Source organism: Hipposideros armiger, unplaced genomic scaffold (genome assembly GCF_001890085.2).
Source record: "Hipposideros armiger isolate ML-2016 unplaced genomic scaffold, ASM189008v1 scaffold_46, whole genome shotgun sequence".
Lineage (NCBI taxonomy): Eukaryota > Metazoa > Chordata > Mammalia > Chiroptera > Hipposideridae > Hipposideros > Hipposideros armiger.
The window spans coordinates 2513219-2582097 of record NW_017731396.1 but is presented as its reverse complement, the minus strand read 5'-3'; the positions used below and the strand labels follow the sequence as shown (position 1 = coordinate 2582097).

At 50.9% G+C, this 68879-nt stretch overlaps 3 protein-coding genes and 1 long non-coding RNA gene across 15 annotated transcripts in view; all 4 read left to right on the top strand.

Moving 5' to 3' along the window:
* Window positions 1-4936, top strand: part of PLOD1 (procollagen-lysine,2-oxoglutarate 5-dioxygenase 1) — a 27148-nt gene extending 22212 nt beyond the window's left edge. For all 3 annotated transcript variants that reach the window (XM_019639831.1, XM_019639829.1, XM_019639830.1), the window contains 3 exons: window positions 919-1065; window positions 2075-2200; window positions 3618-4936. In XM_019639831.1, the coding sequence (XP_019495376.1) occupies window positions 919-1065; window positions 2075-2200; window positions 3618-3773 (429 nt within the window). In that variant the 3' untranslated portion in view covers window positions 3774-4936. The remainder of the gene's footprint in view (window positions 1-918; window positions 1066-2074; window positions 2201-3617) is intronic.
* A 4755-nt stretch (window positions 4937-9691) lies between these two features.
* MFN2 (mitofusin 2) lies at window positions 9692-39375 on the top strand. Of its 9 annotated transcripts, none has more exons than XM_019639805.1 (21): window positions 9692-9941; window positions 10559-10640; window positions 11145-11278; window positions 11693-11760; window positions 16773-16951; window positions 20836-20971; window positions 24760-24922; window positions 25578-25702; window positions 26380-26488; window positions 26574-26681; window positions 27719-27872; window positions 28105-28172; window positions 28314-28435; window positions 30236-30362; window positions 30766-30870; window positions 31124-31226; window positions 32156-32376; window positions 33052-33207; window positions 34584-34780; window positions 35591-35725; window positions 37348-39375. In XM_019639805.1, exons 5-21 carry the CDS (start codon window positions 16777-16779, stop codon window positions 37415-37417), a joined length of 2274 nt encoding a protein of 757 aa, XP_019495350.1. In that variant the 5' UTR covers window positions 9692-9941; window positions 10559-10640; window positions 11145-11278; window positions 11693-11760; window positions 16773-16776; the 3' UTR covers window positions 37418-39375. The 9 variants fall into 9 exon arrangements, with proteins under 9 accessions (XP_019495350.1, XP_019495346.1, XP_019495348.1 ...); XM_019639808.1 differs by lacking the exon at window positions 9692-9941 and adding an exon at window positions 9948-10020; XM_019639801.1 differs by lacking the exon at window positions 10559-10640.
* A 5930-nt stretch (window positions 39376-45305) lies between these two features.
* On the top strand, window positions 45306-51598 carry MIIP (migration and invasion inhibitory protein). 2 transcript variants are annotated; one of them, XM_019639681.1, is made up of 10 exons: window positions 45306-45449; window positions 46968-47169; window positions 47423-47740; window positions 48151-48235; window positions 48734-48842; window positions 48923-48975; window positions 49606-49735; window positions 49914-50010; window positions 50874-51008; window positions 51297-51598. In XM_019639681.1, the coding sequence occupies exons 2-10, from the start codon at window positions 47056-47058 to the stop codon at window positions 51369-51371; spliced, it is 1116 nt and encodes a 371-aa protein (XP_019495226.1). In that variant the 5' UTR covers window positions 45306-45449; window positions 46968-47055; the 3' UTR covers window positions 51372-51598. The 2 variants fall into 2 exon arrangements, with proteins under 2 accessions (XP_019495226.1, XP_019495227.1); XM_019639682.1 differs by lacking the exon at window positions 45306-45449 and adding an exon at window positions 45463-45571.
* An 11789-nt stretch (window positions 51599-63387) lies between these two features.
* Window positions 63388-64407, top strand: LOC109381247 (uncharacterized). The gene is made up of 2 exons (XR_002123667.1): window positions 63388-64053; window positions 64231-64407. It is a non-coding gene; the product is annotated as an uncharacterized LOC109381247 (long non-coding RNA).
* Window positions 64408-68879: the final 4472 nt, after the last annotated feature.

The following is a 68879-nucleotide window of genomic DNA, read 5'->3' as shown; positions in this document are numbered from 1 at the left end:
CTTCCCCAGATTGGGCGTGGAATAGGGGAGGTATAAGCAAGTGTAGATGAGGCAGTGACGTCAGGGCCAAGTTCACGAGACAGCAGAAGCAAGCGGCATGGTGGGCGGGAGGAGCTGTGAGTTCTGTGAAGGTGGAGTGCCATACCTGCACTTACCTTGGAAAGTTCAGGAACCATTTTTAAAGGCCCATGAGCCCCCGGACCTGGGTGCCTCAGAGACCAGCTAACCTTTGACCAGGCAGCCGACTCACTTGTGGTCTGGTTACCTGCCTAATCCACGTGCTTTGGTGCTGAAACCATCTCCAGAGCCCAGTAACCTCCTGCTTTCTGGGGTCTGGCTAATCCCTGTGCTCCCATGGTGGGGCCAGGCCCTGGGATCTCGGTGCCTGAGCTGACCCGTGGCCCTCTGCGTTGGTTTTCTAAGCTGTGTCACAAATTATTTACCACAAAGCTCAGTGGCTTGAAACAATACCTGTTTATCATCTCTGGGTTTCTGTGGGCTGGGAGTCTGGTCCTCTGCTCAAGGTCTCACAGGACTTCAATCAAGGTATCACCTGGGGTTGAGGCCTCATCTCGGGCTCGGGGGTCCTATTCTGAGCTCAGGTGGCAGAATTCGTGTCGCTGCAGCCGTAGAACTCACGGTGACTTGCTTCCTCTGGGCCAGCAGGGGACAGTCTCTCTCTTCAAGATTCTCCTTTAAAAGGCTCACTCAGGATAATCTCCCTTTTGATGAACCCAAAATCAGCTGATGAGTTACCCTAATTTCATCTGCAAAACTGCTTCACTTTTGCCCTATAACCTAATCTTATCCCATCAGGTTCACAGGTCAAGGGGATTGGACAGAGCCTGTCCACCAGGTGGTGGGAACCTGGGGGCCGTCTTAGAATTCTGCTCACCCAGTTCTCTTGGTCACCCTCAGGACAGCCGCATCCAGGGGGGCTATGAAAACGTGCCGACCATTGACATCCACATGAACCAGATCAACTTTGAGCGGGAGTGGCACAAGTTCTTGGTGGAGTACATTGCCCCCATAACGGAGAAGCTCTACCCCGGCTACTACACCAGGGTGGGCATGCCTGGGGCACAGCCAGGATGAGGGCTGGGGGTGGAGTGGCTGGGGAAGGGAGAGGGGGGAAGAGGGAGAGAAATGTTCCCAGCTTGGGAAGAGGCCTGAATATTTGGTCTCCAGGTAGAAGTGGAGTTTCCTCCCATCAGGCCTTGGGGCCTGGGAGGCGGGGACACTCTGCCTCCAGCCTCTGACTGCACAGTGATTCTTCGAATCCTTCCTCTGTGCCCTTAACCCCCACCACATCAGTGATTGCTATGCCAGCTCACCAGACAAGCCCCATTTAGCCAGCCAGCAAGCGCATTCCTCCCCTCAGTTTCTGTCTGGCTCTGTCACTCATATCTGTTGACTGCCTTTTTGGCTTTCACACTCCTTCCCTCACTTACTTCCTAGTTCACGTGGTTTTCTCCAGACACCTGCTTTGAGTGTGCCTGGGCCCTGCCCTTAAGGAATCACCAGCCTAGATAGTTGTCAAAAAGGGTCATGAGGGTTAGATTCATTCCCTCCATCCTTCCTTCCCTTCTCTTCCTTCTCTCCTTCCCTCCCTCTCTTCTCTCCTTCCTCCACTTCCTCTCCTTCCTTCCCTTTCCTTTTCTTTCTTCCCTCCCTCTGTCCTTCCCTTCCTCCTTACATTTTTTTTTAAAACTGGGGAACAGTGTGTTTTTCCAGGACCCATCAGCTCCGAGTCAAGTAGTTGTTTCAATCTAGTTGTGGAGGGCGCAGCTCAGTGACCCATGCGGGGATCGAACTGGCAACCTTGGTGTTATGAGCACTGTGCTCTAACCAACTGAGCCATCTGGCCACCCCAATCTCCCTACATTTTTACTGAGAACGCTTTCTGTGCCAGACACTGTTCCAGGCCTGGAGAACACAGCATTAAACAAGCCCGCCCTCAGGGAGCCGACATCCTGGCAGATTGGATGAGTGGCCCCTTCTGTCCACCCCTGCCTGTCCTGGCCTTCGTGGCCTCTCTCTAATGCCAGTTCTCTGTGTCACTTCCTTGGCACAGGCCCAGTTCGACCTGGCCTTTGTTGTCCGCTACAAACCTGACGAGCAGCCCTCGCTGATGCCACACCACGACGCCTCGACCTTCACCATCAACATCGCCCTGAACCGGGTCGGCGTGGATTATGAGGTGAGCAGGGGCCGCCCCGACCCAGAGAGCAGGCAGGAGGGAGGGCTGACTGGTGAGCAGCTTACAGGGTGGTTGAAGCTGGGGGTGCCCAGACACGCCAGCACCAGAGAACTGGCGAACAAGAGAGAAAGGGTGCCAGGTCCATGGCCAAGGCTTCCTAGATGAGGTGGGTCTGGAGCACAGCGTGGCAGGAGGGAGAGGGCTTTGGGCACAATAGACCCGGGGCACAGGAGGCCTGGGGCCAGACTTCCTGGGCCTGGGTCCTGCCTCTGCCCTTGCTCTGGGGTCTCAGGCGCGTCTCTTAGCCTCTATCTTAGATGGGAAAACTTAGAGTGCCCTGCACAGAATTGTTGTGAGAATGAAATGAGCTCATCCAGGTGATTGCTCATGTGGACCAATAGTAAGTACTCAAGGAATGACAGCTATTAGTAATAAGGAGTTTGGGGTTCCCATCATCCTGCTTTGGCAATGGCAGGACAGGGTTAGTCTGGGTGTGGAGCGCAGGTTTATGGCTGGAGGGGAAATCTGGGGAAACCAAGAAGACATGAAGGTGAGGAGGGAGCAGTTCTGGGGGCCTGCGGACCTGAACGGAGGCCTCTAGGTGTGATCAGCTACAGAGGCATTCGTTCATTCATTCATTCATTCATTCACTCCATAAGCTACTATTTTTTAAGAGTTTTTTGGGACTCAGTCCTGGCTTAGGCACTGTGAAGGACACTCATAAAAACACCTATCTTTTTTTGAGAGTTTGCAGTGTACCAGGGATTCTCACAGGGGATGATTTTGGCTGCTCCTCAGGGGATATTGGCAATATCTGAAGACATTTTTAGTTGTCACATCTGCGGGGGTGCTACTGGCATCTAGTGGGTAGAGGCCAGGGGTCCCCAGACAGCCCCCTTAAGAAAGAATTATCTGGCCCATAGTATGAATGTACTTAATACCACTGAACAGTACACTTAAAAATGGTTATAGTAGCAAAGTTTATGTTATGTGTATTTCACCACAATTAAAAAAAAATGACCTGGCCCAAAATGTCCAGAGTGCTGCTGAGGTTGAGAAACCTGGTCCGAAGCTCTTACTGTATCATCTCATTTAATTCTTACAACCCTGTGCAGTTTAATGCCCAGAACGGGAAACTCAGGCTCAGGTTGGTCACAAAGTCAGTAAAGGGTATAGGCGATGTTTGCTCAGGGTTGCCTGAGCCAAGGTCAGTGCTCTTGACCACTTGGTCTTTGCTGAGTATCTTCCTTAGGCAGCTTATAGCTGTCCCTCCACAAGGCATCCCAGGCAGGCTGTGCTGAGGGCTGCTTGGCTGCGGTGGCTCAGATGGGAGTGTAGGCGCCCACAGGGAAGAGCCCAGCTTCTTGGTGGGGAAATGATACTTCCTGTTGGGGAATTGACACTTTCTGTCTCCCAGGGTGGGGGCTGTCGGTTCCTGCGCTACAACTGCTCCGTCCGAGCCCCACGGAAGGGCTGGACACTCATGCACCCTGGGCGACTCACGCACTACCACGAGGGGCTCCCCACCACCAAGGGCACCCGCTACATCGCCGTCTCCTTCATCGATCCCTAATTGGCCAGGCCGGGACACCTTGGACCTTTTTCTCTTTGCCAACAACCACTGCCCAGCAGCCTCTGAGGCCTCGGAGTCCCAGGGAACTCAGTCCAGCAAGCATGCTCTTGACCTCCCATTGCTCTTGGAGCCATCATTGAGAGATTGGGCTGCAGGCCGGAAGTGTGCACACCTCCTTGACTGAGGCTTTCCTGGGGCTCTGGACCCAGCCCTGGGAGATACTGTTCACTTTCACTGCGTTGAACTAACTCATCCTTTCCCATTTGTCTTCCTGAAAAACTCAGTCCTTCTTCCTGTGCGTCTTCCATGGGGCAAGACTTGATTAGAACTGGGGCTTACCCAGCTGCCTGGAGAGACTCTAGGGGCACGGAGCCATACCCCAGAGCTTCTTCCAGGCCGAGCTGCACCCCAGGACCTTCCGCTTCGAGCTTCAGGGTAGACACAGAGACCTGATCAGACTCAAGTTCCCACCCTGCCCCTGGGACTGCCGAAACCCCTTCTTCCCTGGCTCCTGTCATGAGAGCAAAACCTTGTCCCCTGGAGACAGTGACTCAGAGAACCTGGAAGACAGGAAAGGCATCAATGCCACAGCTCTGCCCTCTACTTGACCCTTGAGGGGGTGGGGGAGTGAGTGATATGTCCACACACTGCACTGCGTCCCCCTGTCCTGGATGCCTCCAGAGAGAAAGACAGGTAGTCAGAAACAGGAGAGCTTCTATTAAAGGTCATTCAAACCACTGAGTGGGAGATGCTTGGGTGGGTGAGTGTGCACGTGTCGAGGCGACTGTCTGCAGGGAGAAGTTTTAAGAGCCCATGACTGGCAAGAAAGTCTGTGTCAGCCAACTCAGGGACTTGTGTTTCCCAAACAAACACATTTATATATTCCATAAACCGTGTCATTTGTATTCCGTAAGCCCTTATGTGTGAGCAGGCACCAAACGCCTAGGGCGTGCTTCTTCATCTGTCAAGATTGGCAGGAGGTGTCACCTCCTTGCTGATGCCCTTGCTGACCACCCTTCCTGCAAACATGAACATTGGAGAACAGAGAACTTCTGGTCTTCCAGTGCCTCCCCCCTCCGCCCCCGCCCCCACCGCTGTACCCTGGACAGATGCTCATAGCACCAACAAGTCAGGGCATTTATCAATAAAAAAGCTAACATCCATCCCTTGGTGTGGGCTGGGCATTGTGCCTGTCAGGCACTCGGCACACAGCTCTGGGGGGGGGGGGAAGGTTGTATTTCCCTTTTATCGATGAGGAAATGTAGGCTCAGAGAGGTCAATTAAGTAAATTGGCCTAAGATCACACAAGACATAAGTGATTCCGCAGAAATTGGCACTAGTGAATAGAGGGCAGGGATGCTTCTAAACATCCTATGATGAGCTCTTCCCCTCAACAAAGAATTACTCAGCCCGAAATATGAGTAGTGCTGAGACAGAAGCCTGATCGATGCCTTTGAAGCAGGTCTTGGAGGGGGAGGAGGTTTCCATCCGGCAGAGACTCCAGGTCAGGCAGCTGGGCCCAGGAAGGCACAGACAGGTGGGGTCAGAGAACGCAGGCTGGCTGGTGTGGGTGGGGTGGAAGGGGTCAGATTGTCAAAGCCCATTTTCCCAGGCTAAGGAGAGTTGGACTTTTATCTATTTAATTGGAGTCATTCAGGGGTTTTGCATATGTGTTCTAAAGATAATTTTAAGTTTCGTGTTTTTTTGTTTGTTTGTTTTTACATTGGCCCATGGTAAATGCAAATAGCACAAATCTTAAAACCTTTTTCACCTCTCACTCCTGCTGCCTAGTTATGCCCAGAAGCAATTGTGCCTACCTGTTTCTTGAGTGTCCTTTCTGAGTTGATCTGTGTGCATATATAAGGCATGTGTGTGTGTGTGTGTGTGTGTGTGTGTGTGTGTGTGTTAGGGGTATTTTTAACTATTACCTTTTCCTGATTACAAATGCAATTCCCATCCACCGTGAAAAAGTCCATCAAAATAGAAATAGGTAATGCAGAAGGGTCTCCTGCAATTGCACACTACCCCCCTCCCCCCAATAATGCTGCCAGCCAAACGGGGAGTCTGTCACTGAGGGCGTCACCACTTGAAGTTGTTTCAGAGAGAAACCTCGGGTGCTGGTTGGAGGCTACACTAGAAGACTGGAAATGGATTCTGGGCTTCTGCAGCAGCCCAGGCAGGTGACTGGGACCTAGAGCTCGCAGGAGGGAATGGACAGGATGGAGGTTTCAAAGGGAAGCCCTCTAGTTCTCCACCTGACTTGGACAAGATTCTGCAGAAAGGGAAAGGAAATGAATTCAGTTCCTGTCTTCACAGAATTGATAGTCCCTTTAGGGAGGCAGGGAACTTAGAGGAGGAAGCCATCAGACAGCTGCATGACAAGGCAGCATGGAACAGGCCCACACCCCGAGGCAGCGTCCTGGTGCCGCCCCACAGGCCAGAGTCTCAGGACCCGAGGCCACTAGTTCACTCAGGGCAGTATGGACCGCTTCTGCTAACCAACCTCACTGGTAACTGATAAGCTGGTAGATACAGTGGGTACTGGTTTGCCTCTTGAAGTATTTGTGGCAAGATTCTACCATGGTGAAAAAGCAGTGCTGTCGAGTATAAAACACTATTGTTTCCTTTACACTTAACATGATACTCCTCTTCTGACACTTCTGATCACCGAGTGTGTGGTTTTATTCTTCCCACATCAAGCAACTCTGATTCTCAGCAGGCACCGAAAAGATGTCCTACGAATTTAATTCAATTCGGACGCTACCTGGAGATAGCAATAGATCCAACAGGTTAAGGGCTCAGTCCCACAAGACTGCCCCTACCCCCTTTAAACACTAATCACAAGTCCAGGTTGTCACCTGCTTCTGGCCCATAAGGGGAAGCAGAGTTTGCCACCCAAAATATGCCTTTTGGGATACTGATTATTTTAAACTGGTTATTTTTAAGAAACAAAGACTTGGAAATAAACTTTTTTTTTTTTAATTGGGGAATTGGGACATGGGAACAGCGCTGGGGAATTGGGGGAAGGGGAACAGACAAGTTGCTGTCGTTTTGTTCTTCAGTCTAGTTGTGGAGGACATTGCTTCACTGGCCCAAGTTGGCACCATCATTGCACTCTTCCCCAGCGAGGCAGATCAGTCACCGGCTTCTGGACGGCTGCTCACTGCAGCTGCTGGCCGCTCACGCTGGCTGTTGGCTACACACCGTAGCCCATGGCAACCCTCTGCAAAGGGACTGCAGCCTACACCGTCGCCAGCGATTCACGGCAGCCCAGTCCAGGTTGAGCTGTTGTTCAGCATCTTAGCTGTGGAGGGCAGTGTCACTGGCCCTCATATGTGGGATCCGAACCAGGGCCCTCTGGCGTCCCAAGCCAGTTCTTAACCATCGTGCCGCTCGGCCGGCCCGGAAAGAAACTTTTGACCTTCCCTTTAACCTCCTAAATAAATTTAGATAGAGGACCTGCTCCAGGAAGGGAGCTATGATCATAGATAACTACAGTTTAATATGAACTAGGTGTGATAGGGAAGAAGGTAGCAAGGTTAACGGTCTTCTCTGTGTCCCATTGTTAACTATGACCAAGCAAACATTTACTTACCAAACATCTGCTTCTCTAGCTCCACGAGAATTGCGTTCCTGCCCTTTGAAGTCCCAAACCACAACCCCCACCCACTTCTCCTTGGGTCAAGATGGCATTTGCGAGTTCTGACAAGTTCGCGAACTTGTTGCAACAATATTGCTAACCTTTTTTGATATCAGAGGAATTATTCATTATGAATTTGTACCAACTGGACAAACAGTTAACCAAGTTTATATTTGGAAGTGCTGAAAATGCTGCATGAAAAAGTTAGACGACCTGACCTTTTAACCAACAATTCATAGCTCTTGTGTCACGACAATGCACCAGCTCACACGGCACTGTCTGTGAGGGAGTTTTTAGCCAGTAAACAAATAACTGTATTGGAACATCCTCACCACTCACCTGATCTGGTCCCCAATGACTTCTTTCTTTTTTTAAAAGATTTTATTGGGGAATTGGGGGAGGAGAACAGCGTTTGGGAATTGGGGAAGGGGAACAGTTCAGTTCCTGTCCTTTCGTTCTTCAGTTTAGTTGTGGAGGATGTCACTTCACTGGCTCATATTGGTATTATCATTGTGCTCTTCCCAGGTGAGGCAGTCACTTGCCGGCCATTGGACGGCCGCTCACAGCAGCTCACCAAAGCTCACGCCCGCTATTGGCAAGCCCCACTGCAGCCTACGCTGTTGCCAGTGACTCACAGAAGCCCAGCTCTAGGTCGAGCTGTTGTTCTTGTTCACTATCTTAGCTGTAGAGGGTGCAGTGTCACTGACCCTCATGTGGGATCTGAACGGGGCCCTGCTGCTCATAGCTGGCGTCCCAAGCCAACTCCTAACACCAACGTGCCACTCAGCCGGCCCCAGGGAAACTTTTTTCTCCCCCACACGGATTAGTTATATATCAGAGACTCCTACTAACCCCTCCTGGGGTCCGATACTACAGTGACTCATAGAACTAAAAAAAAAAAACCAGTTTACTTAGATTACTGGTTTATTATAAAAGGATACAATTTAGTAACAGCCAGATGGAAGAGATGCATACAGCAAGATATGTGGGAAGGGGTGGGACTTTCCATGCCCTCTCTGAGTACTGACCACCCTTCCAGCACCTCCAAGTGTTCACCAGCTCGGAAGCTTTCTGAATCCTGTAGTTCAGGGATTTTTATGGAGGCTTCATTACCTAGGCATGATTGATTAAGTCATTGGCTATTAGTGATCAAGCCAATGTCCAGCTTTTCTTTTCCTCCCAGGAGGTTGAGGGGGTGATGAGGCTGAAAGTTCCAACCCTCTAATCACATCGTTGTTTCTCCTGGCAATCAGCTCCCATCTTTATGGGCCTTCCAAAAATTACTCATTAACATAAATTCAGATGTAGTTGAAAGGGGCTTGTTATGAATAACAAAATACACCACTTTCACCTTTATCTGAACAGCTCCTAAGCTATTTAATATTTGAGGAACTGAGGACAAAAGTAAATATTATAACAAAAGATGCCCCCATGGCTCTTAAACAGGAAATTACAAGGATTTCAGGAACTATGTGCCAGGGACAGTGGACGAAGAACACATACATGGATTTCTTATTATAAACCACAATATTACAGTGAGCCATATATAATTTTGTATTTTTTTCGCAGCCACATTTTAAACAGTAAAAAGAAACAGGTGAGCTTAGTTTTAGTAATATATTTTATTTAACTCAATTTATGCAAAATACCATCACTTTAACACATAATCAATACAAAAATATTGAGATCGTTTACATTCTTTTTTGGTACTAAGTCTTACAGCACATTTCAATTCACACTGGGGGCTCCAAGGCTGCAACATGGCTGGTAGCTGCTGAGCTGGAGAGCTGCAGACTTGGGGCCTTCCTGCTGTGGCTGGGGCCATCAGATCTATTTACTGCCCTATCCTAGTGCCTGGCCATAACGGGAGGCCCAGTGATCTGCTATGTGTGAGCTGGGGTGATCTCTCTGAGCCTCGTGGGACTGTTGTGAAGGTTAAATAAAATGCGGTATGTTAAGTGTCAGCTCAGTAACTGTTGCTGCTGTTCTTACTTCCTCAAAGTCAATTGAAGGGCAGCAGGCCCAAGCTTGCTTCCTGCCTTCCTGTTGAGAGTGCTTCTCTAAAATTGCAAAACGAAAGCTTAGATTCTAGAGCTAGCAGAAGCCTTGGGGTCTGACTCCGGGACACGAAACGATAGAACAGAAACCTCTGATCCACGCCCTTGTTTTCTTTGCCCCTTGACAGCTCGAGGCCCCGCCCACCCCAGCCGTGACAGGCGCACGGTGGAACTACAGGCCCCACGATGCAGCGGAAGTCCCGAGAGATCTACGTCATCGGCTTGGGACGCCCGGGCGGTGCAGGAGTGCGTTGAGACGCCTCTCCAGGCGTTTAGGAGGCGTACCCCAGACCCATAAGGAGTGACAGCGACCAACCGGCTGAACTCGGACTCTGACTCACCCGGGCTAGAGCGGCAAACGTGCGGTGGCTGGTGACGCGCGCGTCTTCACTCCTCCCGCCTCTCCTCGGGGTGGCGCTCGCTGGTGACGTTGGGGGGCATGATGGCTGCCGCGAGACCGGGAAGGTGAAGGTGAGAGGGCGAGCGCGCCGGGGTGGTGCTGATTGACTCGGCCCAGCCCGGCGTGTCCTGAACAGTCCGGCGTGGGCCGGTGAGATGCTGGGGCCCTTGGGGCTCCGAATCCGGGCAGGTGGGCGTCCCCACGCCCTGGCCTCGCCGCCGGGCCCTCGGTAGCCCGGAGAGGAGGGGGCGGGACTCGGGGTGGGTTCTCCTGAGGCTCCTGGTCGCGCCCGCCTTCCCAGGCTTCACGGCCACATTTCACCCCAGCCGTTTCCCTATTTCTTATCCGGTCCTTTATATTAGCCTGCATTTACTCAGCACATGGTAAGTGCCCATGTTCATCCCCATAGCGCCCTGCCCTACCCCACGTTGGGCACGTCCTACGCTCTTGTACAGTCCTCTATTTACTTGTTTGACTTTAAACCAGACGGTAAGCCCCTTGAGGGCAGGGACTATTTTTTTTACCCATCCCTAACTCTAGGGCCTAGCGCACACTGAGAAGGCATGCAGAAAATGCTGAGTAATTAACTGTTTGGCTGCATGAAGCCAGATCTGCCTGTTTCTCTGTCTTGTAATCCTTCATTACCCTATTTCTTTAATTTTTCTATTTTTCTTTCCCCCGCTCCCAGAAAGGGCTCTGATGATCGCCCTTCTCACTCCTAAGGCAGCTTCACGTAATTGAAAATAAGTGAGCTTTGGCATCAAAGGAAGGTGACATCTCAATTCTCAGCTTTGCCACTTCACTAGCAGTCCGTGAATCTTTTTAAGTCTTCGAAGCCTCTAGTTGCACCATAGAATTGAGAATTAAGATATTTTACGGTATCTGGCACACAGACTTTCAATAAATTCCACTTCTCTTTCTCATCCCAACCCTCACATTTCTACTCCTCAGCTCCACAGTTCTCAAGCCCAGTTCTTGTCCTGGTTCTGCTGTCTCCTCTTACCCCTCCGGATTTGCCTTCACCAGGACCCCTGCTTTTCACTAGCTTGCGGCTGACCAGCACATGACAGAACACATGTTTGTGCACACCCAGCCTTGGCCCCACACCTGTGTGTTGTGCTTTTTCCTCAGGGCACTTCTTCACACATCCCCAGTACCTCAATGAGTAAGCTCCCCTCAGGGATGACTTGTCTTTATACCTAATGAGACATGTTTTGCAAACCAGTTGTTGTTTTTCCTCCTGCGTGTTGACATGTCCCCTTTTCTTTCCAAAGCTGGAATTGGCGGAGTCAATGCAATCAGCCAACCTCAACCTGAGACAGGACAGAGAGCTCAAATTCCTTTCATCTTTTTGACTCCAGCTATGTCCATGATGCCCACCCTGTGACGATCTCTCACCATCCAAAAAGTAAGTGGTGGCTGTGACACCTGGCACTCTGGATTCTGGGTTGATTGGAAAGGGATGTGCTCTGTTAGCCATCCAGTGGCAAGTCTCTTGGATGGGGTCAAATTTGCACAGAGCTGGAGTTTTCCAGCCTGTGTTGAAAAAACTGTAACTCCTTTCTACTTCCATGGAGGACGTCACTGGTTGCTGAGAGAGCCTGTTTAAAGGTTGACAGTTCAGAAAGTAGCTGGGATCTCTAGGTTCCCTGAAGAATTTGTTTCTATCTCTCTCGTTTGTTCTCTGCTGTGCTGGCTCCACCCTCCTGCTCTCTGCCCAGCAGAGATTGGCTCCTTATCACATCTTTCCTAAGAGTCGGCTCTGCCCCCTTTATCCTGTATACTCTTTTGTTTCAATCTCTCAGTATCTCCTCTGTTCCAGTTGTGCCAGCAGACGATCCGTGGATCCGTTTTATTTTCCCTGCTAGGAGTTGCTGTGCATAAACCTGGGTAAGGAGGTAGTGTGGATTCAGGGACTGTGCTTGGGATTCAAACACCTTGCGGTGAATTTTGCTACTGCTCTCCCTATGCCCAAGACACCTAACACTTCGCAACTAATGGCTTAGGTTGAGGCAAAGCTTTTGATTACTTTGGAGTGCTAATAGTTTCAGTGTAGAATTGGGTTTGGTTCTTGCCTTAGGTTAATATCTGTTAATACTGTGCCCCTAGAAATTTTGGGGATGGGAGTGGGAGACTATCAGGATGAATGAGGCTTGTCTCATCATGTGATCCTCAGGATTTAAAAAATTGTTACATGGAAGAAGGGTTTCTTCAGGTAAATTTGTGAAAGGCTGCATTAAGTGCAGTTGAACTAGTGGCTTTGCTTCCCAAAGTCTTTACTATCCTTGTGCTCCAGTGGCGGGGGCCTGTAGCAGTGTTTTAAAATTGATTCTACATATAACGTTAGGCGCACTAGAGTGCTGTGGACCACACTTTGGGAATGCTGCCATAAACTATCTGAAGCCATGACCTTCAAGAACACTTTGCAACACTCACAATAGCTCAAAACATGCCACTTAGTGTATAGCTGATATTGGAGCCGACTCTGGCCCAGCTATGCTTGGGGGACTGGCACTACATGCCTGCAGTGAACCCTGCAGTAAAGCAGGGACTATCAGGGCTTTCCAGAGGAGGAACAGGAACCCAGCCGCCTCCCACCACTCTGGAAGGCTAGGAAGCCAACAGGTGAAGCCCCAAGATAGTGGTGGCTTTATCTTGGCTGGTGTGCGTGTATTTTGCAACTTTGGTTCGTTTGTGCACCTGTGTACATCCAACTTGCTCTTTGGAAGGATTAAATCCTGAAATCTGAAAGGTTTGTTCAGCTCTTGACTCACTGAGCTCTAAATAATAAGAAACAGAAGTTAAGCCAAACACTGCTTTTTAAGAAAAAAGTAGATTTGTGTTTTTCAGGGATGGAAGGGTAGGAAGGTACTTCCCTTAAGGCATATTTACTAACACAAACCATGTCTCTCATAGTTGTGGAGGAGGAAAGTAGGAATGGAAATAGGTCAGTGCTTTGTGTCAGAGACTGGCTTTCTAGAAGCTCACAGGGAGACAGAGTGGTAAACAACCAAAAAGCTTGGTAAGGTGGTGTGGCCACCATGGAGACCTCCGGGAAGGATCCCTGGAGGGTGACACTAGAGTTGGGTCTAGAAGGACAGTAGGAGTCAAAAGGGTGAAAAAGGAGAGGATTCTAGGCTGAAAGCATCATGTGCAGCACAAACAATTAACAGAGCCAGAGAAATAGAGAGTTTGGAGGGGTTGGAGGTTCCACGTGGGAGGTTTCTCGTGAGCGTTTCCACATGAGAGGTTTGGGGCATGCAGCTGCAAGCTGGGGAACGGGGAGAACAGCCCAGCTCCTGGACAAGCTGAAGGCCTAGCAGACTAAGCTTTTACTAGTGTGCATGCCTTTGAGTCTTGCATGTATTGAACACTAACGATTTTGGTTTCATATCCTTTGGGTTTGCAAACAATGACCAGAGCTGGAAAGCACTTGCTTCTAAAAGCCCAGCTGATCTCGGCAAACTTGCAGCCGGCAAGCAGGTCACTTGTGGGTCTGGACACTGCTGATCTCACCCCTGAGCAGACCTGTTTCTTCCGTCCTCATGGCAGCGGCTGGGGGAGCTGTGCGTGTGTTGGTGGAGTTGCCTCTGCTCTTCCCTGCAGGCTGGGTGTTGTGATCTTGCTGGTGGAGTTTGTTGTCTTCGCTTTATAACCTGTAAAGATCCCTTTGAGTTTCTGCTGTCATCCTTAGTCTTCTCACAGTCCATGTGACATCACATTTGTTCACACAAGGAATCCAAGGCTCTGTGGTTAAATCACCTGCTCAAGTTTATACAGCCCAGAATCAATAGTACAAGCACGATTTTTTGTTCGTTTGTTTCATGTGTGTGTGTGTGTTTTTAAAGAGAATTTTATAAAAATTCCTGCTTGGGAGGAGTCAGTGGTATTTTCTTCCCTGTATCCCTTCTCAGAGCTCTGCTGTCTTTCTTATTTTAGCCCTTAACATGTGGCCTCCATGCTCAGAAAATCCCTCTCAGAGTTGTGGCGTTTTATTGAGGAGGAAGGTAGTTCACTTCTGTATCATTAAGCTTAAAATCATTAACATCACAAAATAATTGGTAGGTGTAGGCAAAACACGTGGGTTCCCATTTCCCTGTGAGTCTCTTTCTGCCACTCTTTGGGATGGTTAGTTTACAAGAGCCCGCTTTCAATTATGCTAAACCTCCTTTTTCTAGATGTATTTTCTGCTTCTCAGGAGCTTGTTCCACGCCCTTTGGCACCCTTTGAAAGAGCAACGCCTTCTCCTTTCCCTGGTAGAGAGCTGGGGCTTGGTTGGGTGGAGAGCTGATGGCCTTGTGATTAGGGCTGCTGGAGAGGGAGTGGCCGACAGGAATTTGCTGGGTGTTGGAGAGGGTAGAGCCAGGCACACACTATGTCTCATCCTTGGAGGGGTCTTTTCCCTTTGATCCCCAGGATCTGAGGGCTCTGTTGGGGAAGTAGCTCTGCGTGGTGGGATCTCTGAGGAGCAGTCCACTTTTTTTTTAAAATTTATTTTTAATTTTTTAATTTTTATTTTTTATTAGTTTCAGGTGTACAAAACAGTACAATAGCTCTACTCTTCACCCCTCACCAAGCGACAACACCCCTCCCCCAATCTACCGCCACACTCTCCCCCCAAGGAGTAGTCCGCTTTTGAAAGGGACCAGAGATTCCCAGCCACATCTGGGGGCCACCTTCTCCAGCCTGTCTGCCCCTTTTGACTTTGACCAAAGATCTCTAGGACTTTGGAATCAGCATTGTGCCCCCTAACATGTTACAATACTATGAAAAAAATAAGCTACAATGATGTGTGTGTGTGTGTGTGTGTGTGACTGAGTGAGAGAACAAGAGACCTACCCACACAGAAACAGGCTGTGATGATAAACAATTGTTAACAGTGCTTATCACAGGATGGTGGTGTCGACGTAAGAACTTCCAAACCTGTAGAAAAAATTTACAAGAGTTTATTTATTAGAATTTATTTGAGCCAAACTGAGGATGAGGACATGCCTGGAAGCAAGATTGAGAAAATGCTGGTTGGGAAAATGCTGTGGAGAAGGATAGTTTTGCAGTTCTTTTTTTGCATTTGGAATCAAAGGAGGGACCATAGGGACAATTACATGAAATCCACTGGAGATGGTAGATTAAGGAGGTGAGAAAAGCAAAGCCAGGAAATCTGATTAGTTAAAAAGTAAAATGGAGAGATACACACTGTATTTTGCCATGTATAATATGCACTTTTTTGCCCAAATTTGTGAGGAAAAAGTAAGGATGTGCATTATGTTAGACATGGGTAGTACTAATTCCATATTTATATAAATGTTTTTAATTACTTCATGCTTATGAGTTAAAGTGTAACTCTAGAAATCAATAACGATATTCGTATGCAAAATAATACCCTGGGAATACGATGATTGGTTTTGTTGAACTTATGACAAACTTGCAACGAAGAGTTCTTGGCCTTCTGTGATTCGTAAATATCGTAAATTTGTTACTGGTACATAAAATTTCTTGTACCTTGTATCTGTTCTTGTGTTTTGTAATTATTTGTGACATAAAATTTCTTGTACTATAATATGTTAAAAAATAAATGCTAACATTCCTTTATAATACAGAATGTAAACAAATAAATATTTGAATTAAAAAATTAAAACGAAAGATTTTTTCCCTAAAAGTTTGGGCCAGAAATGTGGGTGAGCATTATACATGGGAGTGCATTGGGCCGGCCGAATGCCTCAGTTGGTTAAGAGCTCGCTCAAGAGTTTGAGCTCTGAGCAACAGCAGTTCGAGGCCAGCCCGAGCTGAGCAGCCGCTAAGCTGCCAATAGGTGGCAGGAAGGCTCAGCTAAAAAAAAAAAAAAAAGTGTGTTTATACATGGGAGTGCATTATTAATGGCAAAATATGGTGCTGCTTTTACATTGATGGGTACAGGGTAGTTAACGTTCATAGTGAATAGAGATGGTACATGGACAACAAGATCACATGCTCCCATGAGGGTGGTTATGCCTCCAAGAGGTCTGGAAAAGGATCACTCCGGCATTTCAAAGGTATGCTTAACCTGGAAGCCCAAGAACAAAAGGTTAAGGCAAAGATTAACCTTTTACTAAGGCAGTTATAGGTCTGGGGCTTGACTGCCCACGGTGACCTGCCCAGTTAGGAGTTTATCATCGGATCATCACCCTGTGAGGCTACTCTCAGTCATGGAGCTGGTCAGAGTTACTGCACAGCTCCTCTTTCATTCACATGGGGTTATGGGTTTTTTACCGCTAGTCCCCACATTTTCAACTGTGCACACATTGATAATGAGAGGCGCCAATAAATGTTTTTAAGTAAATTGTAGACCTCTCACTGGAGGATCATCTTTTCTTGTCCACCCTCCCCCCAAACAAACAAGCCCCAAAACCAAAACCTGTTAGAAATTAGGGCCATCAGAGCCTGGACGGCAGAGTGGCCAGGGCAGGGTGGCGGGAGTCACTGACCTTGAGCATCACTTTGCTTTGCTTTCAATATTCAGCGCTTCTTCTCAGATGGGTGATGTATAGGAGATAAATGCGCGATTTCTGTCACGCTTTTCTTCCTAAGACACAGAGAGGGCTTCTCTCGCTTACCTCGCGATTCCTCTCTGTCTCTCTGAGGTGGGGAAGGCAGGGCCTGTCACTGTTCAACAGGCGAGGTACATCCAGCGGTCTGAGTGCCCATGCTGTGTGACAGGGAGACTGGCATCGGTGTTCTGAGAGCTCCTTTCCTACTCTTGAGGCGCTGGTTTTTATTTCACCGCCCCTGATCTAGTCCTGGAGAGCCCCATGTTCTTGAAGGACTCGGGGCTGGTCCCAGCTCCCCCTGCTGCACCCTGCTGTACCCCCAGCAGAATGTCCCGAGCTGGGCGTTCCTGGGTTGGCTCATTTTGTCTTCTCTTGCAGCGCAATGTCCCTATTCTTCTCTCGATGCAACTCCGTTGTCACGGTCAAGAAGGATAAGCGACACATGGCTGAGGTGAATGCTTCCCCACTCAAGCATTTTGTCACTGCCAAGAAGAAGATCAATGGCATTTTTGAGCAGCTGGGAGCCTACATCCAAGAGAGCGCTACCTTCCTGGAAGGTGAGCTAGGTAACCTGCTGGGCCAGGCCGACTCCTGTCAGCTCTCATATTTAGGTGGCAGGATTTGGGGGTGGGCGGGTACCGCCCTGCTCTTGGGGAGCGCATACCCAGGTGGGTGGTCACCTTCAGCAGGGTTCTGCTCTTCGAATCATGGGGAGTTGGGCTCCAGGGAGATTGGCCAGGAAAACAAGGGATCTGTCATTTACTAATTCTGTGTATTCTGTTTCATTTAATCACGAGGGATAGATGAGTCTTATCTCCACCTACAAGACAGGCAGGTTGAGGCTTTGAGAGTTGATTGACACTTTGTAAGTGACGCGGGGCTTTTCCCAGGTGTCTCTGACTCCAGGCCCAGGTGTTCCCCTTGGCCCAGTTCTGGCTGCTGTTAAGACTTGGCCCTGTCTGGGTGCTGGTTGTCCCAGACCAGGGTGTTCTTTCTCTGATATTTTTAGACAACAGGACTATGAATAGGAAACTTGCATCACTGGCACCTTTTCCATTAGTTACTAATTTGAGCCCCACCCTGTAGTTTCTGCTCTGTCTGCAGAGAAGGACTGGTTCCCGGAGCCCTGCTCAGTCTGAGCGCCAGCTCCAGCCCCTGGCTTTCTCAGGCTCCTTCTCTAACAGGCACACCCTGGCTTCATGTCCTGGGATTGTCAGTGAAGTCCCAGTAGCGGAGGCTTACCTGCCCTTGCTTTTCTCACTTACAAAAGAGGGGCTCAGGCGAGGCCAGGGGTTTTCAGCCTGCAGAACCCTGGAAGTACAGTGGAAATGCCCTGGGATACACTTCTCTCCACTCTCTGGCTTGGCTTCTGCTTGGTAGACATGTTAGGCTGCTACTTTTTTTTTTTTTTTAAGATTTTTATTGGGGAATTGGGGGATGGGAATAGCACTGCGGAATTGGGGAAGGGGAACAGACAAGTTGCTGTCCTTTTGTTCTTCAGTCTAGTTGTGGAGGAATTGCTTCACTGGCCCAAGTTGGCACCATCATTGCGCTCTTCCTGGGCGAGGCAGATCAGTCGCCGGCTTCTGGACGGCCGCTCAGGGCGGCTGCTGGCCGCTCACGCTGGCTGCTGGCCGCTCAGGGCGGCTGCTGGCCGCTCACACTGGCTGCTGGCCACACACAGTAGCCCATGGCAACCCACTGCAGCAGGGGCTGTAGCCCACGCCGTCGCTGGCGAACTCACGGCAGCCCAGCTCCAGGTTGAGCTGTTGTTCAGCATCTTAGCTGTGGAGGGCAGTGTCACTGGCTCTCATATGTGGGATCCAAACCGGGGCCCTCTGGTGTCCCAAGCCAGCTCTTAACCAATGTGCCACTCGGCCGGCCCTGTTAGGCTGCTACTTAAAGGGACTATGTCCAGTACTATGGTCTGAATGTCTATGTCCCCCCAAATTTCACATGTTGGAATCCCACAGCCCAATGTGATGGTGTTAGGAGGTGGGCCATTGGGAGGTGATTAGGTCATGAGGGTGGAGCCCTCATAAATGAGATTTGTGCTCTAATAAAAGAGGCCCACAAAGCTCTCTAGCCCCCTTCTACCAGGCGAGGATACAACGAGAAACCTGTGACCTGGAAGATGGCCCTCACCCAACCAGGCTGGCACCATGATCTGCGACTTCCGGCCACCAGCACTGCGACAGTCCATTTCTGTGTTGTATAAGCCACCCAGTCTGTGGTACTGTTCTAGCAGCCCAAATAGACTAAGACTAAGAACAACTATTTATGACCTGTCTTTAGCATGGTGCTTGATACAAGAGAAAGCACTCCCTAAATACCTGTTAGCTTTAAAAATCTGAATTTTAAACTTACAAGGTTGTTGGTTGACATTATTCCAGCATTACCTGCTTATTTAGCAGTAGCCCTGGTGTGCCTGGCACGGGGCATGCAGGGATGGGAGAGCCAGGCCACTGTCCTCCCAGAGCCCAGGCCAACCTTCTGAGTCACTGGCTCAGACGGTGCTGTGGACAGACACGTGCCTAATGAAGGTGTTTATGTGATGGCGTCGGGAGGGGTGTTTGTATTTCTCTTTCTGGGACACGGTATGAGGCCTCTCCTGTTGGTGGCCTGGAAAGGAAAGAGCTGGGGCGATCCTGAGATGTTTGGGATTGCCCCGCTGGGGGAGGGCTAGTCACTGCCTTGGGACCGAGAGTTTGTGCGTTTTCTTTTAAATGTAGCCACTTGCTTGAGAGCCAGCTTCCTCTGAGGTACATTCCAAAGGTGAGGCCCACATGTCCGTATAAATGGGTCTGAGGCAGGGTGACCAGTGGACATGGGGAGGACTTGTTGGTTTGGCCACTTCCTTTCATGGCACTGGCTGTAGGAGAAACTCACTGGGCCGTCTCTGGAATGTTCTCAGGGCTGGGGCCTGTCAGCCCAGTGGTTCACAAGTGTCTTGGTCTGTTTGGGCTGCTATAGAAATACCATAGGCTGGGTGGCTTATAAACAACAAATTCAGTCCTCACAGTTCTGGAGGCTGGGAAGTCCGAGGTCAGGGCATCGGCCGACTTGATGTGTGATGAGGGCTAACTTCCTAGACTGTTGCTGTCTTTTCTCTGTAACTTACATGTAACCACATGGCGGGAAGGCTGGCTAGCTCTCTGGGGTCTCTTGTAAGGTCACTGACCCCAATCACGAGGGCCGCACCGTTATGACCTCCCTAAGGCCCTGCCTCCTTTTGCCATCACACCACACACATCACACGGGGGACATTGGCACTTAGTCCATTGCAGCAAGCGTGTGCTGAGGGCCAAACTCCCAGCTCCGCTGCAGCCAGCTGATGCATCTTCTTGGTACAGGCACTAGACGGGGTGGGGCAGGATCTTGCTCCGTTGCTCCTATCTCATAATTTGTTATCCGTCTGCCTGTTAGGGGCTCTGGGGGAAAGCAGCGCAGTGATCCCAGGACCTGTTCGCTTAGCAGACATTGCACACCTGCTGAGCGCGGGTGCTGGGATCAGACAGTTTGGCCCTCACCTGGTAGATGATGCAGAAGGTAAGCTTGGGGGTTACACTTTGGGGAGGCAAGTGCTGAGATGGGAGAAGTACAGGGTGCTGTGGGAACATGGACGAGGGGGTCTGACTCAGGTTGGGGGGGTCAGGGAAGGCTTCCTGGGGCTGTGCAGTCCGAGCTAGACCTGGGAAGCTGAGGGGCTGAGCCACAGGGCCCCAAGGTCATGCGTTCATTCTTCAGAGTGGGGCCTGGGGCAGCACTGAGCAAAGCCCAGAGTAATGAAGCAGCTTGTGGGGAGTGTGGGGACACGGAGAGGTGGAATGTGAGGCAGCGGGATGGCAAGAGGCCTGGCTGGAGCAGGAGGGGCCCCGGGAAGGTGCGCAGGGTGGGGAAGAGCCAGGACGTCGAGCCAGACGCCTGGTCCCTGTCCCGACTCTGCCACTTACTAACTGTGACTGGGAAATGATACCATGTTTGAAACGTGATCAGAACAGTGCCTGGCACGTAGTGAGAACTGTGTAGGTATGTGTTAAGTAAAAAACATAAAAATAAATGATGGCAGTTAACATTCGAGTATTTACCAAGCACCAGCCACCATTTTTAGCACTTTTTGTGTCTCAATTCATTTAATCCTTGCAACAGTCAACATGGGGTAGGTACTGTTACCTGCATTTTAAGGGTGAGGAAACGAAGAGCCAGGAAGTTTTGTCTGAGGTCACGAAGCTAGGAAGGGGTAAGAGCCAGCACGTCCTCGCCTGCACTGGAACCCTGGTGGAGAGTCTTGCTCTGAGAGCCATGATCTTACTGCTGCCCGTCGGCGCCACTGGAGGGCAGCTGGACTGAAGGGAGCCCGGAGGTGAACTCTGCCCCTTCCAGCCCTGTGCCTGGAACGCCTTAGACCAGGTGTTGACCCATTTTCAATGTCCACCTCCAGACACCTACAGGAATGCAGAACTGGACCCTGTGACGACAGAAGAGCAGGTTCTGGATGTCAAAGGTTACCTGTCCAAAGTGAGGGGCATCAGCGAGGTGCTGGCCCGGCGGCACATGAAAGTAGCCTTTTTTGGCCGGTGAGTCCCGGAAGGCCTCTTACCTTCTTTCTCCTTGGCTGGAAGGGAGCGGGGGAGGCACTTGGTGCAGGATCACAGTCTGGGCGCCCCAAGGCGCTCCTCTCATCTATTATTTTTACTTACAGTAAAATACACATAACAAAATTTACCATGGTAACCATTCTTTTTTTTTTTTTTTTTAGCAAGAGAAAATAACCAAATTTAATACATACATGTGTATGGGAACCCCGCATACAGGAGAGAGTGAGAGACCCCACATGCATGAGAGGTTCAGGCTCAGAAAGGGGGCCCGAGGGGCATATAAGTGCTCCTGAGCTAGGGATGAGGTAATGCACCCTGGGGGCTTCAGAGGGTCTTTGCAGGAAGATAAGAACAGGCATAGTAACTAGAAGCTTGCTCTGCGCTGTAGATAGGAAGGGCGGAAGTTTCTCTTGAGCCTGAAGCTAAAATTGCTGTTAGCTCAAAGTAATCTGCGTACCACTGAGGCACAGTTTGGAGTGACTTGTTCTGAACCCCCACAGGTTCCTCTGAAACTTCCCTAGAAGTTTCACCTTCCAGAAGCAGTGGTAGACCTTTCTATCATTAAATCAGTCTCAGTCTTGGGAAAAGTTCAGTTCGGTCAAATAGTTTGTCTCCTTTCAGGAGGCAGCGATGCTGGTGGGCTCTCTAAGTAAAGCCTGTGGTGGTACAAGCAGTCAGGTATTTAATAGGAGGCATCTCTATGGAAACGGGAAAAAGAAAGGTTAATGATCGAAGCCGACTATAATCCCACTTTCTGAGTTCTGAAGGCAGGCAGTCGGGAAGATTTCTAGCCATCTGTCTCGAACCATCTTCAGGTGGAGGGAGGCAGGCAGTGACGGCCTCATAGACTCCCCTGATCTGCAGCTGGAATGTCTCTGGTCATCCTTCTGCAGCAAGCACGGAGACTGTCCATAGATGAGCATCGTAGCCATTCTTAGGTGTACAGCTCAGTGGTGTTAAATACACGTACATTGTTGTGCAACGGAAACCCTGTCCCCATTAAACAATTCCCCATTCCCCTCCCCCCAGCCCTGGCAGCCGCCATTCTACCTTCTGTCTCTATCAATCTGACTACTCTAGGAACCTCATATAAGTGGAATCGTGCAGTATTTGTCTCTTTGTGATCGGCTTATTTCACTTAGCATAATGTCCTCGAGGTTCATCCATGTAGTAGTGTGTGTCCAAATCTCCTTCCTTTTTAAGGCTGAGTAATATTCCATTGTATGGAGAGACCATATCTTGTTCATCCATTTATCCACAATGGACATGAGGGTTGCTTCCACTTTTTTGGCTATTGTGAAGAATGCCACTCTGAACATGGGATTACAAATATCTGTTTGAGACCCGACTTTTAATTATTTTGGGTATATAGCCAGAAGTAGAATTGCTGGATCATATGGTAGTTCTATTTTTACTTTTGAGGAACCACCATATTTTCCACAGCGGTTATATCACTTTATATCCTCACCAGCAGTGTGCAAGGGCTCCAGTTTCTCCACATCCTCCCGACACTTGTTAGTAGCCATCCTAACGGGTGTGAGGTGCTATCTCATTGTGGTTTTTATTTGCGTTTCCCTGGGGATTAGTGATATGGAGCATTGTTCCATGTGCTTATTGGCCATTTGGATGTCTTCTTTGGAGAAATGCCTATTTACGTCCTTTGCCCATTTTTATTTTTATTTTTTTTTACAGATTTTTATTGGGGAATTGGGGGGATGGGAACAGCGCCGGGGAATTGGGGGAATGGGAACAGACAAGTTGCTGTCCTTTTGTTCTTCAGTCTAGTTGTGGAGGACGTTGCTTCACTGGCCCAAGTTGGCACCACCATTGCGCTCTTCCCGGGCGAGGCACATCAGTCAACGGCTTCTGGACGGCCGCTCACTGCGGCTGCTGGCCGCTCACGCTGGCTGCTGGCGACATACGGTAGCCCATGGCAACCCACTGCCACAGGGACTGCAGCCTACGCCGTCCTCACGGCAGCCCAGCTCCAGGTTGAGCTGTTGTTCAGCATCTTAGCTGTGGAGGGCAGTGTCACTGGCTCTCATATGTGGGATCCGAACCGGGGCCCTCTGGTATCCCAAGCCAGCTCTTAACCATCGTGCCACTCGGCCGGCCCCTGACGACTATTCTTTGATACACAGAAGTTCTTTATTTTGACAGTCCAATTTATCTATTTATACTTTTGTTGTCACATCTAAGAAATTGCCAAATCCAATGTCATGCAGCATCCCCTGTGTTTTCTTCAAGAGTGTTATAGATTTAGCCGTCAGGTCCCCTTCTTGTTACTTTGAAGTCCAGCAGCACCTCTGGAATGTTTTCCACACCCCCTAGCAATTCAGTTCTCAGCGGACACTGATGGTGTCCTACTAATTGATCTCAGTTCTGACACTGTCTACCTGGACACAGGTAAGAGCTCGGTCCCACAAGACTGCCCCCACTTCAGACACCATTCAGAAACCTGTGCTTCGGATTAAATGGCCATGAATCGGAGGTTCCCAGGACCGCCTTCTCACGTTCGATTAATTGGCTAGAGCGGCTCCCAAAGCTCAGGGGAACATTCACTTATGTTCACTGGTTTATTATAAAGGGCATTGCTATAGAGGATACAGACCAACCACCAGATGCAGAGGCACAAAAGGCCAGGACTCGGGGGGTGCTGAGTGCGGAGCTTCTGTCCCCGGGGAATGGGGATGCCTCCTGTACCCTGGAAGTTCATCACATCTCATTGTTCAAGAGTTTTTATGGGGCTTAATTTGCAACCCCCTTCTCCCTAATCCCAGAGGTTGGTGGTTGGGGCTGAAAGTTCCCACCCTCTGATCACTTGCTTGTTTTGGTGATCAGCCACCTTGAGACTATCTGGGGAGCCCACCCTGGGTCACCTTATTAGCATAAATAGGTGTGCTCAAATGGGACTCCTTGTGAATGACAAAAGACATTTCTATCATTCAGGAAATTCCAGGGGTTATAGCAGCTCTGTGCCAGGAACTGGGGGCAAGGACTAAATAAATTTCTTATATCACGGCATCTTAGAAAAAATTAAAATCCCATCCAGGAAGGAAAACGCCCCCAGACGGGTTGGATGCAGCACACAGTAGCAGCCTGAGGAGTAGGCACTCTGCCTTGCGTCCTGGCCCTAATGACAATCACCTCAGGTGTGGCTGTCATTTCTTCATCCCCACCTTAGAGGTGTGGCCCTCACTTCCGGTGAGCTAGCAGCCAGAGCATGAGTGTGCTGAGTAGAGCTGTTTTTAAGCACCAGAATCTAGAAAAGGGGCATGGTGGACAGTGCCACAGCAGTCTCCTCTGTAGCTGGCAGTTGCCGGCTGGACGGACGGGGTGGGGCTTGATGTGTGAGGTGGAGCACGATGGAAGAGCAGCACCACAGGCCTTGTGTGGAAAAGCAGCTGAGGTCAGTAGACTGAGGAAGACACCCCGGGAGTGTCAGTGGTTTAAGTAGGAGTGGGTCTCCTTCAGGTGGTCTCCATATGTGATGCTGAGAGGTGGACGGTTGGTGGCAGGCCTGTTTAAGGAAGTGTTAAATGTCAGCATGCTGTTTGTGGTGATGAATCAGGAGCACCTTGCAGGCATGGGCTGCAGGCGTTTGTTTGTCCATTTTCATAAACTTTAGAGCACGCACTCTTCCTGGCTGGGCACTGGCGTCCCTGCAGAGAACGAGACTTTGTTTGGACTTCTGGGTTGGTAGCTTCGTTGCGAAGGCCCAGGTGCAGCTGTGGGCGGCTTCCCTGACAGCCGGTGTTTCCTCGCAGGACGAGCAATGGTAAGAGCACCGTGATCAACGCCATGCTCTGGGACAAGGTGCTGCCCTCAGGGATCGGCCACACCACCAACTGCTTCCTGCGGGTGGAGGGCACCGACGGCCACGAGGCCTTCCTCCTCACGGAGGGCTCCGAGGAGAAGAGGAGCATCAAGGTGAGGGTGCCGTGGCGGGGACTGGGACGGGGACCGACCTTTCAGCCCGAGCACCAGCGCGTCCACTCTGAGGGGACTGGTGGCACCTGAGAAGAGGACAGTGCCCCGGTGGAGGAGCATGGGCAGCCCTGTTGTAGCCTAGCTGTTAGGAGGAGCGAGAGCTTCAGGGAGGGTCTGAAACCTGGGGCACCAGGAGCCAGGAGCCTTCAGCCCCTCGTGCATTGCCAAGTGGGCCGTTGGACTTCCGTCCTCGCAGTGAAGGGAGTATCTGCCTTGGTCTTTCTGGGGGTGTCACCAGAGTGCGAGTCCTGCATTTGCTCTGTGATTCTGACATAGCAGCTAGGGGCTTGCACATTTTCATTTTTCTGAGAGCCAGTTGTATTCTCATTTGGGCCAGATGCTCATTTCGGCTCATAAAGACCTAATGTGGGACACCGTCACCTTTCGGACAATGTCCAAGAGCGCAGCTTAAAAGAGGAGTGAAGAGTTGGTTGTTACTGGCAGCTCCGGACTCTTTTCTTTTCACGGGTGAAACGAAGGAAAAGGGGTAGCCCCTTGGGCAGCAGTCTCAGGCCACTGTGCCGTGCCAGGCGGCACAGGGCCTGGCTGGTGGCTCGCCCTCAGCCCTGAGCTTTCTGTCCCTCCTCCCCACCAGACCGTGAACCAGCTGGCCCATGCCCTCCACCAGGACGAGCAGCTGCACGCCGGCAGCCTGGTGAGTGTGATGTGGCCCAACTCCAAGTGCTCACTGCTGAAGGATGACCTCGTGCTGATGGACAGGTACGAGGGAAGGTGCCTCCCTGGGAGGGCCAAACGAGAGGGCACCAAGTGTTCCTCCTCTGGGTCACCCAGGCCAGTGTGCCTGGGCCCTGTCGTTGCTCTGCTTACATACTACTGCCTTTCAGACTGGCTCCACCAAATCTTCTTGCCTCTTGGATTTACTGTACCTATTGGCCTCAGTGCCCTGAAGATGCCCCATGGTAGTCTGTAAAGAGGGATAGGAGGGGTGGTCAAAGCCTCAACCCAGTGTTAGTGTGTGTGGGGGGAGGGGAGGGGTGGAAGGAGTCGTGTTGTACTTTATTTCTGCCAAAGGAGCACTTTACTTTGCTCCTGCTTTGTGGACAAGTTGCAGCTATACCAAGAAATACGGTATTGTGGTGCTTGTTGGACTCACATCATATAAAACTTCACCTTAATTGTTTGTCCCCAAGTAAAATTATAAGTCATTCATTGTCTTCATAAAAGTGATAGACGCATGTGACAGAAAACGCCTTTTCAGATGATTTGGGATGCTATGAAATGCAAAAGTGAAAACCGCTCCGGTAAGGGATGACAGGCCCGAACCCTCTCCCCTCTTGGGCTGTCTTTTCCCTTGCCTGCCTGCCTCAGGTCTGTCAAAGCAGGGAGCAGGGCCCCTGGTCTGTGTCCTGATGTTGGTTTACCCCTGTCACCTCTAGCCCCGGCATTGATGTCACCACAGAGCTGGACAGCTGGATCGACAAGTTTTGCCTGGACGCTGATGTGTTTGTGCTGGTGGCCAACTCGGAGTCCACCCTGATGCAGACGGTAATCCCTCCCACACCTTCCCCACGCCCCCGGGGCCTTGGCTGGCTCGGCCCCTCGCCCACTGAGGTCTTCGCCTCCCCTCCAGGAAAAGCAGTTCTTCCACAAGGTGAGCGAGCGCCTGTCCCGCCCCAACATCTTCATCCTCAACAACCGCTGGGACGCATCCGCCTCGGAGCCGGAGTACATGGAGGAGGTTGGTGCCTCTTTATGCAGCAGTTTGGGGTCTGCCACCCCAGTGTCTACCCAGGGCCACATTGGCTCACGTCTCTGGAGGAGTTTCATCACCAGAGGTTCCCCAGGTGTTCCCTGGGGTCGCTGTGGGGTCGTCTGCCAGTTTTGAAAACACTCCCTTCACTTCCCCAGTCCCGCCACTCTTCAGAAGGTTTTCATCCAGGTCTGAAAAGCATCCCCAGCATATTAACTGCCCCCTTGTTTGGGACCAGTACTCACTTTGGTTCATAAAGAAATAGTCATCATAGAACAGGTTCAGCTTTAGGAAAACATCCAGGAAAGAAGTTTAAAAGAGGAACGAAGATTAATTGGTTCACATGTGAAATGAAAGAAAAAGGAGAAATAGGTTGGTAACATGGGTGATGAAGTATGCAGTCAGCAGGCTGACATTGGCAGTGTGACTTCGGTAAATTCCTTAACCCTTCTGGTAAATTCCTCACCTGTGAGATGGATGTAGGAGTTACAGCGGGGATGAAATCTCTTAACATTGAGAAAAGCACCTGGCACGTGGCAGGTGTCCACAAGAGGCTGTTACATTTTTAAGTCCTAGCAGGAGAACCCTGGGGCTTCAGGGCTGGACAGGATTGACGGGCGGTGCCCAGTCATTTCATAAACAAGGCCCTGGGAGGACTGGGCTCGTCAGCACAGAACTCAGGTTTAGGTTTCTCGACCCCCGGTTCCTTTCCTTCTGGGGTACCAAAGTGAGATCCTGTGTAGGCTCTAACAAGAGGCGGTTTTAGCATTTCTGCTTCTGTATGCATAAAATATCTTTGGCAGGCCATGCCCCAAGAAACATGACCATATTGGTTCTGTTGGGTGGCCAGAGCACGGAGGTAGTGGCAGATGGTTTGCTGTGTGTATGTGTTTGTACCTTATGAATACTGAACCATGTGAATTATTGCCTGCTTTTTAGCTAAGAGGCAGTTGGGGGCTGTAGGCTCCATCAGGAGGGCCCACCTGCCCCACCTGGTCACGTATACCCATCTGCTTGGGCTCCAGGTGCGGCGGCAGCACATGGAGCGTTGCACCAGCTTCCTGGTGGATGAGCTGAGCGTGGTGGATCGAGGCCAGGCTGGAGACCGCATCTTCTTTGTATCTGCCAAGGAGGCGCTCAACGCCAGGATCCAGAAGGCCCAGGGCATGCCCGAAGGAGGTGACGATGGAACAGGCCTCCTCCTTTTCCCTGATACTCGAGACGTTTGGTCTCGTGCTAAGCCAGCTGGTAGAAAATAGTTGTGAGAACAAGGTGGTGAGAAGAGCCTTGGGTGAGAAGCTGTTTGCTTCCCGGTGTGTAGCCCAGTGCTCAGTTGCTTGGCTGTGTGGGTTTTCACCCGTTTCCTCTGCTGCCAAGTTATTTGGGGACTGATGTTGTGCAATTCTCCTAGGGGGTGCCCTTGCTGAAGGCTTTCAAGTGAGGATGCTTGAGTTTCAGAATTTTGAGAGGAGGTTTGAGGTGAGCCCTTTAATTCTGGTATCTGGCGGTTCTGGGCCTCCTTAGCTGTCACCAGCTATGTCCCTTTGCAGTGAAAGCCGGAGCCGGGACCTTGGCTGGTGGCCCCTGGTGGCCTCCCTCAGCACTTCTTGTCTGTTCCAGGAGTGCATCTCCCAGTCTGCGGTGAAGACCAAATTTGAGCAGCACACAGTGCGGGCCAAGCAGATCGCGGAGGCCGTTCGCCTCATCATGGACTCTCTGCACATCGCAGCTCAGGAGCAGCGGTAAGACCGGGACCTCGGACAGGTGCGGGGAGTGTGGGAAGTGACCGCCTGACCCCCTACTGGGCTCGCGCCCAGGGACAGAGCCCACTGACAGAGCTGAGTCTCTGGGTGCCCATGCAGGTCCCCTGCCCCGGGCCCCGTTAGATCCACATGGAGCAGCCTGGCGGGGGCCATTGGGGGTCTGTTTGTCCCACCAGACCTCTGAAATGCCGCCCCCTCAAGCCCACGTGGGAGGCCTTGGCCCAGTGCCACCCTGAGCACCCCAACCATCCTCAGAGCCTGACGTAGAACACATTTTTTTTTAATAACTTTTTTGGGGAGATACTAAAATTAGGAAAGTACAGAGAAAAAGCTAACACCTCGCTTCCACCACACACAATTGACAGTTAATATTTGCTTTATATTATTTTTAAGTTAAAGTAAAACAGAAAAAAATGTTAAATGCTGTTGATTCTTTAGCCCCTTGTCCCAATTTCACTCTGCCCACTCCTCAGAGGCCACCATGATCATGAATTTGGTGTGTAGTCTTACCATCCATTTAAAAAGTACTTTTTTTTTTTTTTTTAGCTGAGCCATCTTGCTACCTATTGGCAGCTCAGCGGCTGCTCAGCTCGGGCTGGACTCGAACTGCTGTTGCTCAGAGCTCAAACTCTTGAGCGAGCTCTTAACCAACTGAGCCACTCGGCCGGCCCTTAAAAAGTACTTTTTGCGTAATCCTGAACAAGATGTAATTTTGCTTTGTGTGTGCTTTCAATGTACAGATATGGCATCATACTACGTGTGTGCAGACCTAGCTTTTCTTTCCAGTCAGCGTCGGTTTTGCCCTTATTTTTGTTGATACATGTAGTTGAGTTTGTGACTATAAACTGCTAAAGAGTATTCCATTGTGAAAATACCGTGTTTCCCCATGTATAAGACACTCCCATGTATAAGAAGCACCTTAATTTTGGGGCCTGAAATTTGAAAAAAATGTATACATAAAGTTATTGAACTCAAGTTTTATTCATCATAAAATTCATACAACTCCTCATCACTTGCGGGAAATGCAAGTAAAAAAACTGCAACCACTGTATAAGACGCACCCAGTTTTTAGACCCCAAAATTTTTGAAAAAGCGTGCGTCGTATACATGGGGAAATACGGCAGCTCGTTTTCCCATTGATTGAATTTTAGATTTCTTTTTTTTTTTCCTATTGCAAACCCTACTGCAGTGGACAGCAGTTCATGCGTCCCGTCCCCTCCTGCACATTTGCGCGAGTCTTTCTGGGATTAATTCCTGGAGGAGGAGTTGTTCTCTTAGGGTATATGCATGTTCAGTATTAGCCAATTTTACTTTGTTGCTTTCTGAAACATCTAGTCCCGTTCATAGTCTCACCAGAGTATGTGCTGGAACTCCCATTCCCCCGACCCTCGCCAGTATGACAGATGTGGTGATTTTTGCCTGGCTTCTTGGTAGAGAGTAATACTTCTTTTTAATTTCGTTTCCCTGATTACTAGTGAGGTTGAGCGTTTTTTTTCCTATGTTAATTGGCAGAACTTGTTCTAAACCCCTGAAGGCACCCTCCCCACTGTCAACATCTTCCAAATGGAAGACCTGAGAGTGAGTGGTTGGTGCCGTTTTTCCCTTGTTCCTGGGGGCGGCAGTGCACGCCTCTGGGTTTGTGCGTGAACCTGCCAAGGTCCCCTGGTTCGCCATGGCCAAGATCACAGCTGGAGCCTACACAGGCTTTCTGGCACCCCCTCTTGCTCCTCTGCTTGGTCTGGTGGGGACCTGCGTCTTCTAACCAATGCTCTCTCTCAGGGTTTACTGCCTGGAAATGCGCGAAGAGCGGCAAGAGCGCCTGAGATTTATTGACAAACAACTGGAGCTCTTGGCGCAAGATTACAAACTACGGATTAAGCAGATTACAGAGGAAGTCGAGCGGCAGGTGAGAAATGGGAGGAAGCCCTTTGGGGAGAGTCGGACTCAGTAGAGCCCAGGGTGCTGGCAAAGTGAAAAAGCAGAGCTCACGTAGGGGGCTCCTCCGCCTTCCAGAAAGAAGCTGTGGCCCTGATGCAAGAATGCAGAGCCTCTCTGGACCACTGTTCCCTTGTGTGACCCTGGGCAGGTCCCTCTCAGGGACCGCCTTCTCCAGACCTTAGATGAGCGCATGGTCAGCCAATTTCTCACATCTCTTCTTCCTCAAAGCTTTAATTCCATGGATGAGCTGAGGAAACTGCTGGCTCGCGGGGAAGGATGTACAGTCTGTTAGGACCTGCTAGGCGCTCTCCTGCGGATTTGAGCCACCTTCTTCCTTAGGCTGAAGCTTAACAGTGTGCTTCCTTCTGTAGGTGTCAACTGCGATGGCCGAGGAGATCAGGCGCCTCTCTGTGCTGGTGGATGACTACCAGATGGATTTCCACCCTTCTCCAGTCGTCCTCAAGGTTTATAAGAACGTAAGTTGTTAAGCAGCAGGTGCTCATTCCTTTTGGTTACTGGGTAGAATCTCTAAGCAAACAGCAGTGAAGTCCCTGCGGGTCTGTGTCAGGGCCCCACGGCCAGGGAGATGAGACCCAGGCCTTACTCAGCTCTCCTTGGTCACTGGTGGGCGTGGGCCGACCAGCCTTGTGTCTCCTTGTCCCTTGGCTCCCCAGCAGGAACTCCTGACTGGGGGTGCTGCTTCTCTCAACCTCTCTCATCTGGTTGCAGGAACTACACCGCCATATAGAGGAAGGACTGGGCCGAAATATGTCTGACCGCTGCTCCACGGGCATCACCAGCTCCCTGCAAACCATGCAGCAGGAGATGATAGGTCAGTGTGGCAGGGGAACTGGGGGCCTCGGCTCTGGGCTGCCCAGAGCTCAGCTTCGGAGGCCAGGCTACAGAGAAAATGACCTTTCTTTTTTTTAAGATTTTTATTGGGGAATTGGGGGGATGGGAACAGTGCTGGGGAATTGGGGGAAGGGGAACAGACAAGTTGCTGTCGTTTTGTTCTTCAGTTTAGTTGTAGAGGACGTTGCTTCACTGGCCCAAGTTGGCACCATCATTGCGCTCTTCCCGGGCGAGGCAGATCAGTCGCCGGCTTCTGGACGGCTGCTCACTGCGGCTGCTGGCCGCTCACGCTGGCTGCTGGCTACACACGGTAGCCCATGGCAACCCACTGCAGCAGGGGCTGCGGCCTACGCCATCGCCGGCGACTCACGGCAACCCAGCTCCAGGTTGAGCTGTTGTTCAGCATCTTAGCTGTGGAGGGCAGTGTCACTGGCCCTCATATGTGGGATCCCAACCGGGCGGCCCTCTGGCGTCCCAAGCCAGTTCTTAACCATTGCGCCACTTGGCCGGCCCAAAAATGACCTTTCTTATCTGTCACCTTTTATGATGAGTCAACTTGATACCTTCAGGTTCTGGGAATGTGTTGTAGGTTCACTCCACACCTAGACTTCGGAGCCGTCTTGTGTTACCACATGGGACTGTCACAGGCGGAGAGTGTGGCCTGCTCCTTAAACCACACGAGGCATAAATGTCACAGGGGTGGAGCCTACATCTGCATACCCCTGGGAGAGCTGGCCTGCCTGCCCTGAGTGCGGCACTCCAGCCCCTCAGGCCCACTCATCCAGGGCTGGTTTCCGGGCAGAACCATCAGCGTCCTTGGCCGTAGCTGGCTTGGCCCGTTCTGAGGCTTGGCACTGGGGTGGCACACAGTGGAGCTGATGTGCTTTCTCCCCATTTCCCTTTCTGCAGACGGCTTGAAACCTCTCCTTCCTGCCTCTGTGCGGAGTCAGATCGACATGCTGGTCCCTCGGCAGTGCTTCTCCCTCAGCTACGACCTGAACTGCGACAAGCTGTGTGCTGACTTCCAGGAGGACATTGAGTTCCATTTCTCTCTCGGGTGGACCATGCTGGTGAATCGGTTCCTGGGTCCCAAGAACAGCCGCCGGGCCCTGATGGGCTACAACGACCAGGCAAGCAAAGTCCCTCACCCTTGGGCAGTGCCGGAGGTAACTGCACCCTGCCTGCTGATATACGAACCGTTCTGGAAGGGGTTCCCTGAGGTCAGCCGCCATGGCATGCGTGTCACCTCACATTGTACCATGGTCAAGGCTTTTACCATATATCAGCCTAGCTTTATCCTAAGCACTAATATTTGTGGAAGTATAAGTGTTAGCTGGAGAAGTTTTTGTAATACACTAACTATTAGATACTATTAATTACATTAAATTAAGTACTATTAAATAACTATTATAAGAATATGTAACTGTTCAATGCAGATGGCCTATAAAATATCTATTCACATACCACCATTTTGACATTTAGATTTTACACCATCCATGTGTTCACCATTTGAATTATTGCATGTGCTGTTCTTGGTACACATCCCACAGTTTGGGGAACTATGCTGATGCGTTCCAGGATGGCCACTGCTTATATTTTGGGGTGTCCCACAGTGCTCACCTTTGGGCTGGCAGGTCTGTTTTGAAGCTTAAATCCTCTTTGCAACTTGCGAAGCTCATTTCCCTCTTTTGGAAATTGAAGGGCCACCTCCGTCCCTGGTCTAGGCCCCCTCGCCTCAAGGGTCCCGGAGGGTTTTATTGAATAAGCCCCATTCTTCTCACCCCTCTCCTCGTTTCTCTCTTCAGGTTCAGCGCCCCATCCCTCTGACGCCAGCCAACCCCAGCATGCCCCCCCTGCCACAGGGCTCCCTCACCCAAGAAGAACTCATGGTTTCCATGGTCACTGGCCTGGCCTCCCTGACATCCAGGACCTCCATGGGCATTCTCGTTGTTGGAGGAGTGGTCAGTGCCAAGCCCTGCTTGGGAAGGGGTCAGGGGAGGACAGGTGGGCGGGGACTGAGGGGCACAGTTCTGGGGGTGTTCCCTGTGTTGGCCTAGCATTTCACAGCGGGCACAGCGTTTGCAGCTTTAGTCATTTAACGTATATTTATTGACTTATTTAAGTCAACTAACATGATGTTTAGATAGCACCGTTCCCATTTTACAGATAAGGCAAGTCCGTGGTTTGTTTGCCAGAGATACACAGTAGATTTGAACTGTGGCCCCGTCTGCCTCTAAGGCCATGTTCTTTCCCCTGTGGGGCCTGAACTGCACGCTGGATAGGAAGTGACCTGAGAAATCGACAAGCCCGGCTTCTAGAGAGCTGGGCGTGAAGTCAAGAGCACAACTTGCAAGGTTTTAAGACAAAAGAGGGCGAGCCGGGCCTTGAACCCTTGCCTCCCCATGTCCTGGTTTTATGGCCCTTCCTTTCCACCCGAAGGCCTGATATTAGACTGCCTTCTTGATACCGGGGGTAATCCCTGTGTCCCGACCCGCGGTACACTGCCGCCAGAGTAACTTACGCCTTGGATTTTCCTGATGCTGTGGGCAGGCTTCTCTATCAACGGCATTTGACTTGTAGAACGGTGGCAGAATATACCTGTGACCAAACTGTCAGGTCCTGCATCCTCAGCTTGTAAGATTAGGGTGACACAGAGTCGGGGCCCCTCCCGCTCCTTGTCTACAGAAGTCACGTGCTTGGTTCTTTCATGGAGGTGACCTGGCAGAGGGTCACTGGTGGAGACGCTGACACAGGATGGTTATGTAACGCTTTTCCAGTACCTTGCTTTACCCAAATATCCCTATGAATTGGGTGGAGACCTTATGCTGGTTCTGTGAGGAAACAGGTGTACAGAAACTTGGCCAAGGTCACAGCCAGGATGGCAGTCTGCACTAGAGCCTCGATTTCTGGCTTCAAGTCCAATGCTCTTTGAATATACCTGCGGTGCCTTGAAGCAAAGTTACAAACCAGACCAAAAGAAGCCATCTGTGGAGGAAGGATGGCAGAATTCAGCTTGTCAGCGCCGTCAGCACATTTATCTTTAGGAAGTCTCCATGCCTGGACCTGTGCTTGTGGCCCTGATACTCCCACCCCCCACTTTGCACAAGTCACGTGGGGCCACTAGTGGGGCCAACACTAAGTTTCCCTCATTTTAAAACTAGAGACGGTCTCTGCCCTTCTGGCCTCAGTGGGATTAGAGGAGACATTGAAAGCGCTGTTCTGAGGCGAAACACAAAGCTCCTTGACTGGGCTTTTGCGGAAGTCCTGGCGGCGACAGACGAGAGGATGGGCGGCGGGGTGGCGGAGGCTGCGCCGGCTGACCACTGTGCTCCCACAGGTGTGGAAGGCGGTGGGCTGGCGGCTCATCGCCCTCTCCTTTGGTCTCTATGGCCTCCTCTACGTCTACGAGCGCCTGACCTGGACCACCAAGGCCAAGGAGAGGGCCTTCAAACGCCAGTTTGTAGAGTACGCCAGCGAGAAGCTGCAGCTCATCATCAGCTACACCGGCTCCAACTGCAGCCACCAAGTCCAGCAGTGAGTGGCTGTCCATCCTGAGGGGCCGGCACCTGCTCCCGTGTGCAGGACTTCCCTCGGGGTTCCCTTCTGACCTCGGCCCAGAAGCCGTTGGGTCCTGAGCATCATCTGACCCTGGCCTTCAGTTGTGCAGCGCTAGCTTGAGGCCAGGGATGGGGACAGGCCTGTCTCCAGGGACCTATGTCCCAGGCTGGGACCAAGTAGGTGTCTGGTCCCCCAGAGGAGGACGGTAGCGGAGTGGCATTACTTGAAGGGTTTTTTTAAAGGTTGCCTTGAAGGGCTTGGGTTCTGTGTGAAGCTTTGCAGTTCTGAGCCGCCACAGCCCATTCTCCATGGCACGTCTTCGCTTGGCCTGGGCGGTGGGGTGTGAAATGCCAGCTGCTGTGTGGCAGGCCCAAGCCCTTGCTAGGCATTTTGATTTTTTATTTTCTCCAACCCTTTAGAGGTAGACCTTGTTTTTCTTGGCATCTGCTTTTTCAAAATGAAGAAATGGAGACTTGGAGAGTAGTCGCTTGTGCCCTGTCACTCGGCTCATTAGCAGCAGAGCCAGGATCTGAGTCCTGGTCTCTTGTGCCCAAGCCAGGTGCACACTGCGGTGACGCTGAGTGTGAGTGGTGGTTGTGATGGGCACAGCCTCCGCAGGGGGTAGGGAAGAGTCTGCCAAACCAGGACTGGTGCAGGGCAGAGCCGCCAACAGGTGACAGTGGGCCCGGCTGCTGCCCTGCTCTGGGCGGGTCGGGTTTAGCCCCTGACAGTGTCCTGCGAAGCATCCTTGTAGCCTGGTTCACCCCGACTAACTCTCTCCCTCAGGGAACTGTCTGGGACTTTTGCTCATTTGTGCCAGCAAGTCGATGTCACTCGGGAGAACCTAGAACAGGAAATTGCTGCCATGAATGGGAAAATTGAGGTTCTTGATTCACTTCAGAGCAAAGCAAAACTGCTCAGGTGAGCTTGGCCTTGACGGCGGGAGGCGGTTGGCTCTGGTGTGTGGCGCAGGCACGTTGGGTGCTCAGCTGCTTGGGTGTGGACACGAATCGCTCTGGTTGGCATTTAGCTCGCTCAAGTGTTAGATGTTTGCTGGACACCTGCTGGTCACCTGTTGGGTGCTAACTCTGGAGCCTCAGTACTACGTAGTCACTGCCCTCTAGGCACCTGCAGTCAGCAGTCAGGGCCATGGTGGCCACAGAGGAACCAAGCAGGATGGGACTGTGAGGTCACAGCTCACTGGTACTTTCTTTTTTTTGTTTTTTGTTTTTTTTTTAAGCTGAGCCATCCTGCTACCTATTGGCAGCTTAGCGGCAGCTCAGCTCAGGCCGGGCATCGAACCGCTGTTGCTCAGAGCTCAAACTCTTGAGCGAGCTCTTAACCAACAGAGCCACTCGGCCAGCCCTCACTGGCACCTTCTTAACTGCAATGTCTTAGGCACTTGACACGAGCTGTTCCACTCAACCTTCAGCATCCTTTCAGGGTCACATCATCATCTCCATTTTATAAAAAGGAAGATGGGGCCTGCAGAGGTTAAGTAATCACATTATATGGTCAAGCCAGGAGTAGAAGAATCCAGGTGTGCCTGGCCCCAGCACCCTTTGACACTGCATGTTGATTGTCCTTTATTGTCTGCTGTGTGCTGGGGACACTGGGCTAGACCCACCGTACACATCTTACTCCGTTTCTCTCTGAGCCCAAGGAAGGGGTCAGGTCAGCATTTTTACCCACAGGGAAGCTGGCTAGGTAGCAGATAACCACCAGGGTCCCAATTGGAACCCAGATTTGCGTGGGTCTCCGTTGAATCTCTTGAGTTTCCTGAGCAAAGTATTGACCTAAGGAGTCAGGAGTCCTGGGTTCCGGTCCAGGCACTCATGTTTGGGCAAATCCCTGAGCTGTCCTGTGTCTCAATTTTTATCTGTAAAGTGGAGTAAGACTTCGTGATGCAGCCACAGAGCTGAACGTGTCTGTGCTCTGTGAAAGTCCTTGGCCTGCTCAGCCCGAGATAGCATCAGCACCCGGGGACCCTGTGCTTCCTGCCCCCGCCCCTGACGTCAGCACCAAAGGGGAGCTGCATCAGAAGGCATGGGCTCCAGCCCCCTCAGCAGATAAATGGACTTCCCCTTCCCCGACTGACTGCACCCTGTGCCCTCCGCCCACCACCCCAGCAGCCATTTTCTAGGGACACACTGCTCATCATCCCCTGGGAACTGTCAGGGTGTGCGTGGGGGTGAGGAGGGGTGTCTGCCGACTCAGCCACAGGGACAGGCTGAACCTGAAATGGGACAGGCAGGAAAACTGAGTTCCTGCCAGTTCAGGACTTGCCCGTGGTCCCAGGATGAAGCAGACACAGCTTGATGGCCGGAAAAGCCTCCCTTTCAGCTCCACCACTGATTAATCGTGTGCCCGTAGGAAGTTATTTCACCTCCCTGGGTCTCATTTTCCTCGTGTGAATGAGATGGGGGTTATGGGAGGAGTACATGAGGCTCCGTGTCACGTGTCCTTAGAACTGCGCCTGGCATGTAATGCCAGTACTACCTATTGTCAGCTGTTAGTGCTACAAAGTCCCTGTTTCTCTGCAGGAATAAAGGTGGTTGGATGGACAGTGAGCTCAACATGTTCGCGCACCAGTACCTGCAGCCCAGCAGATAGTGGGCAGCCTGGAGCCCGCGCCTGCGTGGAGAGGGCAGTGCCGTTGCCGTCAGCTGCACGGGGCCTCTGCCGGGGCCTGCGCCAGGGCCATGAGAATGAAACCACCCACTGTCTCATACCGTTCTGAGCCCTTAAACACTAGTTACCTGCCCCTCCTCTGCCTGCTGCTGCAGGAGATTTTCCAGCTCGTACCCCTGAAGACTTTTTCTTAACGACAACCACGGACAGCGTGGGACTGAGGAGTCAGAACGAGTCTTCTCTGCTTTGTCAGGTTCCCTTGATTGAGAATCCCTTGACTACTTGATAAGGTCTTGGATCTCCCAGTGTTGAGAATGCCTGCGTGGAGTCTGTCGGGGTGTCAGGCAGGCACCGCCGCCTCCGGCCAACACTAATACCCATGCACACCTGCTCCGCTCACCCCAGCACACCTGCAGAAAAGGGCCACCTTAGGGGATGGCTGGGTTTTCTTCCCAGATTGCATTGGCAGTAGTTCCTTCCCAGGATATGTGGCTTGCGTGTGAGTTCAGTCGTTCAGCTTTCATGCTTTGTCCCATTTTCAGAGCCTTTCAGACACGCCTTGGATTTTAGGTGAGGTGGGCAGGAGGGGGAGGGAAGACGCAGCAGGACGCCTGGGGTAGTGAGAAGAGCTCTGGGGAGCTGGTGTGGAGAGGTGTGTCCCTGTCCTGCTGCCTGTGCTGTCATGGGGGCTGCGGTTACTGTGACGCGGAGGGATGTGCCGCCTCTTCACTGCCTGCTGTTCTAGTTTTGGCCCTTGGCCTGTGGAGTCTGGTTTTTTTATTGGTCAAAGATGGCTTAGTCCGGATTGTTAAAGGATGTGTAGATGGGAAGACGGAAGAAGGGGACCTCGGCACAGGCTGAGAGGAGTGGACCCCGTTCAGGACGCCTGGAGAATGTGGAGCTGGCGCAGAACAGAATCCTCCACTGGATCTCACTGAGAGGCTCATGGGGCCCGAGAGCCCACCCCACTAGCTTGGTTACATCCTTGTTATGCCCCTAAGAGACCCGTGCCCACCCCTGCCTTGGCCACCAGCCCTCTGGACTGTCTCCTGTGCCAGTGATGCTGCAGTTGGCAAAGAGGCAGTGTGGGAACCCCAGGACTCAACCTCCCACCCTCCCCGATCCCACGTGGCCTCCTGTTGACTTGGAGAAATGTTTACCATTGTTGAGTTTGGTATTGTTACTGGTTAAAGTGGGGACGGTTCCTGTCTCCAATATGTTGTGTGGGGCAAGTAGCCTTTGGATGACAGCCTTTGCAGCACAGGTCAGAGAACATGTTAAAAACAAGCAGTACCTCTCCCCGAACGAGGCAGGGCTCAGGCAGAGAACTGGGCTTTGTCCTGCTCTTTTGAATCCACTGGCTGTCCTCCGACTTCAGGGATGTGAGCTGGTGGCCTCTGCTCCCTGGTGGGTGGCCACGCAGGTGCGTCCTCCCCAGGTACCCGCTGGGTTTTCAAACCCTCAGCCTGCCCTGTTGTGTGGAACAAAACGATGGACTTTGCCGAGGTCGGCACGCGGTGGGAGGACTTCTGAGCTCTTTGCCAGGCCCGATGGTGGCCACCTCACCATGTGCCAGGAGAAGGCAGCGTCATACAGTTCCGATGAATTTTGTGTTTTGGGGAAAAGAAATTATTTAGAATAATAAAACATGAATTTTTTTTAATGTAGCCCCTGGGCAGTGAATGTAATTTTGAGCTTACACAGTAAGTCAAGTGCAGTGTATCCCACGGAGGGAGACTGAAAGAAACGTGGCAGAAAACACTGACTTAATGCTGCTGACTTGGTTCTCTGTTTTTATGTTCATTTGCTAGAATGCGAGACGTGCTTTGCACAGTGAGTTTTTTCTCTGATGTATTTAAGGGGATATATTTGCCTGAATTATTCCTGTATCATTGCTGATAATATAGGAAACTAAAATAAAACTAGTTGGAAACCCTTTGTGGGATCTCCGTTGACTGTTCTGAAGCTGTCTGCAGGCTGTCATCTGAAATGACCTTATCTGTACTGAGGGGAAGTTCCCACTGCGATCTGCCTGTGGGTTCCTCCCCACTCCTGGAAGGACTCTGATACTCTCAGAAGAACAAAACGCGTAACTAATCTTTAGGGACCAGGAAATCTAGAGTGATTTCTTCACCGATTTCGCTATAACTCCAAACCATTCATTTTTCACTTAAAAAGCCGTGACTCAGACTGGTCCACCCTAGTTTTGCCTTCTGAGAACTTGGTGGTGACCTTTTCTTTCTCTTTTTTTGAGGGCTCAGCAGTGGCTGCAGGCATGCCTAGTCAGCTTCCTTGGCCCCCCACACCTGGCGCTGGGCTCTGGCTCCGCCCACTGCCGGCAGTGCTGGTCCTTCTCAGAGGCCTGCACATCTTGGTGGATGGCGGCCTCACCCTCCAGGGTCCCAGGCCACAAACTGGGAGCAGCATCCTGGACTCGCCTGTCACATGCTGCATTTAACCCGTGGGTTTCTGTCCTCAATATACAGCCAGACTGTGACCCCTTTCCCACTTCATCACAACCACCCCTCTGACCTGGTTTCTGCCGCCTAACTCCGCCCCTCCTCCCACCTTGGCCCTTTTGTGTTGGTGTCAAGGCAGCACCCAGAGTGACCTTGACATAGATTTGACATAGAACTCAACTGGTGTTCCTTATCTGCTCAAAACACTGCTTTGACTTCCTGTCCCACCCAGAACAAGGCTCAGGTGCTTGCGGTGGCTTTTGGGGTCTCCACGGCCACCGACCACCCCTCACTCCCTGTTGCTCCCGCTTCAGCCACCCCGCCGTGTCTTGAAACTGCTCAGCACACTTCCCATAAGGCCTTCGCCCTGCCGGCCCCCTGCCTGCTCTTCCAGACAGCTCCCCAGCCAGTTGACTGTTTTACCTCCAGATTAACTCTTTGTCTGGGCCTCCCCAGACCCCCTTACTTAAAACCTGTCTCTCCTTCTGAGTCCCCTCACCCTACAACGAGTAACACATGTTTTCCATAATAGTCCTCGTCTAACACATAATGCTGTTTTTTTGTGTGTCTCTACCTGCTAGAACGTAAGCTCAGATTTTTGTGTGTTTTGTTTATTGATGTGTGCCAAGCACCTAGACCAGTGCCTGGCACAGAATCGGAACTCAGAAAATACTTGCCGAATTAATGAGTCCTGTCCTGAGAACACAGTCCACCCATTATCAGCCCTCTCCTGCTGGGGGGCAGAACAAACGCTACCGGAAGATTCCTACAGGCAGGCACGGCACGGGGGGCTTTCAGATGTCCAGGTCTCAGCAGCTGCCGGGGTGAGGGAGCCTGAGTGGGGCCCACGTCCTGATTTCCCAAAGCCCAGTGGCTTTCAAACGTAATTTTTTACCCTGACCCACAGTTGGATGTACATCGTGATCCAGTACACACATGTATATGTAAGCGAAACCAGAAATTTTACATCAACCATTGCCCTTTCTGCATGCAACCAACAGACAGTTATTTGCAGCCCACAGAATTCGTTCACCAGCTCCTCCTGGATGATGACCTGCAGTTTGAAAAAGGGCGCTCTCCACCCTGTTGCCTCACCCAACACCACCTAGTTTTTTATTCCCAGTCAAGGTCAGACTCATTCCTGTGGCTTCTCAACCTACCTCACTGTCCACTGAGAGTTCTGGGAAGTCTGAGAGGCGGGAATTTTGGGCTCTCCTGCCATTTAATCACAAAAGGTATGTAGCCAGGAATGTACCTCTCTGTTCCAAGCCTGGTCCCTCCTCACACATGTCAGCTAAAGTCACTCTGTCCTGGGCCGGCCGAGTGGCGCGTTGGTTAAGAGCTGGCTTGGGACGCCAGAGGGCCCCGGTTCGGATCCCACATATGAGGGCCAGTGACACTGCCCTCTACAGCTAAGATGCTGAACAACAGCTCAGCCTGGAGCTGGGCTGCCGTGAGTCGCCGGCGACGGTGTAGGCTGCAGCCCCTGTGGCAGTGGGTTGCCATGGACTACCGTGTATAGCCAGCAGCCAGAGTGAGCGGCCGTCCAGATGCCGGCGACTGATCTGCCTCGCCCGGGAAGAGCGCAGTGATGGTGCCAACTTGGGCCAGTGAAGCAACGTCCTCCACAACTAGACTGAAGAACAAAAGGACAGCAGCTTGTCTGTTCCCCTTCCCCCAATTCCCCAATTAAAAACAAAACAAAAAAACCCCAGCTTTATTGAGGCATATTTTACATACCTTAAGATTCACTCATTTTAAATGTACAATTCAACAATTATAGCAAATTTACAAAGTTGTGCAGCCATCATGACAATCCAGTTTTAGAATACATTCATCGCCCCAAAGTGATCCCTCGTGCCCATTTGCAGTAACCCCCTGTTCCTACCCTATACCCAGGAAACTGCTAATATATTTTCTGTCTCTGTAGAAGCCTTCTCATATAAATGGAATCATACAATACGTGGCCTTTTGTTTCTGGCTTCTTTCACTTAGCATAAGGTTCATCCATGTCATAGTGTGTGTCAATACTTTGTTCATTTTTATCGCCAAATAGACTCCATTGTATGGATAGGCCACATTTAGTTTATCTGTTTATAAATTGATGGACATTTGGATTGTTTCCATTTTTTGTGGCTATTATGGATAATGCTGCCGGGAACATTCATGTACAAGCCTTTGTGAGGAGATGTTTTCATTTCTCTTGGGTAGATACCTAGGACTGAATTGCTGGGCCATATGGTAAATTCATACTTAACTTTTTAAGATACTGCCCAACTGTCTTGTAAAGTGACTGTACAATTTTACACTCCCACCATTAGAGCATGGGGGTTCCAGTTTCCCCCCATCTTTGTCACACTGTAATTTTAGACATATAGTTATGTAGTGGTATCACACTGTGGTTTTACGAGTATTTTACATTTGCCTAGTGAATGGAGCTTAGAGCAAGAGGGGACTGTAAAAAGCCAGACTGAGATGAAAGCTGGTGTTAGAGGTATTCCTGGTGGGTAAGGATGCTGTATGGATACTCTGGCAAGGCTCAGTAAGAGAGTCTTATGATGTTGAGCATCTTTTCATGTGCCTATTTGCCATCTGTATCTCTTCTTTGGTGAAATGTCCATTCAAGTCTTCTACTCATTTAAAAAATTGCATTGTTGTTTTGAGAGTGCATTATTATTATTGATACAAATTCCTTATTAGATTTGTGATCTGCAAACATTTTTTTTCCATCTGGTGGCTTGTTTTTCCATTAACAATGTCTTTCAAAGAGCAGAAGTTAATTTTTTTTTTTTTTTTTTTAGCTGAGCCATCCCGCCACCTGTTGGCAGCTCACGGCTGCTCAGCTCGGGCTGACTCGAACTGCTGTTGCTCAGAGCTCANGGCTGCTCAGCTCGGGCTGACTCGAACTGCTGTTGCTCAGAGCTCAAACTCTTGAGCGAGCTCTTAACCAACTGAGCCACTCAGCCGGCCCTAGAAGTTAATTTTTACAAAGCCTAATTTATCATTGTCTCTTTTATAGATTGTGCTTTTGGTGTCACATCTGAGAAATTTCTGCTGGATCCAAGGTCACAAGGATTTTCTCCTAGATTTTCTTTGAGAAGTTTTATAGTTTTAGGATTTGCAATTAAGTCTATTTTGAGTTAATTTTTACATATGGTACCCACATAGAGGATTCCGAAAATTTTGTTTTGTTTGGTGGTGTGTGTGTCTTTGGCCTATGGATATCCAATTATTTCAGCACCATTTGCTGAAAATGAAAAGACTCTCCTTCCTCTACTGAATTGCCTTTGCATCTTTGTCAAAGTTAATTGACCATATACATGTGGGACTATTTCTGGACTTTCTGTTCCGTTTCAGTGCTCTGTTTGACTAGCTTGATGCAGTACTACACTTTGGAGCTTTATACTAAGTCTTGGAGCAGGTAGTGGAGGTCACCTGACTTTGTCAAAACAAGTTTGAAAACAAAGAACAATCTAGGTCCTTTGCATTTCCATATGAGTTTTAGAAATTGTCAATTTCTACAAAGAGACGAACTGGAATGTTGATTGGGATTACATTGAGTCTATAGGTCTACTTGGGGGAGAACTGATAGCTTAAAATTTTTGAGCCTTTCTTTTGAATCTATAAACACATTGTATCACTCTGATTATTTAATCTTTAATTTCTCTTCACACATTTTATAATTTTTAATATGCAGGTCTTGTACTTTTTGGTCAGGTTTATTCCTAAGTATTTCATTTTCATTTTTTTTAAAGATTTTTTATTGGGGAATTGGGGGGATGAGAACAGTGCTGGGGAATTGGGGGAAGGGGAACAGACAAGTTGCTGTTTGCATTGTTCTTCAGTCTAGTTGTGGAGGACGTTGCTTCACTGGCCCAAGGTGGCACCATCATTGCGCTCTTCCCGGGAGAGGCAGATCAGGCGCCAGCTTTCTGAATGGCCGCTCACTGCGGCTGCTGGCCGCTCACTGCGGCTGCTGCCCACTCACGCTGGCTGCTGGATACACACGGTAGCCCATGGCAACCCACTGCCACAGGGGCTGCAGCCTACGCCATCGCCGGCGACTCCCCGCAGCCCAGCTCCAGGTTGAGCTGCTGTTCAGCATCTTAGCTGTGGAGGGCAGTGTCACTGGCCCTCATATGTGGGATCCGAACCGGGGTCCTCTGGCATCCCAAGCGAGTTCTTAACCATTGCGCCACTTGACTGGCCTGGCCCTCATATATTCTTGATGCTATTTTAAATGGTGTTTGAATTTTTTTTCAATTTCTGATTGCTTGTTGTTAATATATAGAAATACAGTTGATTTATATGTTGATCTTGTATCCTGCAATGTGGCAAAATTTGTTAACAATTCTAGCAGCTTTTTTGTAGATTCCATGAGATTTTCTATTACGCTGTCTGTGAATAAAGACAGCTTTACTTCTTCCTTTCCAAGCTAGATGCCTTTATTTTTCTTGTTGCACTGGCTACTACTCTAGTATAAAGTCGAAGTGGTGAGAATAAACATACTTACCTTTTCCTGATATTAGGCGGAAAACATTGTATTTTATTATGAAATATGCTGTTAATTGTAGGTGTTGCCTTTTATCAGGATGAGGAAGTTCCTTGCCGGTCCTAGTTTGCTGAAAGATTGTTAAAAATCAGAAACGAATGTTGAATTTTGTCAAACGCGGGGACATCTCTCCAAGGTAAAAGGCAGATTGTGGCACTCCTATTTTCAACCACTAGGAAAAAGGGATAATTCTTGGTGAATTTTTCTGCATCTATTGATGGCTCTTGTTTCTTTTTGTCTGTTAATTTGGGAATTACATTTATTGGTTTTAAGATGTTCTGGGCAACTCACTTCTCTCATGGACTTGTTTTTTTGTTTTGTCTGTAAAATGGGACCATTAACGCACATTTTAAAGCACATTGATGAGGCTGGCATGCACTGGTATATGGTAAATACCTTGCACAGTAGGCACTCCATGTAAATTTACTCATATTTTACAGACTGGATTCTAATACGTATCTGTTTATCATACCCTTCCTGTCTCCCTCCTCCAGCAGGGACTCCTTTTAATTCTATCCTGCCTCTCAGTGCCTACCTAGGACAGCACAAAGTAGGCACGATAAATATTTGAAAGAAAAAGTATGAAAGAATGGGTCGTCAGACACCGCCTACTCCGCTCGCCGGGTATCCCAAGGCTACATCCCAACGCTTGGGAGCAGCGTCAGATCCAGATTATGAAACTAACTCCTCCAAACACGGCATAGCTAGCGTCTCGTCCTGGCCAATCAGAGTCCGCATTCTGGGGGTCCGCCCCATTCCGAAAAAAAAAAATCGACGTTGGGAGTTGACCAATCAGCTGTTGAATAACGTTGTTAGTCCCGCCCCAATATTGAAACACAGCCGTTTCAGAACGCTAAGTAACGCTCGCAGGCGCGTCCCATCATCTGACCAATCAGGGTGACTGGATCGGGCCCCACCCCCGCTGGCACTTGTGGAGTGGGCGGGGCGGAACGCCAGGCAGCGGAGGTCGCAGCAGGCAGCCGGGATCCCGAGCTTCCGGGCGGTGAGTGCGGGACTGGCGTGTCCTGGGATAGGGGAAAGGGCTCGGTGGGAGTTCCCGGGTGTATTCCTGCGGAAGGTTTGGGGGCCGCTATGGGAAAGATGGATTTTACTCCAAGTGCTAAGGTGGGCTCAGTCTCCCTTTCTCGGGAGTCCCTCTGCGTCCCCCGACACTGCCTCTGGTGCTTTTGCTGCCCTAATTTCTCTTTTGAATGTTGCCCTCCCGTTGCATTTGTGCAGCTTTTAGCTTTCCAGAACGGAGCCGGAGGAAGTCAGTACAGACTGTTCTTTTTAACCTGGTGTGAAAACGGAGACCCTTAGTAAGGCCCAGAGTCTCGGATCAGATAAGGATGGACCCTGGGACTCCCAGGGCCGGCGGATCCGGCTGTTTGCCCCCCTTGCATACGAGAGACCCCCGTAGAGTCGTCTGTACTTGCATCCCCTCTGTCCCCCGTTCCTTGCGGGACATATTTGAAGTGGGGGGTGGGGCGCCGTCCAGTGTAAGTAAGTCTGGCTTCTCTCTGCTTTAGCCCCTGCAGCCTGGCGCTAAGGAGTCTCCCTGCCCCGCCCCTCCACCCCCCTCCCACACACACCGGGTGTGGGCGGTCCACACACCGGGTGTGTGAGGAGTGTGGGTTGGGAGGGCTGGGGTAGCATTTCTGAGAGTAGATGTATGACTGGACCCAGTGTTAAAAAGGGATTGTGTGTATTGGGGAAGACTTTCTGGTTGCAGGAGTCTAGGCTCTGAGGGAAGTGGGGAGCCCCTTCCCCCAGCCTGCAGAAATCCCTTCCAGAGGCATCTGTGTGCCCCTGAGCCTGGATCCCGGTGGGTGTGGGGTGGGGGAGTGGAGTGGGAGTGTGGGAAAGCTGGGAGAAGGAGGAAGTGGCTTCCTAGGCCCCTCTCCACACTGCTGGGGACAGGCTGGCATGACCATGGTCCCCAGAGCTAGATTTGGGTTCAAATCCTGGCTTTGCCACTTAGTGGCTGTGTGACTTGGGGCAAGTTGCTTAACTTCTCTGAACTTTGGTTTCTTCATTTGTAGAAAGAAAGGGAAGCAGGAAGGGTGGGCAGGAGAGACAGAAGAGTCCCTTCAGAAACCTGATTTGTGTTGGATTCACAAGTTATAGTGCCTTACATTTGTAGACTTGCTCTGATTGTTTTCTGTAAATTAAACTAGTCTAATCTTACAGTTAAGGTTGTTAAAAGGGGTGTTGTTCTCTTGGCATGTAAGGAAACACACCCTGGCCAGATTAATAATAATAGACTTTTATTGAATGCTTACTGTGTGCCAGGCACTGTAACTAAGATTTAACATGCATTACCTCATTTAATTCCTACAACCACCTTAGGAGGTAGATACCATTATCTCTGCTTGGCAGAGGAAACTGAGGCACAGAGAAGTTAAATAACTTGCCCAAAGCTGCACAATTAGGGAGTATCAGAGTTGGGAGGATTGGAACCCAGGCCTCTGGCTCCACAGGACAGCCTCCTAAACCCTGTGTCATTCTGTCTTGGCTGCAGGTAACCGAGCTGGGCCTGAGGGCACTCTGCAGCCCAGGAGTCGGTGGTATCCACTCTCCACTGTGGGAAGCCAGATGATACACCCAGGATGGTGGAGACCAAGGACCTGGTGCAGCTGCGGCAGCTCAACCTGGAGCTCCTGAGGCAGCTGTGGGTTGGGCAGGATGCCGTGCGGCGGTCGGTGGCCAAGGCGGCCTCAGAGGTGGGTGTCCACCCTGGGAGCTTTCAGAAGATGAGGAAGGGGCTGCTAACCCTCAGGCCGGACCTGGGCCTCCAGCGCCATCCTGTGCAGCGTGCCCATTGATTGAACTGCTGTCGAGAAAGCTGAGGCCCAGCAAGGGAAGGGACTGGCGTGGGACCCTGCAGAGGCTGGAACAGGGATGAGGACCTAGGCTCTTATGCTTAGTACGTGCCCGCTGGGTGGCTGGCTGGGTGACCTGGCCTCTCTGTTCTAGTCAAGCCTAGACTCCAGCAGCAGCTATGACCCAGAGATGTCATCGTCCCAAAGGACATCCTCAGTGGCCCTGAGAGCCTCCTGCCCACGCGATACCCACCAAGGTGACCCCTGTGATACCTCCTGGCCTGGCGGGGCCAGCTCTGGGGTGACCTCTCTCCCACCTGCCAAGTGCCAGTACCAGGAGTCCCTGAGCCCACTGAGGCCCTGCTCGGCACCCTTGCTGGCCACCTCAGACTCGAGTGACCCAGAGTATTCATCAGAGCTGGAGGCACAGACCCCGATGTCCATCCTGGATCAACAAAGCAAGCTATCCAAGGTGACATGGGAGAGTGGGGCATCTGTTGATGGGAGTGTCCTTGAACTTCAGTTTCCCTGTCTGACAAGGGCACTCATGGGCAGCCTCGCTTGCAAGGTGAGAGGCTGTCCAGGAGATACCATGAGTTGTGTCCAGCTCAGCCTAAGTGCTAGATAAGAGGTGGTTTTTAGTTTCTCGGATAGCACTTTGGGGAGAAGGTGATGAACCCCATGATACAGATGGGAAGACCAAGGCTCAGAGGCCACACCACTTCAAAGTCGCATATAGAGAGGGGAGGAAACCAAACTCTTTATCTTTCAGGCCCCGAGCCCTCGGCTGAGACCTGGGGCCCATGTCAGGGTGTCAGTTAAGTCATGGTCCCTTTCCTTCCCCCAGGTGGGGCCTAACCCTTCCCCTCTTTGCCTCCTCAGCCAAGAGTGACCTTCAGTAAGGAATCTCCAGTGCCTAAGGAGAGCTGGCGCCTCAGACCATACCTGGGCTACGACTGGATTGCAGGTATGGCTTGCTCCTTCCCTCCCTTCATCAGGTCTCTGCTCAGGTGTCACCCCCTTCAAGAGGCCTCCCCTGGCACCCCCACCCTGTCAAGCTGGGTTCCCTGACTCTGCTCTTTTATTTCCTGGCCGGTGTCACCATTTGATGTTATATCACAGGTTTCCATGGTGGCTAGTTCCTCTGTTGCCACCATATTAGACTGTAAGCCTCACGAGGGCACAGACTTTGTCTAGTTCACTGCTCCTTCTTTCCTCAGCACATAAAACAGTGCCTAGCCCGTAGCAGGGGCTCTATAAATATTTTTTGCACCGATGACTGGCTATGCGTCAGGGTAGGCAGACACTGAGACAAAAGCAGCAGTCACAGTGAGTGGCGGGCACCTTCCAGGTCTGTACGAGGCCCGGTGGGGGCAAAGCAGGTGCCCTGCAGTGACAGCGCTGAGTGTCCTCTGAGCCTTGGCCAGTGGCCACACAGCAGCTCCCGGTGCTCTGCCCACTCCAGGGTCCCTGGACAACAGCTCGCCCATCAGCAGCAAGCCTGAGGCCTTCTTCTCGAAGCTGCAGGAGTTCCGTGAAGCCAACAAGGAGGACTGTATTCACAGTGACCCCGAGTGAGCAGGGGTGGGCGAGCGGTGGGCAGGCAGCTCAGGGACCCGTCGCCCCCCCCTGCTCACGCCGCTCACTCTCACAGACCCCAGCTCCTAGGCCCGCAGGAGAGCAGTGGTGTTGAGAAAGAACATGAATGTGAGTGTAAACCCTCATAGGCCACCCCAGAGCCCAGCCGAGGTCTTGGGGATCTGGGGAGGCAGCTGGGTGCTGGGGACTCGGGAAGGGAGGCTTGGGGTCCGGATAGGGCATGCCAAGCCCTGGTGGGAGGTGGGATGAGCTGAGGCCTGGCCTTGTGGGGATTAGGGCTGGTCCTATGTCACCCTGCCACCCCCTCCCCAGCCGCCTTCATTTTCTTCCCAGCTGTCTCATTTTCTCATGTCCCCACTCTTCCCCCTCCTCTCTGTACATGCGTCACCTGTGTGTGGGGGGGGTCCCGGCTCAGTCACGTGAGCACACGAGTCTTTGCTGTGGGTTTGCATGTGCATCATACACTGTACATATGTGAATGGGGCATGTTCGTGTAGACATACATGTGTGTACACCCTGTGTGTGTGATTACAAATATGGCCACGTGCATGTGTGTCCACAGATGTGACTGTGAAGCTGTATTTGTGTGTGAGCACAAGTATGTGTGCATGCTCTGTGTGTGTACACGTGCTCAGGGGGTGGAGGGGTTGGCGGGCCCAAGTGGCTGGGGACAGCAAGGGGCCCTGGGATCTGGGTTCCGCCGCTGAGGGGGATTGCTGTTTCTCACGGGCCTCGCAGGCCTGTACTGCTACCATGTCAACCAGCGCCTGTTCCTGGTGCCTTCGGACCCTGCCACCCCCTGCCGCCTGTGCAGGATACCACGGGACCAGCGGGGCCCTGAGACCCTGGCGGAGCCAGCGCAGGTCAGGTGAGTGGCAAAAGCAGGTAGGACACCTTGGGGGCAACTAGGGGGCGGGCAGCAGCAGCTGACAACGAGGTCAGAGCCTGGGGCCTGCCAGTTTGAGGGAGGGCAGGATGGGCCTGCTGTGGCCCCACGGCAGCCAGGAGGCCCCAGCAGCAATGTCCCCACTGTCACCCTCGCCCAGGGTGAGCATCCCACTGTCTGTGCTGGACCCCCCACACCAGTACCACATCCACCGGCGGAAGAGCTTTGATGCCTCGGACACGCTGGCCCTGCCTCGGGTGAGCAGCCACATGGGGCCGGGGTGGCGTGGGCGTGGGGCTGCCCCCTGTCTGGCCCAGGTCCCCAGATGGAGCTGGAGGCCCAGAGAGTGCCAGGGACTGTGCCAAGGCCACACAGCGAGGCTGGGCTGGAGGATGAGCACCCAAGTCTCGAGTTCAGGCGGGCCACTCCGTCACCTGTGCTCTTGCTCCCTGAGGGAGGTGAGGCACTCGGTCCACCCCTGGCGTTCAGGATGTGTCTGCCCACGCACTGGCATAGCGCAGGTGGGCCTATTTATTGAGCTGTTGTGTGCTGTGCGTGCAGTCCTTAGAAGAATTATCCCATGGCGCTCCCACAGCCACCAAAAGTGCAGGTGCTGCTTTTGTCCCACTTCACAGACGAGACCGAGGCAGAGGGAGATGATTTGTCCAAGATGAGCCAGGTGGAAGAGCTGGGATTTGAACCCAGGTCCTTGTGCTTCCATAGTGCCTTCCATAGAGATGTCCTTTGTGTCTCCTGAGTAGGACAGCACACCCAGTTGAGGCTGGGGGAGCTGGGCCTACAGGGAGGAGCAGGGGTGCCAAGAAAAGTCTGTTGGTTCATCTATGAAATGGGTACAGCACACCGTCCTCAGGCCTGTGTGGTGCGGCGGAGCAATGAATCAGTACCTGTCAGCGGTGCGGGGCATAGCCCGGCACACAGGAAGTGCTCCCCGGAATTCCCTCTGCCCACATAGGGCCTGGGCCGGCAGGGTTAGGAAAAGGTGACCCAGTGGGTGGACACAGGCCCCTGCCCTGGGAAAGCCTCAGTCTGTGGGGGACACCATGACTGTTTGGGGGAGCCCTGCTCCAGGCCAGATGCCTTGACCCTTTGCTCTGCACAGCACTGCCTGCTGGGCTGGGACATTGTCCCTCCGAAGTCCGATAAGAGCTCAGCCCCCAAGAGCCTGGACCTCTGGTCCTGTGTCGCCCCCGACGCCCAGCACCGGAAGCTGTCAGCCGCCAGTCCTTCCCACCAGGTATGGTCCCAGGTGCCCCGGGAGGGACAGATACCGTAAAGCAGGCCTGGGGACTGCAGATTCCTGGGGGCAGGACTGGGACAGGGAGTGCAGAGCCTGGAAGTGTCTCTCTGTAGCCCCTACCGCCTCACCCTGATTCACCTTCCAGACTCCATCACTCCCTACCGACTACCCCACCCCACCCTAGAAGGGGACTCCAACTCTGAGACCCAGAAGGGGATGAGACTGAAACTGGGGTGACCAGCCCCCAAAGTGGTTCCTTCTGACACCTCCTCATTCACCATCCAGGCCCTGCCAACACGGGTCCCGATCTGGTCAGAACCCCAGATGACCTGGTCCCATGCCTCCCGGCTGAAGCCCTGAGACTGGCCACTTGGAGGACAGTGCCCTTGCCATCGCCTCCCGCCTTTCCCCTCTGGCAGGGGAGCTCGCAAGAGGGGAACCCTGCCTGGGCCCTACCCTCCTAGGTTGGGCAGGTGGGTAGGCCCAGGCCTGTCTCTGTCCTGGGGACAGACAGAGGAAACTGTAGGGTGAGGGGTAAGGACATTCTGTGACTGTAAATAAAGCTCAGCACTGTGTGCAGCCCCAGATTCCCACATGTGCTGGGTCTGTCCTCCGCTACCCTCAGTGCACAGGAGGTGCCCTGGCCTTGGCTGCCCTCCCCTCACCTGGGGAAAGACACTTTTGACGTTCTGCGCTGGGCAGGGTGGATCCAACTCCCTGAGTGTGGCTCCCCACTCTGGGTAGATGGCCTTCCAGGTGGGTCCCCAAGACAGGCTGAGGCCAAAGTCAGTGTTAAAAAGCCATCTCAGGGCCGGCCGAGTGGCTCAGTTGGTTAAGAGCTCGCTCAAGAGTTTGAGCTCTGAGCAACAGCGGTTCGAGTCCAGCCCGAGCTGAGCATCCGCTGAGCTGCCAACAGGTAGCAGGATGGCTCAGCTAAAAAAAAAAAAAGCCATCTCAGCGAGGGGCTTGGGGTCTCAGGCTGTCCCCTGTCCCCTGTAGATGAGGCTGAAATTGTGACAGTGGGGAGTGAGCGAGCTCTCCCCTTCTTCTTGGTCCTGACACCAGAGTCCATTCGTCGATGGCTCTCTTGAAGCCCCTGGGCCAGGTGGCTCCCCCACTCCTCTCTCTAGCCCAGCCCTAGAAGCCATGGGCTAGCCAGAGCGATCAAGTGGGGAAACTGATGGCCAGGCAGTGAGTTGGGGTAAGGTTGGCGGACAGCCTAGATCTCCCCTCCTGGATGAACAAGCAGCACCTGTCTCTCCCCCGTACACTGAACAATATGAAATTCATATTTTTCTAAGATGAAAACGGGGAGCCACAGTCCAGGGAAAGCATGTGGTTCTTTTGAGGTTTCTCAGCTCAGAAGGGTGGGTCTGAGGCTATGGTCTCTTGTGGGTCCCACCTGGAGCTTGTGAAGCTGTGCAAACCTTTCTCCTCTCGTCGTTCACAGCACATATATTAGTCAAGATAAGCGAGGTTATGCTGCAGTAACAAATTAACCCCCAGATCTCAGTGGTTTGACATAAAAGCTTATTTCTTGCTGACTTGCTCACACTAGCTTTCTGTCATGGGTCACATGAGGCCTCTGTTTTTGACATTGTCACTTGGGGACCCAGGCCAATGGAAGCTCCACCATGGGGACATCACTAGTTGCTTCAGCCCAGAAATGACACACAGATCACTTCTCATGGTTCACTGGCCAGAGCTAGTCACTGGGCCCCGCCTGACAGCATGGGATTGAGACATGGAGGAGGCTCATGGAGTTTTTAGTGAACGTGTCCGCCATGTCCTGTTACCTACTTCCACCAGCTCTGTCCATGCAGGGCAGACATGCAGAGCTCCGAGGCCCTGGGCAGAGAGGCCACCAGCAAAATAATATGGACTACAGATTCTTGCCCAAAATCTTTCCTCACTTCTTCTGGGGTTCCAGCCTCAAATGCCTTTAGTAACCAGGCAGGTAAAGTGAATGGGAGTGGTGGCCCTTAGTTAGGGACACCTGGCAAGCCCATGTCACTGCCATAGGCTTTCAAGTTCAAATGCCTGTACGATCCAAACTATACATGTCTGTGGGCAGATTCTGCAGCAGGTCGCGGTTTGCCACTTGATTCCAGGACCTCAGGAAACAAAGTGCCACGTGTAATTTTTTTTGTTTTTAATTTTTAAAATGTATTTTTAATTGTATAAAATATACCTAACATAAAATTGACCATTTTTATACGTACAGTGCAATGGCATGAAGTACATTCACTCTGTTGTACAACCATCATCACCAACCATCCCCAGAATTTTGTTCATCTTGCAAAACTGAAACTCCACACCCATTAAACAGCAGCTCCCCCTTTCCTCCCAGCCCCGGGCTGCTACCAGTCTGCTTTCTTTTTTTAAAAAATATTTTTATTAAAATATAGCTCACATACAATATTATATTAGTTTCAGGTGTACATCATAGTTATTCAACAGTACCCATCTGGCACTATGCATAGTTATTACTGTATTATTGATTATGTTCCCTATGCTAAAGAAGTGATCACCATGATAAGTCCAGCAACCATCTGACCTACCACACTGTCACAATATTATTGACTATATTTCCTATGCTGTGTATTACATCCCCATGACTTATTTGTTTTATACCTGGAACTTGGAACCTCGCTTTTTAATTTTTCAATTACAGTTGACAGGCAATATTAATTTCAGTTGTACAGCATAGCGGTTAGATGTTTATATAATTGACGAAGTGATCCCCCTGACTAGTACCCACCTGGCACTATACATAGCTGTTACTATATTATTGATTATATTCCCTATGCTTTGCATCCCCATGACTATGGTATAAAAACCAATTTGTACTTCTTAATCCCTTTTCCTTTTTCATCCACCCCCAATCCCCCTCCCATCTGGCAACCATCAAAATGTTCTCTGTATGAGTTTGTTTTTGTTTTGTTTGTTTTATCCTTTAGATTCCACTTATAAGTGAAACCATATGACATTTTTATTTCAATGTCTGACATACTATACTCAGCACAATACCTTCTAGGTGCATCCATGTTGTCACAGATGGCAAGACTTCATCCTTTTTTATGGCTGAGTAATATTCCATTGTATGTATGTACCACCTCTTCTTTATCCATTCATCCATTTAGGGGTACCCAGATTGTCTTCATATCTTGGCTATTATAAATAATGCTGCAATGAACATATGGATGAGCACATCCCCTCAAAGTAGCATTTTGTGTTTCTTCAGATAAATACTCAGAAGTGGGATTACTGGGTCCTTCTTTGTCTCTTGTTATAGTCTTTGTTTTAAAGCCTATTTTGTCTGGTATAAGTATTGCTACCCCAGCTTTTTTGTTTGTTTCCATTTTCATGAAATATCTTTTTCCCTCCCTTTAGTTTCAGTCTGTGTGTGTCTTTCAGTTTGAAGCAAGTCTCTTGTAGGCAGCCTATGTAAGGGTCTTGTTTTTTTTTTTATTAAATTATTTTTTATTATGAAATACACATTTTTTAGAATTAGTTTCAGCTGTACAACACAGTGCAATAGTTATACTTTTTTCCCCTAGAAGTGACAACCCCCCTCCCCCAATTCGCCGCCCCATTTCCCCCCAATATCATACATATCTATTACAAATCCCTTGACTCCACTCCCACACTATACTCCACGTCCCATGACTATATATATATATATATATATATATATATATATATATATACACACACATATTCAATTATAGTTGACATACAATATTATACAACATCAGCTTCAGGTGTACAGTGCAGTGATCAAGCCTCTTCCCCATACATGATGCAAGACATGTGACCACCTGACACCCTACAAAATATTCACAACATATCAATTACTTAAGGGTCTTGTTTTCTTATCTATTCAGCCCCTCTTATCTTTTGATTGGAGCATTTAATCCATTTACATTTAAAGTAATTATTGATAGGTATTTAGTTATTGCCATTTTATTATTCATATTTTTTATTCTTTTCATCTTGAAGTCCCTCTAAGATTCCTTGTAATACTGGTTTGGTGGTGATGAAATCCTTTAGGTTTTTCTTGTCTGGGAAGCTCTTTATCTGTCCTTTGATTCTAAATGATAGCTTTGCTGGGTAGAGTAATCTTGGTTGTAGGTCCTTGCTTTTCATCACTGAATATTTGCTGCCAGTCCTTTCTGTCCTGCAAAGTTGCTGTTGAGAAATCAGCTGATAGTCGTATGGGAGCTCCCTTGTAGGTAACTAACTACTTTTCTCATGCTGCTTTTAAGATTCTCTCTTTGTCTTTAACCTTTCATATTTTAATTATGATGTGACTTGGTGTGGGCCTGTTTGGGTTCTTCTTGTTTGGGACTCTGCGCTTTCTGGGCTTGTATATCTATTTCCTTTGCCAGGTTAGGGAAGTTTTTCATCATTTTTTCTTCAAATAGGTTTTTAATTCCTTGCTTTCACTCTTCTCCTGGTATCCCTATAATGTGAATGTTGGTACTCTTGATGTTGTCGCAGAGGCCCCTTAAACTCTCCTCATTTTTTTGAATTCTTTTTTCTTTTTGCTGTTTTGATTGGGTGTTTTCTGCTACCTTCTAAATCGCTGATTCAATCCTCTGCTTCATCTAATCTGTTGATTCCCTATAATGTATTCTTCATTTCTGTTATTATATTCTTTATTTCTGTCTGGTTCTTTTTTATGTTTCCTATCTCTTTTTTGAAGTTCTCCCTGAGATCATTGAGCATTCTTATAACCAGTGTTTGAAACTCTGCATCTGGTAGATTACTTATCTCCATTTTGTTCTTTCTCTGGAGCTTTGTTCTGTTCTTTTATTTGGGACATGTTTCTTTGTCTCCCCATTTTGGCTGCCTCCCTGTGTTTGTTTCTATGTATTAGGTAGGGCTGCTATGTCTCCCGGTCTTAGTAGAGTAGCCTTATGTAGTTGGTGTGCTGTGGGGCTCAATGGCTCAGTCTTCCTGGTCATCTGAGCTGCACACTCCTGGTGTGTCTCTTCTGTGGGTCGTGTGTGCCCTCCTGTTGTAGTTGAGCCATGGTTGCTATTTGTACATTAACAGGAGGAATTGACCCTCAGGCTCATTGGTTGTGAGGACTGGCCATGACTACAGTGGAGGAGTTGTGATTCAGGGGCTGACCCTACAGAGCAGGGTCTGCCTCAGCCGGGCTCTGGTGCCTGCCCATCCCACCCCTTTGGTGTGTTATTCTTGGAGGCAGCCAGGTGATGTTTCAGCTTGTTTTGAAGCTGACTACTGGGCATGCCAGCCCCAGGGCCACCTGGGAGGGAACCTGTTATAGGCCAAGTTCAGCCGCAGCCTGTGCCCCACCTGGTGCCACACATCATGAACCACAAAGAAATCTGCAGATGGCCACCACCCGTGACATGCTTAGAAGTGTCTTGAGAGGTCAAGCCACGAACCAAGGCCAGCTGCTGCTAGTGCCAGGCTTAGGGCTGCTCAGCCGGAGGTTCAGGAGATGCTCAAGCCAGATGCTGCTTGTCTGGGTCCTGCAAACCTTTGAGACAACCTAAGAAAGTCTGTAGCATGAGCCAAGGCAGGCGGTTTGTATGAAAAAGCCACTGGAAGTGGCTTGGATGGGCCTGAAAGTTGGGTGCGGCGGGGTCTCAGAATCACCAGGGCATGGCCAATGAATGATGTTAGCCAGCTTGATGGAGACGCAGATATGGCGTCCACCTACATCTGCATGCCGGGAAAGGGGAGGGCTCAATAAAGAAACAATGGCTTCCACCAGCTTCTCTGTCCTGGAGAGAAAGCTGCCCCTCCAGCTTTTGCCCTGAAGCCAGACTATCCAGTTCCAGCTGCTGCCCCAGAGCCAGTGATTCCGTTGGTGAGTCCTTGCATTGTCATGTTAAGAGGAGTACTTGGGATGCCAGCTGCTCTCTGTCTCACTCAGCCACAATCTCCACTGCTTTTCACAACAGAAATTATGGGGACCCCTCTATCAGGCAGTGGAACCATGGGCTGGGGTGGGGCTGGGACCCCTTGCTCCTCCAGAGGAGACCTCTGCAGCTGAGATATACCTCCTGATTTTTCATGGTCACATGCGGGTGTGGGACCAGCCTGTTTTGTGTCTCTGCCTAGCCTGTCAGTCTCCAGGTGGCTTCTGTATGTCCTTAGTTGTAGGGCTTTGGTTCAGCAAGATTTCAGGGGATTCTCAATGATGGTTGTTTTGTAGTCCATTTGTAATTTTGATGTGGTCGTGAGAGAAGGTAAGCATAGCGTTTACCAATCTGCCATCTTGACCAGAACTCCCTGCCACCAGTCTACTTTCTATCTCTATGAATTTGACTACTCTAAGGACCTCATATGAGTGGAATCATACAGTATATGTCTGTGATTGGCTCATTTCACATAGCATAATGTCCCAAAGGTTCATTCATGTTGTGGCATGTGACAGTATTTGCTCCCTTTTTAAGGCTGAATAGTATTTCATTGTATGGATGGACCACACTCAGCTATGATGGACACTTGGTTGCTTCCACCTTTTGGTTACTGCGAATAATAACGCTACGGACATGATTATACAAATAATTGTTTGAACCCCTGCTTTCAGTTATTTGGGGTATATACCCAGAATTGGAGTTGGCTGGGTCATATGGTAATTCTATGTTTAATTTTTCAAGGAGCCACTGTTAGTAAGTCCTCACTGTCCTCAATAGACTCTGCGTCTTTAAGTGAAACAAAATATAAGGAAACCAATTTTACCTGAGGCTAGATGGTACGATAAGCAAGAGTTTAAGTCCCTATGGTGCCTCATCCACATTATAACGAAATGACATGGAATGAAATGACACTGTTCCAGGACATGCATTCTATAGCAGCTGCATCATATTACATTTCCCCCCAGCGATGCAAAAGGGTTCTGATATCTCCACATCCTCACCAACACTTCTTTTCTGCTAGTTTGATAACAGCCATCCTAATGGGTGCCGCATGGTATCTCATTGTAGTTTTTTTTTAAAGATTTTTATTGTGGAATTTTGGGAGGGAAACAGCATTGGGGAATTGGGGAACGGGAACAGACAAGTTGCTGTCCTTTTGTTCTTCAGTCTAGTTGTGGAGGATGTCGCTTCACTGGCCCAAGTTGGTATTATTATTGCGCCCTTCCCGGCTGAGGCAGTCGCTCGCCGGCCATTGGACAGCCACTCATGGCAGCTCACAAAAGCTCATGCCCACTGCCGGCCAGTCCCACTGCAGCCTACGCCATCGCTGGCTGACTCATGGCAGCCCATCTCCAGGTTGAGCTGTTGTTCACTGTCTTAGCTGTAGAGAGCGCAGCATCACTGGCCCCCATATGGGATCCGAACCAGGGTCCTGCTGCTCAGAGCTGGTATCCCAAGCCAAACTCTTAACCAGCGCGCCACTCGGCCAGCCCTCTCATTGTGGTTTTGCATTTCCCTGATGACTAGTGATGTTGATCATTAGTGCTTATAGGCCATTCATGTTTTCTTTGGAGAAATGTCTATTCAAGTCCTTTTTCTTTTTTCCCTGTTCAACGTGTAATTTTTTTTTGTTCCACATGTAATTTTAAGTCAAAGAGCCTGTAGGAGTCAGTGGTTTTGTTAGAAATTCTTTAGCCAGAGCGCAAAGTGAATCCAGAAGGCTCTGCCAGACAAAAATGACAAAACCTACAGCTGAGATTTGTTTTATAAATTCAGCTGACGCAGTGTAGCCTTAGTTTGAACAAGATAAAAATCTTTTCTTTCCCGTAAACGTCCACACTACCCTGCTGACTCCATTAAATTGTCAGGGCAAATGGCTTCTCTGGAAGGATGATTCTGATGAAAATTTAGTAAGTTCCCAGCCTTTTTGCCTTTAGTCACTTCCATGTGCAGGAAACCACAGCCCCAGGTCTCCAATTATGTTTCATCAAACCTGTGGCGCCACTGATTGAAGGACTCACCTCGACTTGCTGGACTGCCAAGAAAAAGGCTGCAGGTTCTGGCACACACTGGCTGTGAGATAATGCTAATTGCAGAGATGTTAAAATGTGAACGAATTCGCATCTTAGAATTAATGAGAGGCAAAAGGTCTGAAGCCTAAGAATTCTGGTCTTTCTGTATACTGGCTTCTGGGCTCTGCCCACCCCAACTCTCTCAATGGTGGCCTCCTTGGGGCTTTCTGGAACAATCGATCGGCTAGGTGGGAAGACAGCCGCCCTAACCCCACCTTTGCTGCTGGTCTGCCTGCTAACGCTGCAGGGAGGTGCTTGAGAAAGACGGCCCATGGGCTTCTGTCTGGCCAACGCTGCCTCCCCAGAGCTGCTCTGCGTGACTGCTCCAGGTTGGGGACAAGACTTTTTTAAACCTAAGGCCCGAAGAATGAAGGTCATTGGGCAGAGAGGCCCCTGAACAGAGCTGCATGTCTTCTGGTGCTGCCTAACTCACCCAGCACCCGCCGCTCCCAATTGTCCACGAATGTCACCGCTGCCCTCCCAGGTACCTAGCTCTGGGCCCTTCCCTCCCTCACTTGGGATTGCACGGATCACTTCCTGTCTCCCACCATCACCCGTCCAGCTCCTACTTGTCCTCCTCATCTCAGCCAGAGTGCTCTTTCCAGGAGCTTCCTCAAACCCCTGGAGCCCCGACACATGACCTCCCTCACCCCCACATGGCACACTCACCTCCCTGCCCTTCTCCCTTTTGGCCCTTTCATAGTATTAAATTCCTAACCGTGAGGTTCATTGCTTCGTGATTCTCCCCTGCTAGAATGTAAGCTCCGTAAGTACAGAGATGGTATTTGTTTTCTTAGGGTTTTGTTTTTTTGTTTTTGTTTTTTCTGTTTTCTCTAAAGTAGTGGCTAAACTGTATTTCGGGATTTGGCTCTCTCCTCTCGCCTGGTTTTCCACCTGCATCACGGAGGTGATGTAAAAGATGCTTTAATTTCCCTGAACCGAAGCAGTCTTGTGGTTGGGCGCACAGCCTAATACACCTTACATGCTTCTCCCTTTCCTTCAGATTAATAGTTTTCTCTATTTTTGTCCCCTTCAAGTATGTAGCATAAACCCCAAAGGAAAAAAAGCAAGATCACCTACTTCTTCCAAAATTGATGGCTTGTGTTCATTGTTTAGAAATAAGAACGGAGGATGTGACCCTCCATTGTCTGTATCATAGAGGGACCCGCACAGGTCATTCATTTATTCATTCATCCACTCACCACTTATGCAGAATGCCCCTACTGTGTGCCTGTTCTAGGCACTGTTCTAGGCTCTGCAGACGCAGTGGTCAACCAACCAGTGACCACAGGGACCTGTCCCTGCCGAGCCTCTCCAGTGCTGGGACATGGACTGAAACAAGCCAACACATACTGTATTTCCCCATTTATAAGATGCTCCCATGTATAAGACGCACCTTAATTTTGGGGCCCGAAATTTGAAAAAAAATGTATTACATAAAGTTATTGAACTCAAGTTTTATTCATCATAAAATTCATACAACTCCTCATTACTGTCAAAACTCCCAACCATTAGCTTGTCCTCATCTGTGTCTGATGACGAATCACTGTCTTCATATATTGCCTCGTCCTCAGCGAGAAATGAAAGTAAAAAAATCTACAACCACTGTATAAGACGCACCCAGTTTTTAGACCCGAAATTTTTCGAAAAAGGGTGCGTCTTATACATGGGGAAACACGGTACACATGTCAGGGGGCGCCGAGTGCCGGGAAGGAATCAGAGCAGGGCCTGACCACTGCTCCCCTTTTCCGCATCTCACCCCCTGCGCCTCTCACAGGCATCGTTCCAGCCCTGTTGAAGATTTTTTTCTGGTTCTCAAGCCTGCTGGCTCCCCCTGGCCTCCAGGTCTGTCCATGTTGCTCCCTCTGCCCAAAGCCCTGTTCCTCCCACCGAACTCCTACTCAGGCCTCAGCTTCCATGTCCAGTCCTCAGAGGCCGTCCCTGACCCCACAGACCTGGCTAAGGCACCTTGAGTCTGAGGCCCCACCGCTGCCTACCCATCATGTCCTCCGTTACACTCAACAGTGAGGCCCTTGCGGGCAGGAGTTGACCCTTGTCCTCAGCTCTATCCTAGTACAGCACGTGGCACATATAGGTGTTCAATAAACAGACATTGCATGAGTGAATGAACCCCAGCTCTTGGGAAGATAGAGGCCACACAGCCCTGGGATCCAAAGTGTGAGTGTGTTCCAGAAATTTGGCACCGGTGAGCTGTTACCGGTTTTCAGTACATCATTGTCCCATGTCTCGGGCAGATCGTGGGGTGCTGGCCTCCTGGGATGGGAGGTTGGGAGGGACGGGGGACAGCTGTGACACCTCCATCCTGGCAACTCCCTACGTCTGTAAGCAGCTGCGGGCCCCCGTCCCTTGCATGCAGATGGGGAGTGTGTGGAGACCAATGGACACTAGCTGGCCTCCCAAGGGACCCTTCCAACTTCCCAAAGAGCAGAACCATCTCCGGGCGGCCCCCTTGACTCTCCCTGGAGTGGTGAGTGGCCACGGCTTCTATTTCTCCGTCCTCAGGGAGGTGGACCGTGCTTGAAGCAGAAAACACAAAACACCGCCTTTTCCAGAATTGACTCCCCACGTGCTTTTGTGTGTAGCATTCCGGTGGTCTGAGAATTTACAGCATTTTGGTGCAATGAATGTTCCTACTTGGCACCAGCCTTAGCGCTAGGCTCACCCCCGGAGCTTGCCAGCCCAAATGGGGAACTGGGGAGCTGCATCGGAAGCCTGATCTGGGGGAGGAGCGCGGAGCCTGGCTTCAGAGATCGGAGCTCAGGTCAGACCACCCCCAGCATTCGGCTGCTCCCTGACTGTGGTCGTGGCATCTGACCTCTCTGTGGCTGGGGTTCATCTGTAAAAGGTGATGCCAGGGAGAGGTGAGCGAGAGCAGACAGGAAGATGGCAATACATGATAAGCATTGCGGTTGTCATCAGCTCTTCCTGTCCTCCCACCCCACCTCGCCCGTCATAAGACCAGCTGGGGCACAGCAGCCGGCCCTCGGAATTCATTCTTTCTTGCTCATACCTCCCCTGAGGCGATAAGAGGGAACCAGAAAGAGTATCAGGTAAATCGACGTAGACACGCTCTCCCAGCTCCTTGGCTAGGGCTGGGTCGGGGGAGCTGTAGCTGGAAGCAAAGGCCATGAGCAGAGCTGTCGTGTCACTGGGCCTGTGAAGTGACCAACACCTTGGGGGTGGGTAGGAAGTCACAAGGGGAAGCCCGGGCCCCAAGGGACCATGCTGTGGCTGGCGGGAGTGGTGTGAGGTTGGGTCTCTGTGACTACCGGTGCCTGATGGTGGCTTAGGTGGCCTTTGGGGACATCCCCCTGTCGTGGCACCAGATTAAGCCCTGACCACAGGTATTGTTTCAGGTCCTTTTTGTCTGGACGGAGGAGTAGGGCTTCTCTCTCCATTCCCAGAAGCCCCCAGAACAGCCTCTGAAACTCAGTTGAGACCCCTCTGCCTCCCTCAGACCCTGCAATTATGGCAGGGGGCCAGGGGACTCAAGTGGTCTGGGCCCCAGCTCCCACGGCAAAGAGACTGTTCCAGGCCAGCCAGGGTTGGGGACTCAGCCGGAAGAGAAGAGGGGAGGGAGGCTTTGAGAATTTTCCAGACCTCAGATTCAACGGGGGTGGTGGTGGCAGCGGGGATCCTTCCTGCCCCCAGCCCAGAGGGGGGCCCAGCTGCCCCTCTTTCCCACTCCCAGCAAATTCTGACCCCCCCCCCCCCACCGGCTTCTCTTGCCAGAGTCTGCTGGGAGAGGGAGAAACAGCAAGAAGGAAACTCTCCCAGATCTGTGTGGGCAGAGCACTGGACCTGGAACCACAGGCCTGGAGTGCAGTTGGGCAAGTCAGTGGGCCTCTCTGAACCTCAGTTTCCTCATCCGTAAAATGGAGACGATAGTGCTACTTCCTTATAGGGGCGTTTTGAGGGTTAAATGAGACGATCGGGTAATGAAATGCTTAGAGCAGTAACTGGTGCTGAGTAAGGGCTTAGTAAGTAAATGTGAGATATTATTTATTATTTGAAAACAAGGGCCCATGTGAGATGGGGGTCCTGTCTTTGTGGAGTCTACCTCACCTGGCCTGAAACAGTGAGAAATGAGAGAGGGTGAAAAGGAAAGTTCTAGGCAATTTTTCCGGTAAATGATGGACGAAGGCCTCTGCCCCCGTGTGCCTGCCAGATGGGGAGGGACCTGTGTGAGTGGGAGAGTTGGGTGGGTGGGAGGGTCAGAGGCCTGGAAACCACTCAGGCCCTTCCAGGAATCCTTGGGTTTGAACTCGGGGGCTGTGGAACAGCGTGTGCCGCCGCGTGGGAAGACAGCAGGCCGAGGCGTGGGGGTTACACAAACCTCCATCCATCTCTTCCTTTGGGAAGAAGCCTCTCTCACGTCCTGCCTTCAGGAACTGTTGCCCAAACATTTCCTCGGTCTCCCTGCTGGCCACATGCATTCCCTGTCCTCACCAGCTCTGGAAGCCGTCCCATCGAGGCCACCTTGTCAGCCTTCATCTTCCTGTGTGTCTTGACCAGGCCCAGGTGGGCTCATCGAGCTTACCTTGCTGGGCTAGGGGCCTTCTGAAGGGCAGGGGTCCCTGGGTGCTGCTTGTCCTGTAGGCCTCAGCTTGTCAATGATCTCAAAGAACTTGGTGGCCTCCGGTATCATGAGAAGCCAGCATCACTCCTGGGTCCATAACGTGGTGACCCTAAAAGATATGTCTGCTCAAACCCCTGGAATGTGACCTTATCTGGAGTGAGGGTCTCTGCAGTTGTAATTAAGGTGAGGATACTGAGATGAGGTCATCCTGGATTAGGGAGGGCCTTAACTCCAATAATTGGTGTCCTTGTTAGAGACAGAAAAGAAGGCACACAGACACAGGGAGAAGGGATGTGATGACGGAGGCAGAGATTGGAGGGACACAGCTACCGGCCAAGGCACACCAAGGGTGGTTGGCAGCCACCAGACGCCAGGACAGAGGCACAGAACAGATTGTCCCTCAGAGCCCCCAGCAGGTACCACAACCCTGCTGACACCATGACTTCAGACTTCTGGCTTCTAGAACTGTAAGAGAATGTAAAATTTTTGTTGAAACATTGCTAAACTCATGTTAAAACCATAATCTGAGTAACCTCAGAATGTAACGGTATTAAGTAAGCGATCAGGTCTTTAAAAAGGTGATTAAGTTAAAATGAGGTGGTTTTTTTTTTTATACTCCAACGTGACTGATGTCCTATAAAAAGGAGAAATTTGGACTCTGATATGCCCACGTACAGAGGAAAGACCATGTGAAGACCCAGCCAGAAGAAGGCCGTCCGCAAACCCAGGAGAGGCCTCAGAAGGAGCGAATCCTGCCGACGCTTTGATCTCAAACTTCCAGTGTCCAGAACTGTTAGGAAATACATTTCTGTTTAAGCTGCTCCGTGTGTACTGCGTACTGAGTTGTGGCACCCTGAGCAGACTAATACACCCTTCATGCCAGAAAATTCCTTGTGGGGCTTGAGGAGGTGGAAGGATGCTGGGGGAAGGGAACCTGGACAGGCGTCCTGCCCTGTGATTCCTGACCCCCCAAAGCTGTCCTTGCCTGGGCCTCGTTTTTTTCTGCCTGCAAATGTGGGTTATCTTCCCAGGCAAACCAGCCTCTCACCGATGGACATCACGTGGAGGAGACGAGTTCCCTGGCAGATGGGCCTGGGTGGGCAGCAGACGGGCCTTGGGTAGGGCCCTCACCCATACCTGCCTCTGTCCCCGCTCTCCCTCAAGCTGGGATTCAGCCGACTTGCTCTTGGTGTCTGGTCACTCCAGCATCTGATGCATTTTAGGATTTCATAATCTTGGGGATTCATGTGTCCCCCGAGTTTATTAAATCCAGGGCCTCATTATTTGTAGACATCTCCTATCAGGACAATAACCAGGAAGATGTATGTAGTACCTGCTATGTGCCAGGTGCTCTGCTAAGAGTTTTACGTCTCAACTCTGAGTCCTCAAACTGGCCTCTGAGGGAAGGTTATTATCCCCATTTTACAGATGGAGAAGTTGAGGCATAGAGAGGTTAAATGACTTGCCTAAGGCCAACAGCTAGCATGTGACCCAGCTGGGATTTGAACTCAGACCACCATGAACTCCAGAGCCCATGCTTCTAACTTGTACCACGGTGCCCGTCAGTGACAACTCTCCTGGTATTTCTTTTTTCCTGGGGCCAGCTTTAAGTGGGACTCTTTTTTTTTTGTTCCTGGGGAGGCAGCACAGCAGGGAGCAGTGGCAAAGCCAGGGCCTGTCTGTTTCCCTGACACCAGGCAACACTGGCAAGTCACCTCCCTGCCTTGAGCTTGATTTTCTTCTCCTGGCGGTGGGGGTGTTTGTGCCCAGGCTGCTGTGAAAGCGGGGCAGGTGCTTACTGCTTTGCTGACCACACCCCTCTCACACACACATGCATGTACACACCTTTACTCACACACAGCCACGAGCACACGCTCCTCACACCCTCACATACTTGTACACACACAGTCTCACACACACACCCATGTGCACACACACATTGCAAGGACATGCGCCCTCTCATGCTCGCACACACATCCTACACACCCTCGCACGTTATGGGCGCACAGCCTCACATGCACACACCCTCATGCTCACCCTTCCTCATGTGTGTATGCAAACACACACACGCACACACACACACACACACACACACGTGCAGCAGGAGACCCTATCATTGCCACTTAGTCATTTAACAACTGGGCTGTGTTTCTTTCATGGAAGCCGACGTTTGGCTTTTCTTTTACCCAGATCTTCTCACTCAGTTTCTCTGTCTCACTTTTCATTCTGACTGGGAAGGACTTTTTTCGATCTTTCTCTCTGTCGCTGTGGTTTTCAGAGCACCAGCAGCCGTAGCTCGAACCCCACACCTCCCGGGCCACCTCCTGCCTCTGCCATGTGTCCACTGAGGGGGAACGGGTCCAGGACTGCCCTGCTGCCAGCTCGGCTGCTGCCCAGCCACGTGCGAAATGGAAGGGAGAGAGGAAGGCGGTGTGAGGACCGGAAGTGATGTCGCAGCGGGGGCTGGGGCTGTGGACAGACCCCCAATAGCACAGGAGTATGACATTCAACCTCAGCTGGGAGTTTCTGTGAGAAAGTCAAGAAGTGCTTGGGCAGAGAGCACCCTGATGCTATAGCTGAGAGCCCCTTCAGGGAACTCGGGGTCACCAGCTGACACAGAGCTTTCTGAGGATGCCGACACCTGTCGGCTCTGCCCCAGCTGTGCTGCCCCTCCCCCAGCCACAGCTTGAGTTCTAGAAGCTGGCCTTCGACTCCCTTCCTTTAGACTGTGTGCAAGCCTAGCTCTGCAGTGCCTGGCAGAGCGCACCTGGGCAAGGCGCTCCCGCCCTCACTGACAGCATTGCCAAGTCCGGGAAGAATCCCTGAGAGGAAGTGGCCTCTTCTGGCTCCCAGGCTTCAGGCCTCCATTCCCAGGATTCCCCTCCTCCTTTCCAAGTTATTTGGAGCTGAGGTGTGTTATTCACTGGAAGAGCAGGGCATTGTGATTCTTTTCTTTTTGTCTGAGGTGACGTTAGGCCTTTCATCTCTCAACTTCATTTCATATCTGTAAATGGGCTGTTATAAAGCCTACCTTGTGGGATACAGGGGCGCATACAGGAGCCCATGCAGATAAGGGCTGGTACAGACTCAACTGTGTCCCCCACAAATTCATATGCTGAAGCCCCAACCCTCAATGTGATTGTATTTGGAGGCAGGCCTTTTACAAAGGTAATTAAGGAGAAATGAGATCACAAGGTTGCGCCCTAATCCATTAGGACCGCGTCCTTAAAACAAGAGGGAAGGACACCAGGGGTGTGCACACGCACAGGAAAGGCCCTGTGAGGTCACAGTGAGAAGGCGGCAGTCCCCAAGCCAAGGGGAGAAGCAGCCGCTAAAGCTGCCGCCACCTTGATCTTGGACTTCCGGCCCTTAGAACTGTGAGAACTAAGTTTCTGTTGTCTAAGTCACCCAGCCTCTGGTATTTTGTTACAGCCGCACTAGCAAACCCATACAAGGGCTGGTGTTGCGACCCCTGGCTCGCACATAGCACCTGGCAGTCAGCACTGTGTGTTGGGGAAAGGTTCTCCCTGGTGTTCCCACACGTCTATGTCAGCTCTTGTCCTGGACAATCTTTTCAAGGCTGTTTGCACAGAGGTAGTGTCTTCCTGTGGGTCAGGGAACAGGTTTATTTACCTTCCAGGATGGTGGGGTTTCCCCTCTTCCTCCCCCACCCCCCACGGAGATTTGCTTCCATTCCAGGATAATAAGGATAATGTTTTCTTGGGGAAAAGGCTGAGCAGGCTTGCCTTATGGGATTGCGGGTCTCCTAAATTGTGTCACAGCTCACCTGAATCTGTGGAAATGCAGCAAGCCAGACTATTATAGCTGTTTGACGATTATTATATTAACTCAGGATGGTTACAGTCATTAATTCAACAAATATGTATTGCGCCAAGCCCTGGGGAGGGGGGGAAGCACTGAGGAAATTAGAGAAAAACCCCTGCCCTCAGGGAGCTTCCCTTCCAGCCAGGGGTCCTGCATGGAGGCCGGGGGGACCTGGGGTCCTGCAGGAAGAAGGGTGGCCTCATCTGTTCATGTGGCTGGGCCCTGACTAAGGTGGCCACGTACTTAGAAGAGATTCCTGTCTTTGTGGCAGATGGGCAATGAGGGCTTCCTGTGTGCCCAGCACGGCGCTAAGATTTGTCGCCTCCTTTAATCTTTGCACACCCCTGTGAAGTGGGTGAAACGGAGGGTCAGGGAGGTTAACCAGCCTGCTCCACGTGCTCAGCTGTGGCAGTGACGGAGGTGGGGTTTGAACCCAGCTTTGCCTGACCTTTCCAAACGCTTCTGTTTTTAAAAACGCCTGGATATCCCCAATTACCTTTTATTAGTACAGGCTTTTCTTTCTTGTTTCTTTTTTAATTTGGAGCACTGGTGACATGAACAAGGTTTTCTGTGTGCTATTCATTTTCATCTGAGTCCTGGGGAAGGTGATGGGGCCCCACCTGCTTCAAGGAAAAGCTGCTCTGCCCCCAAGGGTTTTGCAGGGGTGAGCTCCCAGCAACGGGGGCCCCTGAGGGCTGAGCTCTGCCTGACCTGGTCATTCTGAAATCAGGGGCCCCTCCGGGGAAGGAGGCAGGCCAGGGAGCGCTACGAAGCAGGCTGAAAGTCAGGGCTTGAGATGACTCATCTGCGGCTATTTATTACCGGTCTCCATTTCTCGGTCTGATTGGGCTGCTAGAGGGCCAAGCCTCCTTCCTTTTGGGTGCTGAGTAAGCAGCCCAAACCCTTCTGCCCACCTCTGGCCTCATCTGGAGCTGTCTCTCCTCGCCCTTAGCAACACTTGGGCCCCATGGGGCTGCTGGAAGTTCCCCCCAACTGCCCTCATTCAGGTCTTCCCAGCAGCTGCTAGTCCTTGCCTCCAGCCTGTTCTTCCTTCAGGCCTCAGCTTAAATGCCACCTCCTCAGGGAAGCCCTCTGACCACCACACCCGCCCCATCGCAGTCTGGTGAGGTGGCCCCAGCCATGTGCTTCTGCAGCATCTGCCCTCCCTCCTGAGAGTCATCAGTGGGTTATTAATCAATTGCCCCCTCTTCCCATCTCAGCTGAAGGCAACTCCATCCCCCCAGTTTCCCAGGCCAGACCCCTTGCGTTACCCTGTTGGCCAATCCTGTCCAGTCTACTTTTAAAGTTCACCCAGAATCCGGGCCCTTCTCTTCTCCCCCACTGCTCCCTTCTGTTTTGGGGGGTCATTGCCTCCCCCCTAATTGCTAGCTTCTCCTCTGCTCACAGCTCCCAAGTGACCCCCATCTCATTTAGGGTCAAAGCCAAAGTCCTTACAGTGACCCCAGTG

Excerpts from the sequence above, each read along its gene's own strand:
- MIIP (XM_019639681.1), top strand. The coding sequence starts at position 47,056 with ATGGTGGAGACCAAGGACCTGGTGCAGCTGCGGCAGCTCAACCTGGAG. Across the intron at positions 49,736-49,913 it reads GCGGAGCCAGCGCAGGTCAG|GGTGAGCATCCCACTGTCTG; the intron begins GTGAGTGGCAAA and ends ACCCTCGCCCAG. Across the intron at positions 50,011-50,873 it reads ACACGCTGGCCCTGCCTCGG|CACTGCCTGCTGGGCTGGGA; the intron begins GTGAGCAGCCAC and ends TGCTCTGCACAG.
- MFN2 (XM_019639802.1), top strand. The coding sequence starts at position 16,777 with ATGTCCCTATTCTTCTCTCGATGCAACTCCGTTGTCACGGTCAAGAAG. Across the intron at positions 27,873-28,104 it reads CCAGGGCATGCCCGAAGGAG|GGGGTGCCCTTGCTGAAGGC; the intron begins GTGACGATGGAA and ends CAATTCTCCTAG. Across the intron at positions 30,363-30,765 it reads CAGAGGAAGTCGAGCGGCAG|GTGTCAACTGCGATGGCCGA; the intron begins GTGAGAAATGGG and ends TTCCTTCTGTAG.